Source organism: Artemia franciscana, chromosome 12 (assembly GCF_032884065.1).
Source record: "Artemia franciscana chromosome 12, ASM3288406v1, whole genome shotgun sequence".
Lineage (NCBI taxonomy): Eukaryota > Metazoa > Arthropoda > Branchiopoda > Anostraca > Artemiidae > Artemia > Artemia franciscana.
This window is the reverse complement of record NC_088874.1, coordinates 37,094,886-37,163,707: the sequence shown is the minus strand read 5'-3', so window position 1 is coordinate 37,163,707 and position 68,822 is coordinate 37,094,886. Positions and strand designations below refer to the sequence as shown.

The 68,822-nt window shown below is 34.3% G+C and overlaps 2 protein-coding genes across 2 annotated transcripts in view; one reads left to right on the top strand and one right to left on the bottom strand.

Moving 5' to 3' along the window:
* Positions 1-31,027: 31,027 nt before the first annotated feature.
* Positions 31,028-35,575, top strand: LOC136034164 (phosphatidylinositol transfer protein 2-like). Its single transcript, XM_065715345.1, has 3 exons — positions 31,028-31,143; positions 32,223-32,343; positions 34,178-35,575. The coding sequence occupies exons 1-3, from the start codon at positions 31,028-31,030 to the stop codon at positions 35,024-35,026; spliced, it is 1,086 nt and encodes a 361-aa protein (XP_065571417.1). The 3' UTR covers positions 35,027-35,575.
* Positions 35,576-64,372: 28,797 nt separating this feature from the next.
* LOC136034071 (charged multivesicular body protein 1a-like) overlaps positions 64,373-68,822 on the bottom strand; it is a 39,014-nt gene continuing 34,564 nt past the window's right edge. Inside the window, exon 5 of the mRNA XM_065715189.1 lies at positions 64,373-64,500. Within this exon, the coding sequence (XP_065571261.1) occupies positions 64,479-64,500 (22 nt within the window). The 3' untranslated portion in view covers positions 64,373-64,478. The remainder of the gene's footprint in view (positions 64,501-68,822) is intronic.

Sequence of the window (68,822 nt, the reverse complement as noted above, 5' to 3'; positions counted from 1 at the left end):
AATCTCTACTCGTTTGTCAAAATTCAAATTTTAGTAGGTTTATTTAAAGCGCACAATATCGCAAGAACTTATCTTTCACTTGCCGAATTTGAATTAATACTAAATAAAATAAAAATGTAAAAGAAAACAAATTTACGACGCATAACTATGACCTGACTTTGACTTAATCTAACAGTTGGTGGAAACAAACTGTAAGTAAGAAGCGACCTGGCTCAAAAGTAACCGAAACTCTAAAAGCTGAATTTTGATACAAATAAATATATCAAAAGAATTGGATTATTGTGCTGATTTCAAATATATAAGTTTCATTAAGTTTAGCCTTACTCATCAAAGGTTACGAGCCTGATGAAATGTGTCTTATTTTGGATAAAAGGGGGAAATACCCCTTAAAAATCACAGACTATTAATGAAAATCAGATTCAGCGTATCAGAGAACCTTACTATGGAGGTTTTAAGCTCCCGTCTGCTAAAATTTGGAATTTTGTATTTTTGCCAGAAGAGAGATCAAGGATGTGTGTTTATTTATTTTGTTGTTTTTTTCCCAGGGGTGATCGTATGAGGCCAGTGTTCCTGAAATATTGGAGAGGACTAATTTGAACGGAAATTAAAAACCCCAGTGCCCATTTTAAGTTACCAAAAGGATTGGAAGACAACTGGGCTCCGTCCCGCACCCATTTTGACCCAAAATGATCTGGCCAGACTTTAAGATAGCGATTTTGTTCAGTATAGTTGAAAGTTCAAATAATTACGTCTTTAGGTTGAGAATACCCCCCACTCCCCACCCCCAAAGAGTCCGTGGGGAGAGGCCTGTAAGTTATACAATTTACCCATTGTTTTCGTATAGTATTCGTTATTGGGAAGTTTACAGGCGGTTTTCTTTTGGGGGGGGATTAAAGTTTTGATCAAATAAAAGAATGCTGAGGAGGGTTTTTCAGGGTGAATCGTCCACAAGCAATTTTACAGGGAGGAGGATTCTCAGCAAGGATAGAACTGTGCGTGGCGGGAATTTGATGGGGGAGGTCCACTTTAAGTTGGACGAAATTTCCACGGATTAGTTTTTCTGCGAGGTGGAGGGGTATATTTCATAGAGGCTGGGCCAGATTTACCGGTATTGTTTGAAAAAGGAGCAGAAATTATTTAAAAATAAAGGGTTGCCAACTCCTCAATGCCTTACTCTTTGTGTTTCAGTTTGTCTTTATACTAAAATTCAAACATTTGAATTGTAATCATTTGATTACAATAGTAAGCTTTTTTAAAAGTGCTAAAAGATTTAGCGCAAAGAGTAAGGTATTAAGGAGGTGGCAAGCCTTCATATCCGAAATAAATCTGCCAAATTTAATGTACAAATTGTATTTATTTGTCATGTACGAGTCATATCCGGAACAAATATGCCAAAATTAATGCCCAAGTCTTACGTACGGTGAGCCAAATTCGAACCAGCATTAGGTGATAGCAGTTCAACAACTAAATAAATAAGAAAATTAACTGAAAGTAAGGAGCTACATTGAAACTTAAAACGAAAAGATATTATTTTGTATATGAACGGGACTGTGTCCACCTCAAAGCCTCGTTCTTAACGCTAAAATTTTATTATTTAAAAATTAGATTTGTGACAAAGAGTAATACTTTAGCAGGTAGAGTCAAAAGAGCAAATTGTTGAAAAGGGGACAGGCTATTTCATATAAGGGATAATTTCTTTTGGTTTTAAGTTTAAATGTTGTTCCTTACTTTCGGCTAAAAAACTTGTTTTTCTGTTTAATTGCTTCTATAAGAAACTCAAATGTAGTTACCTCTCTCGGCTATTCTGTCAATCAAGCTGCTTGACAGCAAAGAAATTCCCAAAGCGGCAAGATCAGTCAAATGATAATTCCTTTGAACTGATTTTCATTATTTTTCTAGCATGTAGGCTAAGATATTTTTGGATGCCGACCTTTAGACAATTCTGATTCAATTAATAGAAAATACAGAATTCATACTTCCTGATGATCTCATCAAAACTGAAAATCTCTATATCACGCCCAAATTGAAAGGTTTTGATCGAATTAAATGATTTTGATACAGAAAGCGATACTTTCGTCAACATATGAACAACCATCTATGCTTAAATAACCATCTATTTTTTTTTATAATCCGAATTTCCTTTGCTATTTTGTCAAATTTTCTACCAAAAACGTAGCTAACCCATTCCCACGTTGATTCTTTCGATTGTGAATGATGACGTGTGAAATATTTTTTCTGGAGATCCGTCATTTTCACGAGCCAAATTTCACGGGTTGCGTCATTTCACGAGCCGTCATTTCACCAAGTCATTTCGCCAAGCCAAATTGTTCTGCAGAACGTATGAAGAACATGGCATGTTCTGCAGAAGATGTCAACATATGAAGAACCATCTATGTTTAAATTGTATTGGTCTGGTTTTTAGGTAAAGTAACACAGGAGACAAAAATCAACAATTAAGAGAGTTGTGAAAAATTACGTCACGTAAAGTCATATTTGCTAAGGATAGTCGCTAGGGGTGACATCGTGATTTGGTGATTTTTGGGGAACAAATTTTTTTTCAGGGAGACATATATTTCCAAGGAAATCCCGAAAATTCAGGGATAGAGGAAGCCTTGAGTAAACTGGCGATAATACTTCACTAGCTCTAGGGTTGCCGCCTGGTGAAAATTCCCTAGATTCTTGACAAAAATCACCAAATTAAAACGAAAATCCCTAGATTATTGAATAGAAATCACTAGAATCATAGTACTCTTTATCATTGTAATCAGTAATTGTTTTGTTTCTTTACTAAACTCTATACAGGCGCAGCTACAGGTAGGGGGGAAATTACTCCCTAGATGTGGAAAAATACCATTCGATTGAAGTTTTTTTTTTTCAAGCGAAAATTACCCTTGAAATTTAGAAAAATGTCTTTTTGAATCTTAAGGCAGAGAATAGTCAAAATCAGTGCTTCCTCCCTGTGTTTTCCAGAATTGCTAACATAGTCTTATACCCCGTCCCTGAAAATTGGCTATTGGGAATTTAATCGAAATATTTGCTTCTCTGTTTGTTTTTTATCCTTGTCTATTCAAAAACTTAGTTTTTTCCCCCAGAAAAAAATATAAAAACTATTTCCTTTTTAATCTAGTTGAGCTGGTATGAATACTTGGACACCAGCGACAATTTGAAAATGGCCTTTCTATATTTTCCTTGATGAAATTTGTCTTACCACAAATCACTATCAATAAATAAATGAAACTCAAAACGAACAGAAATTACAATAAATAGCCGAGTAAAACACAAAACGAGCAAAAATTAACATAAGTAGGGCTGATAACCCCGATGCTTTCTCAAGACCAGAAAACAATTTGCACTTTACTGAAAAAAAAACCACATGACCGTGGATTGTCAGTTAAATTGACATATACTGACATTTCTTTGTTGAAGTTTTGATAGTTTTTCATCTATGAAAGTAAGAACGATGAAGAAATTTCAATCGTATTTTGTTTTCAGTGACTTGTGGTAGTTTTTACGCTTGGAAGATTGTTTTTCTTTATTTTCGCTCATTTTCGGCTTAATGGAGCTCTTTGCTTTTCTTTAATTGTGAAAAAGTTTTTTCAATTAATTTCCTTTTTTTATATTGACAGAGTCTTTCTCATGGAAAAAAATATTGTATTCTTTTCAGTTTTCTTCTATAACGATCCACAGTATGGGTTGCTATTTGTATGTTCCAGAACCTTTTTCAACAATTTTTAATCCTGACACAAACAGTATTTTTTAATTTAGTTTTTTTAGCTTCTGAAGTTGATCTGAAAAATAAAACTTAATATCATTCCCAAGAGATTCTATCTATGATTTTTTAACACCTGGATATACTTGCACTCTTTTTATTTATTTAAATTGTAATAACAGAAGTGGTAATAGTAATATCCCCAAGAGTTTTAACTTAATACCCCCAGTCGTTATAGATCTATTGCTGGGGTTTCTTATTGGTAACCATTTAACACAATGCCTTTTGACTTTCTTTTAGAGCAACATTTAGTTTTAAGGGATAATGGGCCAATTGCATAATGGTGGGGTTTGACATGCCTAATATCCTAAAGACATAGTTGCTGGACCGTTCCACTATTCTGAACAAAATGGCTGACTCAAAATTTTGAGTGAATGCGCCTGAAAAATGAATGGACTTGAGAGAAGGGCTGATTGCCTCCAATCGTTTATTACTCTTAAAAAGAGCCCCAGACACTCGCGCTGTGCGAGTTAGTGCAAGGGGGAGGACTTCCCCCTTGATATATCTAGAAACATTTTAAACAAGTAAAACCAAAGTGAACAAATTTAAATGTATTTTTTTCTTAGTAGAGTGCAAATCGTGTTATGGTCTTGAAAAGGCATGGGGGTTGTCAGCCCTTATCTTGCTAACTTTTGCCCATCTTGAGTTTGGATCGGTTTTTTATTTTTATTTAAGTAAAAAAGATACAACTAAAATGTTTCAACTTTTTCAACTTTAATAAATTAAAAATTATTAAAACTTTAAGGAATACATATTAGTATATGTATACTAAATTGACGATCCGCAGCCATTTTTTCAGTAAAGTGTAAATAAGGGTCTGGTCTTTAGAAAGTATGGGGGATGTCAAAGACATAATTTCCAGACCTTTCAACTACACTGATCAGAATGGCTATCTCGAAATTTTGATTAGATGTGTTTTGGGAATTGATGGGAAGAGGGGGGGGGGCTTGCTGTACTTAAATAACTTTTGACTAATAAAAAGAGCGCTAGTCGTTTCAGTTTCCAATTGAATAAACCTTTTTCGAAGCTTCTACGAGAGCAAATGGCCATCTTAAAATTTCTATCAGACGCAATATGGGAAAATATGAGGTTTGTAGGGGAGTATCCACCCTCCGATCGCTCTGAACCCTTAAAAAGGCCCTATAACTTCTGATTACCAGTCCAAAGAGCCCCCTCCGAAGTTTATAAAATCACCCTTTCTGTGTATACCTTATATACCCCCAGGGCATAACTTACCTTGTCCTGAGGGCTGGTGGGGGGGTGCCATCTTCAAAGACTTAATCTCCCGTCCTTTCAATCACGTTGAACAAAATGGGTATCTCAAAATTTTGATTGGATGCATTTGGGAAAATGGTGGTCGAGGGAGGGGGTTTAGTTGCCCTCCAATTGAATGAGCTGTTTCTGAAGCTTCTACGAAATTTGGTAATGCATTCGGAGATGCATATCGGTAAAATATGAGTTGTGGGGGGTATCCACCCTCTGATCGCTCTGAAACTTAAAAAGGTCACTAGAACTTATGATTGCGAATCCAATGAGGCCCTCCGAGGTTTCTACGATCACACTTTGTATATTCCCTTATATGCCCCAAGGGAATAACGTACTAATCTCGCCCTTAGGTGTGTGGGGGGTTGTCATCCTCAATGAACAAAATGGCTGTCTCAAAATTTTTATTGGATATGTTTGGGGAAATGGCGGGCTTGAGAAGGGGGTTAGCTGCCCTTCAATCACTTTCGACTATTAAAAGGGCACTGTTCCTTTCAATTTCCAATCGAATGAGCTGTTTTCGAAGTTTTTATGATGGCAAATGGCCATCTCAAACTTAAAATCAGAAGCATTTTGGGAAAATACTAGGTGCGGGGGAGGAGAGGATATCCACCATCTGATCACTCTGAATCTTAAAAAGAACACTACAACATCTGATTACCAATCCAATGTGACCCCTCCAAAGGTTATACGATCATACTTGAAATATATACCTTATAAGCTCCAGGGCCTAACTTACAACCCTTGCCTTGAGGGTTCTAGGGGGGTTGTCACCCTCAAATACATAATTTCAGGACCTTTGGCAAAATGGCTATCTTAAAACATGGATTGGATGGGTTTGGGGAAATGATGGGGTTGAGAAGGGGGTTAGTTGCCCTACGATCATTTTTGACTATTAAAGAGAGCATTAGCCCTTTGAATTTTCAATCAACTGAGCTCTTTTTTGAAGTGTCTACGACAACAAATGACCATTTCAGAATTTCTATCAGATACATTTTTGTGTTACATGTGTGTGTATAGGAGGAGTATCCACCCTCTGCACACTCTGAATCTTAAAAAGGGCATTAGAACATCTGATTTCCGTTCTAATGTGCCCATTCCAAAGTATCTACGGCCACCCTTTCTATATGTACCTTATATACCCCCAGGGCAAAACTTACAACCCTTGCCCTGAGGGCTGTGGGGGTTGTTATCCTCACAAATATAATTTCTGGACCTTTTAACTACGCTGAACAAAGTGAATATTACAAAATTTTGATTGGATGTGTCTGGGGAAATGGTGGGTGGTTGAGGAGGGTTAGTTTCCCTCTAATCACTTTCGATTATTAAAGGGGGCTCAAGTCACTTCAATATCCAATCCGTTAAGCCCTTTTAAAAGATTATACGAAAAAAAACGGTCTTCTCAAAATTTATATTAGATGTATTTCGGGAAAATACGATGTGTGTGAGGGGGGGGGTATCCACCCTCAGATCACCCAGAATCTTAACAATTACACTGTATATTTTGATTACCGATCAAATGAGCCCCCTCCAAAGTATATACGATCACTCTCACTATACAAACCTTAAATTCCCCCTAGGCATAACTTACAACCCTTGCCCTGAGGTCTGTGGCGGTGGACTGTCATCCTCAAAGACATAATTACCGGATTTTTCAACTACGTTGAACAAAATAACTACCTAAAAATTTCTATTAGACGTGTTTGGGAAATTGGTGGACGTGGGAGGGGGTTTAGTTGCCCTCCAATCACATTTGACTATTAAAAAGGGCACTATCTCTTTCAATTTCCAATCGAATGAGCCCGTTTTGAAGTTACTACAACTCCTTCGATATGAAGTGCCCATGTGTAAAAAAAAAAATACATTGTGCCAACATCGCTCTTTGGAAAACAGAGGTACTTATTAATTATATGGAACACACCCATGAAGTGAAGTTATGTTAATCCTAGTGAAATATCCCAAAATATAATGAAAATAAAATACTTTCATTGTATATTTTAAATATAATGAATTAAAATACTTTCATTTCATGAATATGATAATATAATTTGGGTTATATTTTTTGCACATTATGGGGTGTTGTGGGGGAAAAGTAACATAAATTAACCTAACCTTACCCCCTCTCCCCAAAGTGCAAGTATATAGCCCAAGTTATACAAGTTCAATGTATTATGTCACCTCCTATTTGTTCTTGTGGCTATGAAACGGATTTTCATTGATGATACATTATCCTTTTTATCCTTAGCAAATAATCCTTAGCATACTTTCATTACCAGACCTATCCTCAGAGCCTGCGTGGGTCATATTAAATCTAGAGGTATAGCTTTGGAACCTTTCAACCATGCTAAACAAGGGTCCTATCTCAAGTTTTTGATCGAAAAATCTCTGGAGAAAAAGTGAGGCGTTCATAGCCACAACAACAAATAGGAGGTGACATAATACATTGAACTTGTATAACTTGGGCTATATATTTGCACTTTGGGGGAAGGGGGTAAGGATAGGTCGATATGCCATTGAGGATTACTTTTCTCCCCAAAGTTCCCGGAGGAAGGACAGCAAGCTAAGAACTTTGCCGATTGTTTACATGTAGTATTGGTTATTGTTAACTACACCTATATTTTTTTATGGGGGGACAGGATTTTTGTGGCAGGGGTTGCATGACGTGGTTTTTTCTTGGGATAAGGGACTTTTCCATGATGGGGGAGCTGGATTTCTCGGCAAGACGAAATAATATTATAAATTATTATGAAAATATGCTAAAGCTCTAAAAGACATTTGTGTGGTCTGTTTTATGAAACTCTACCGAAGCTCTGATTATTTAATACAATACTGATGTTCTGATTATTGCCATTTCCAAGTAAACTTTGGCTAATGAAATCCAGAAAACACAAATTCTACTATAGAGTAACACCAATTTCTTGGGTTTATCTTTTGAACAAAAAAACATTATTGATTCTATTGTGGTGAATTTTGGGTTTAAAAAGTTTGTAGCTTTGTAATGTTTTGCACCTATATTTTGTTTTTTTTTTTTTTTTATTATTCTAGGCAGTAAAAGGAAATTTACCTTTGGAAAATATTTCCCATTAAAAATCTCCCCCTCCCACCAACAGAAGGACACTTTTCAGCTCCAACCCAGTAAAAACTTCCCCTGGACGATTGCCTTTAACATCTCCACATCTAAAACTGAGTCGGTAAGATAAACCAAAATAGTTTGGTAGAGGATTTCTAGCAAATTTCCCACAGTGTAAAATTACCCCTGGAAAGTTCAGACCCTAGAAACATCCTACCCTAAGGAAAATTCTCCCTGTGGAAAATTCCCATAGCTGGAAATTCACTCCCCCTCCCAAAAAGTATCCGTGTGCTTTCCAATAACAAATGCTACACGGAAACAATGGACAAATTTAATGACTTATATCTATATGCCCGTTCACCGAAAATTATATCAAAACATTTGTGTCTAAAACTTATTGTAAAAAAAAACTATTGCTGCTCGAAAAATTTGAATATTCGAATTTTGTCCAAAATTTCAGTTACAATTTAACATCTTAATTTTTAAGTATAAAAGTGAAATCCACTTTAAGAGTACTCCTAATATTAACTAATACTACAGGTATGTTGTACGAAATCAAGTTATAATTAATTAAACAACGCTTAAAAAACGCTATGATCGCGTAAGGGGAATTATGAAATTAATGGATGGCTTTACCCCCCCCCCCATTGAAAATAGCCCACGGTGTTTAACTCCTAGAAAATACACCCCATGGAAAACACACACACACACACACACACATACACACACACCCGAAACATACCCCCTCCCTGTGTAAAATAAGGCTTTTTAAATTTTCAAATTTTATTTGAGTTTTTTTTTTATTTCTCGTAGTGGGAAGGAATTTTGGCACTTGTGTATTATATGCTACTCACTTAAGTATACGGTGTGTAAAACTCGAGAACAAACCAGTTTCTTCGTTAGTTTCTTTCAGCTTAGTGTGAAACAAGGTAAAGACAAGCGACAAAATAGATAGGAATTATATAATTTGGGCTATATATTTGTACATGAGGGGAGGAGGTAATGTAGTCGAGTTTTACATGGCGTTAACTTGAGAGAGTGGCATATAATACCTAAGAGCCAAAATTCCTTCCCCCTACGGAAAAAAACTCAAATAATATTCTCAAAATTTGGGAAGCTTTATTTTTCACGGGGGAGGAGGGGAGTATTTTCTGGAGGGGTTGGGGTAAATGCTGGGAGGTATTTTCCACGGGGGGTTATTTTTCGGGACATTTTTTATAGTTTTATTTTCTTATGTAATATTCTCCTTTAAAGTGTAAAAGGCTGGCTAATTGTCCCTGTGCACGCCGATCACCTTCGCCAATCATCCATCATCTTTGTATAATTTCGATGAGGGACGGCTGACTTATTAATTCCCTTGCGTAATCGTTTCACCATCATTTGAGCGTAGAAGATGCCAAATAGGAAGATTAAATGTAATTGTGAAGATGTCGCAATGTGTTAAAAACATGGTCAAAAGATGTCACATAGTGTCTTTTGAGTGCAAACCATTGGCCATAATTGCTTAAATAATAAAAAAAGTCTATTTACCATTTCTTTACCTAGGGTTAAAAAAAAATACTAATTTTTGCCAAAAATGGTGTCCACTAAAACATGTATGCATGTATATTTATTTAACCAGTGCACCCTCCGCGTAACAACTATTCCTTAGCTCAATAAAGCATTAACAAAACATAGATCAAGAATTAAAGTATCTGGTTACTGGTTACTATTAACTCCTTTTTTGGAAAATATTTTTTTCAATTAATCTCTCCTCTTTAAGACATGGCTTTATTTTTGGTCAATTGAAGAAACATTTGTAAAGTTTTACAGTTTTTCAGCCGTAGGTGTTTTAAACATAATTTTTAAAATAACAGTTTAACCATATGTCTTTTGGTAGATTATCATTAAATATAATGTATGGTAAGTCTAAACTTAAGAAACTTATATATTGAAAATCAGCATTAAAATTCACTTCCTTTAATGTAACTATTGTTATAAAAATTAGAGTTTCGGTTACTACTGAGCCGGGTCGCTCCTTGCTACAGTTCGTTACCACGAACTGATTGAAATGTGGATTTTTGGTCAATTGAAGGAATATTTGTAAAGTTTTACAGTTTTTCAGCCGTAGGTGTGGGCAATTTTTTAAAATAACTGTTTAGCCATATGACTTTTAGTAGATTATGATTAAATATAATATATTATATCTTTAATTTAAATTCTATCCCAACCGCTTGTTGTGTTATTTTTTTTCAGTAGTTAGTTCTTAGGACGGAAATTCAGGAGCATTTACAATTGCAATTCAGTCTAGTAAATCCTAATTGCTGCAACTGGGGCTTGCATTATTTTAATACCGAAAAAATATTAACGAATATTGCCGAATAAAGGTAAAAAAATTACCAAATAAAGGTAAATAAAATAATGGGAATCTTTATGGCTTTTATTTGAGCAGAGCTAACCCAAAGCATGTTTTAAGAATATGTCGCATTTGACCATACCTTTCTATTGAGTCTAAATAGCCTTAAATATGTGATTGAAACCCTAATTTTAGTATATTAAATTTAATTTGTTAGTGTTGCTTAAAAATTAAATAATATTTTAAAGTAAAAGCGATTATTTCATGAAAAATTCCACCCAGTTTATGTTTTATGTCGAAAGTAAACAATAGTATAATAATAAAATTAGATTCACATATGTACCCGATCATTACATTAATTGAAAAAAAAACGTAAGTAATAAATGAATGTATGTCGATGAAACCAGTTAAAAAGGTTAAAACCTAAAAAGATACAGTCAAAACACTAAAATATACATCTAATAAATGCGTGTTTTAGCTGCTAGTTTTGAAATGTATCGAATTCTATTTGACACTACTGCTTGAAAACTTCCAGCGGCAAATTTCAGAATTGTCAGCAAGGCCTTGCAATCCATAACCTTCCATCCTATGGGACAAAAAAAAATAAACACAGTCAAACAGTAGCAAATAAAGTGATCCCACAAAATGGTAATTTCAGAATTGTTTGCTTTTAAGTGGTTTTCTTATTTGCTTTCAAAAGGTAGTCAAAAAGTAGTAAAATAAAGTGACTTTACAAAATGGTTATTTCAGAATTGTTTCCTTTTAAATGGTTTTCTTATTTTCTTTCAAAAGGTAGTCAAAAAGTATTAAAATAAAGTGATCTCACAAAATGGTAATTTCAGAATTGTTTTCTTTTAAATGGTTTCCTTATTTGCTTTCAAAAGGTAGACAAAAAGTAGTAAAATAAAGTGATACCGCAAAATCGTAATTTCAGAATTGTTTTCTTTTAAATGGTTTTCTTATTTGCTTTCAAAAGGTAGACAAAAAGTAGCAAAATAAAGTGATCCCACAAAATAGTAATTTCAGAATTGTTTTCTTTTAAATGGTTGTCTTATTTGCTTTCAAAAAGTAGTCAAGAGTAGTAAAATAAAGTGATCTCACAAAATGGTAATTTCAGAATTGTTTTCTTTTAAATGGTTGTCTTATTTGCTTTCAAAAGGTATGTAGTGGAGCAATAAATCTTACCATGTAGTTATAAATTACAGAAGCCATTATTGGTACTTGTGTATTATTCAGAACACACTCAATCAGTGAAGTTAGGTTCTTTCATGAAACAAACTACGATGCAGGTACATTTTATGATAAAATCCGGTTTCATAGCCACAAAGACAAAACTCAATTCAGTTTGGTACGCATAGTGATAGAAGATAGTGTCTGAGCATGGATTTTGAAATGAAGATTTGGGATTTGCCAGAGACTGAAAAAGAGGCAATTATATTTTTCCAGGATAAGGGGTTGTTGCCCACAACAAAACAGTGCGTCAATGGACACAACATGACTTTATACTCTTACGAGAAGGGACATTTAGGTTAGGTTAGATTTACCTAATTAAAATGTACCTGCATCGTAGTTTCTTTCACGAAAGAACCTAAATTCAATTATTAAATGTGTTCTAAATAAGACACAAGTACCTTATTATTTTTCCGCGATACAAGCCACTAATGCAAAATTAACAAATATTAGACAAATTTAACAGCAAGAAAAATGTTATGAATTTAAAGTTGACATTCTCTTACATATTATGTTTTTATTCAACGAACTGAAAGAGCAAAATATTGATTTAGAAAGTTAAAAGAGATTATTAAAAATGTTAAAACAACGTGTTGTTTCTTCTACTTGGATTTACAAATTATTAGATAAAATCAGTTTAGATAAAAAATTGCCCAAATCACGGCTGTCACACGTAGTTTCTTGGCATAGGACGAATAGAAATTAATTAGCATAATGACGATTATCCTTAATCTTCTAGTCTAGTCGGCAGAGTATTTTAACAGAGACAGATATGCTTGCCTTATTCAATCAATGGACAGGATATTTCGAAATTGTTTTCTGCTGCAGAGGAAAAATGTAATCTTTACTGATATCAAATAAAAAAAAAACTAGTTTTTTTTACTGAAAGTAAGGAGCGACATTAAAACTTAAAACGAACAGAAATTACTCCGTATATGAAATGAGTTGTCCCCTCCACAATCCTTCGCTCTTTACGCTAAAGCTTTTAATTGTTTTAAAAAGTAGAATTGTGGCAAAAAGTCAAACTTTAGCGTAAAGAGCGAGGGATTGCGGAGGGGACAACCCATTTCATACACGGAGTAATTTCTGTTCGTTTTAAGTTTTAATGTCGCTCCTTACTTTCAGTTAAAAAAACTAGTTTTTTTATTTAATTTCTGAACGTTTTTGAATTAATGCATGTTTGATTTTGGCTCTCCGCACATAAATTATTGAAATGAAATTTGTATATTAATTTTTTTTGGCTAAATGGCTTTCTCTTATTTTGATCAGACGATTTTGAGAAATAAGGGGTGGGGAAGGAGGCCTAGCTACCCTCCAATTTTTCGGTTACTTAAAAAGGCTACTAGAACTTTTAATTTTTAACGAACGTCTTTATTAGTAAAAAATATGCGTAACTTAAGAATTAACTTACGTAACAAACTTTTATATTCTTATATTTTTATTAGGTTTACGAGGGGGTTTGTACCCTCGTTAATACCTCGCTCTTTACAGTAAATCGTAAGTTTTGTCCCAATTCTTTAAGAATGACCCCTGAGTCAAAAAGGCCGTAGAATAAACAGTTGAAATTACTAAAAATACTTTAGCATAAAGAGCGAGATATTTGTCTCCTCCTAAATACCTCGCTCTTTATGCTAAAGTATTTTTAGAACCCCTCATATGCTTAATAATCTCTGTTCATTTTAAACTTCAATGCTATTCCTTACTTTCAAATGAAAAAACGTTTTCATGTTTATTTTTTCATTGTTTTTTTTATAGTAATGCTAGAAAATCCTGCGCCCTTTTCATTGAATTTTTCTTCCCCCATGACATATTCCTCCAAGGAAATATCCTCCCACATAGCCCCCTCCCATCAACCCCACCCCCAAAACAAAAAATCCCCCTGAAAACGTCTGTACACTTCCCAATAACCATTACTATATGTAAACACTGGTCAAAGTTTGTAACTTGCAGCCCCTCCCCCAGGGATTGTGGGGGAGTAAGTCATTCCCAAAGACATAGTTATTATAGTTTTCGACTATGTGGAACAAAACGGCTATCTCAAAATTTTAATCCAATGACTTTTGGAAAAAATGAGCGTGGGAGGGGGCCTAGGTGCCCTCCAATTTTTTGATCACTTAAAAAGGGCACTAGAACTTTTCATTTCCGTAAGAATGAGCCCTCTTGTGACACTCTAGGACCAATTGGTCGATACGATGACCCCTGGGGAAAAAAAAACAAAAACAAATAAATACGCACCCGTGATTTGTCTTCTGGTAAAAAATACGAAATTCTACATTTTTTTAGATAGGAGCTTGAAATTTTTGCTATAGGGTTCTCTGATACGCCGAATGCGATGGTGTGATTTTCGTTAAGATTCTATTACTTTTAGGGGATGTTTCCCCCTATTTTTCAAAATAAGGCAAATATTCTCAGGCTCGTAACTTTTGATGAAAAAGACTAAATTAATTGAAACTTATATATTTAGAATCAGCGTGAAAATTCAATTCTTTTGATGTATCTTTTAGCATCAAAATTCAGTTTTTTAGAGTTTCGTTTACTATTGAGCCGGGTCGCTCCTTACTACAGTTCGTTACCACGAACTGTTTGATATTAAGTCAATTGAGTTGTTGATATTAAGTTGTTTCCTTTTTTAAGCAACAGCCTAGAATTTCTCTTTATCATTGCTTGAATTTAATTCTGGCTAAAATTGCTAAAATTGTAAAGTTGTGAAAAAGTTGCTCACTAAAGTTTTTCTAACAAAGTCAATAGATTCATTTGAAACAAACCTATTGTCAACTAATTACTAATTACAACTAATTACTTTATTAGATTGCCAACTAATTAATCAGTAGCGAATATCATGTACACCAAGGTCATATCAAAGGCCATATCCAGGATTTTTGTTCGGAAGAGGGAGGCATTGCAGGTCTTTTTACTATAAAAAAAAAACTTTCCAAACGCACAAAAAGTTGTTTATATGCATTTTATTACTTTTGACGAACCGAAAAAAAGTTCAGGGGGATCGTAGTGGGTTCCCCAAAAATATGGCATGGACACCATTTGATGTGTGCCAGGCAGGGCGGAACTGATCTGAGCGTTTTGTGAAGTGTTCGAAGCTTTGGAAAACTGTACGACATATGCTTCGTTTTGAGATCTGCACCGATTGAAGGGAAGCAAGCAACCCTTTGTAGAGTTTATCTTTGTAATGGGCTAAAAATATGGGCCGTAATAGAAGCTACCTTGCAATAAAACCAAAGACATAATTAATGGCCAAACTGGCCAAAGAGTTGATCCTAGGATTCTACAGTCACAGATCAAGGCTACTAACCGTAACTCTACTGGCACACCTGGCAATTTTTTAACTGCTCTTATAAATAAGATAAATATGATTTATTGCAAAAAGCCTGTGGGCTACAGATTCATAACATACAGTTTACAAACCCAGCTCGATGAGAAATATAACTTTAAATAATACAAACCAAGAAAAAAAACACAACAAGGTCCAAAATTTTAGCCAACAAACAACATCTATACTAAAAGCCAATTCCTAAGAATCTCAACAAGTTATCCCCTCAAACATGATTTCATACGTTTAATTCCTAAACCAAGAAACTTGCACTTTTATAGCAAGCAAAATTTTGCTATATGTGCTCGTTTGTCTAAAAACGATAGCTTCGGCTAGTAAGCAGGGAATCTTCGGCTCAACTTCTATAGCAGTGGATTTTTCCATGCAATTACCTTTACTTACTGATATGAAGTCATAGGCTTGTTTCTAATATCAATTAAATAAAAAAACAAGTTTTTTTAACTGAAAGTAAGGAGCGACAATAAAACTTAAAACGAACAGAAATTACTCCGTATATGAAAGGGGCTGTTCCCTCCTCAACGCCCCACTTTTTACACTAGAGTTTGACTCTTTCTCTCAACTCTACTTTTAAAAATAGTGCAAAACTTTTGCATAAAGAGCGGGGCGTTGAGGAGGGAACAGCCCCTTTCATATACGGAGTAATTTCTGTTCGTTTTAAGTTTTAATGTCGCTCCTGACTTTCAGTTATTTTTTTTTATTTAATTACAGAACGTTTTTGAATTATTGCATGTTTGATTTTGGCGAAATTTGCGTGTTAATTTTTTTTTTCTAAATGGCTTTCTCTTAGTTTTGATCAGACGATTTTGAGAAAAAGGGTGGGAGAGGAAGCCTAGTTGCCCTCCAATTTTTCGGTTACTTAAAAAGGCAACTAGAATTTTTAATTTCTAACGAACATTCTTAGTAGTAAAAAATATACGTAACTTACAAATTAACTTACGTAACGAACTTCTATATTCGTATATTTTTATTATGTATATTAGGGGGCTCACCCCCTCTTTAATACCTCGCTTTTTACACTAAATTTTTAATTTTATCCAATTCTATATATATAAAAATAAGTTGTCTGTGTGTCTGTCGAGTGACGTCATGCTTGTGTGTCGACTGACGTCATGTTTGTCGACTGACGAAATTACAGACCGGGACATCGGGACACAAATGACGACCGGGACACCGGGACACAGGGAATATAAATGACGACCGGGACACTCAAAGAGAAAGCGACCGGGACACAAGGAATGTTCGATTAGCAATCACCATCAACAAAGCACCGGGACACAAATGACGACCGGGACACAGGGAATATAAATGACGACCAGGGAACTCAAAGATAAATTAAAGACCGGGACACCGGAACACAAATGACGACCGGGACAAAAATGACGACCGGGACACAGGGAATATAAATGACGACCGCGACACTCAAAGAGAAATTACAGACTGGGACACCGGGACACAAATGACGACCGGGACACAGGGAAACAACTACAACGGGGACGCCGGGGGCACAGGGGTATATATAAATGACAACAGGGACACAGGGAATGTTCGATTAGCAATCACCATCAACAAAGCTCAAGGGCAATCATTAGAATAATGAGGTATAGATCTGAATACAGATTGTTTTTCCCATGGACAATTATGTGTTACATGCTCAAGAGTCGGTAAACCTGACAATCTATTTATATGCACAGACAATGGGACAGCCAAGTAAAAATAAACTGTCTGTGTGTCTGTCGAGTGACGTCATGTTTGTTTGTCGACAGACGTCATGTTTGTCGACTGACGAAATTGCAGACTGGGACATTGGGACACAAATGACGACCGGGACATTCTATATATATAAAAATAAGTTGTCTGTGTGTCTGTCGAGTGACGTCATGTTTGTGTGTCGACTGACGTCATGTTTGTCGACTGACGAAATTACAGACCGGGACATCGGGACACAAATGACGACTGGGACACCGGGGCATAGGGAATATAAATGACGACCGGGACACTCAAAGAGAAAGCGACCGGGACACAAGGAACTTTCGATTAGCAATCACCATCAACAAAGCACCGGGACACAAATGACGACCGGGACACAGGGAATATAAATGACGACCAGGACACTCAAAGAGAAATTACAGACCGGGACACCGGAACACAAATGACGACCAGGACAAAAATGACGACCGGGACACCGGGACACAGGGAATATAAATGACGACCACGACACTCAAAGAGAAATTACAGACTGGGACACCGGGACACAAATGACGACCGGGACACAGGGAAACAACTAAACTAAAAAAAAAACTAAAAAAAAGGTAAAAACTACAAAAAAACTAAAAAGAAAAAAAACTAAAAACTAATAAAAAACTGGTTTGTCTTAAGAGGAAATTCACGCTATTTTACAAAAACAATTTATGAAATAGTAAAGAGAATGAGGAACTGATAAAGAAGTCGTGTATTTCTGGTCTTTTGTTGGAAGCCAAGCCATAAATTTGTGAAATTTAACCCATCAATACACAACCTTGATTAGTGAAATCTTTCAAAATTTTCACCCTGTTTTTAAGGAAACCCCTATTCTAGAGTTTTAACTGCGGAAGGTAGGAAAAAAACATCGGTGTCACTTTTAAAGTAACATCTGTTGTCTTCATCAAAAAGTTATTTTGCTCCCCTTCCCCTCCAAAAAAAAAAATTCTCGTCCTGAAGCAAGAATCAAACAGTTCGTGGTAACGAACTGTAGTAGGGAGCGACCCGGCTCAATAGAAACCAAAACTCTAAAAAATGGAATCTTGATACCAATAGCTACATCAAAAGAATTGCATTTTAATGCTGATTTTAAATATATAAGTTTCATCAAGTTTAGTCTTACGCACCAAAAGTTACGAGCCTGAGAAAATTTGTGTTATTTTAGAAAATAGGGGGAAACACCCCCTAAAAGTCATAAAATCTTAACGAAAATTACACCATCAGATTCAGCGTATCAGAGAACCTTACTGTAGAAGTTTCAAGCTCCTATCTACAAAAATGTGGAGTTTTGTATTTTTTGCCAGAAGGCAGATCACGGATGCGTGTTTATTTGTTTTTGTTTGTTTTTTTTTTTTTTTTTTTTTTTTTTTTTTTTTTTTTTTTTTTTTTTTTTCTTCCAGGGGTGATCGTATCGACCCAGTTGTCCTAGAATGTTGCAAGAGGGCTCTTTCTAACGGAAGTGAAAAGTTCGAATGCCCTTTTTAAGTGACCAAAAAAATTGGAGGGCACCTAGGCCCCCTCCCACGCTAATTATTTTCCCAAAGTCAACGGATCAAAATTCTGAGGTAGCCATTTTATTCAGCGTAGTCGAAAAACCTTATAACTATGTCTTTGGGGACGACTTACTCCTCCACAGTCCCCGTGGGAGGGGCTACAAATTACAAACTTTGACCAGTGCTTAAATATAGTAATGGTTATTGGGAAGTGTACAGGTGTTTTCAGGAGGATTTTTTGGTTGGGGGGGGGTTGAAAATAGGGGGAATACTGGGGGAACTTTCCATCGAGGAATTTGTCATGGGGGAAGAAAATTTCCATGAAGGGAGCGCAGGATTTACTAGCATTATTTAAAAAAAAAACAATGAAAAAATAAATATGAAAAAGTTTTTTTCAGCTGGAAGTAAGGAGCAGCATTAAAACTTAAAACGAACAGAAATTATTACCCATAGGAGGGGCTCACCTCCTCCTAATACCTCGCTCTTTACGCTAAAGTATTTTTAGTAATGTCAACTATTTATTCTACGGCTTTTGTGATTCAGGGGTCATTCTTAATGAATTGGGCCAAAATTTAAGATTTAGTGTAAAGAGAGAGGTACTGACGAGGGGGCGAACCCTCTCATATGTGTAATAAAAACATGAGAATAAAAAATTCTTTACGTAAGCTAGTTTATAAGTTACGTATATCTTTTACTAATAAAAGATTCGTAAAAAATTTAAAGTTCTAGTTACCTTATTATTTTTACGAGATGAAAGCCACTAATGCAAATTTAACAAAATATTAGACAAATTTAACAGCAAGAAAAATGTTATGAATTTAAAATTGACATTCTCTTACATATTATGTTTTTATTCAACGAACTAAAATAGCAAAATATTGTATTTAGAAAATTAAAAGAGATTATTAAAAATGTTCAAACAATGTGTTGTTTCTTCTACTTGGATTTACAAATTATTAGATAAAATCAGTTTAGATAAAAAATTGCCCAAATCACGGCTGTCACACGTAGTTTCTTGGCATAGGACGAATAGAAATTAATTAGCATAATGACGATTATCCTTAATTTTCTAGTCTAGTCGGCAGAGTATTTTAACGGAGACAGATATGCTTGCCTTATTCAATCAATGGACAGGATATTTCGAAATTGTTTTCTGCTGCAGAGGAAAAAGTAATCTTTACTGATATTAAATAAAAAAAAACTAGTTTTTTTAACTGAAAGTAAGGAGCGACATTAAAACTTAAAACGAACAGAAATTTCTCCGTATATGAAATGGGTTGTCCCCTCCACAATCCCTCGCTCTTTACGCTAAAGCTTTTAATTGTTTTAAAAAGTAGAATTGTGGCCAAGAGTCAAACTTTAGCGTAAAGAGCGAGGGATTGCGGAGGGGACAACCGATTTCATGTACGGAGTAATTTCTGTTCGTTTTAAGTTTTAATGTCGCTCCTTACTTTCAGTTAAAAAAACTATTTTTTTAATTTAATTTTTGAACGTTTTTGAATTAATGCATGTTTGATTTTGGCTCTCCGCACATAAATTATTGAAATGAAATTTGTATATTATTTTTTTTTTGCTAAATGGCTTTCCCTTAGTTTTGATCAGACGATTTTGAGAAATAAGGGGTGGGGAAGGAGGCCTAGCTGCCCTCCAATTTTTCGGTTACTTAAAAAGGCTACTAGAACTTTTAATTTTTAACGACCGTTTTTATTAGTAAAAAATATGCGTAACTTAAGAATTAACTTACGTGACAAACTTTTATATTCTTATATTTTTATTATGTTTACGAGGGGGTTTGTACCCTCGTTAATACCTCGCTCTTTACCCAAAATCGTAAGTTTTGTCCCAATTCTTTAAGAATGACCCCTGAATCAAAAAGGCCGTAGAATAAATAGTTGAAATTACTAAAAATACTTTAGCATAAAGAGCGAGGTATTTGTCTCCTCCTAAATACCTCGCTCTTTATGCTAAAGTATTTTTAGAACCCCTCATATGCGTAATAATCTCTGTTCGTTTTAAATTTCAATGCTATTCCTTACTTTCAAATGAAAAAACGTTTTCATGTTTATTTTTTCATTGTTTTTTTTATTGTAATGCTAGAAAATCCTGCGCCCTTTTCATTGAATTTTTCTTCCCCCATGACATATTCCTCCAAGGAAATATCCTCCCACATAGCCTCCTCCCATCAACCCCACCCCCAAACCAAAAAATCCCCCTGAAAACGTCTGTACACTTCCCAATAACCATTACTATATGTAAACACTGGTCGAAGTTTGTAACTTGCAGCCCCTCCCCCAGGGATCGTGGGGGAGTAAGTCATTCCCAAAGACATAGTTATTATGGTTTTCGACTATGTGGAACAAAATGGCTATCTCAAAATTTTAATCCGTTGACTTTTGGAACAAAATGAGCGTGGGAGGGGGCCTAGGTGCCCTCCAATTTTTTTGATCACTTAAAAAGGGCACTAGAACTTTTCATTTCCGTAAGAATGAGCCCTCTTGCGACACTCTAGGACCACTTGGTCGATATAATGACCCCTGGGAAAAAAATAATAAAAATAAAAAATAAACACGCACCCGTGATTTGTTTTCTGGCAAAAAAATACGAAATTCCACATTTTTTTTAGATAGGAGCTTGAAATTTTTGCTATAGGGTTTTTTGATACGCCGAATGCGATGGTGTGATTTTCGTTAAGATTCTATTACTTTTAGGGGATGTTTCCTCCTATTTTCCAAAATAAGGCAAATATTCTCCGGCTCATAACTTTTGATGAAAAAGACTAAATTAATTGAAGCTTATATATTTAGAATCAGCGTGAAAATTCGATTCTTTTGATGTATCTTTTAGCATCAAAATTCCGTTTTTTAGAGTTTCGTTTACTATTGAGCCGGGTCGCTCCTTACTACAGTTCGTTACCACGAACTGTTTGATATTAAGTCAATTGAGTTGTTGATATTAAGTTGTTTCCTTATTTAAGCAGCAGCCTAGAATTTCTCTTTATCATTGCTTGAATTTAATTCTGGCTAAAATTGCTAAAATTGTAAAGTTGTGAAAAAGTTGCTCACTACAGTTTTTCTAACAAAGTCAATAGATTCATTTGTAACAAACCTATTGTCAACTAATTACTAATTACAACTAATTACTTTATTAGATTGCCAACTAATTAATCAGTAGCAAATATCATGTAAAAACCCTTCCTAAAGCCCCTGCTGATTCTAGGTGGGAGTCAAAGGTCAAGCTAAGCCTGTATACCTCCATGGTGGTGATGGTAATTACAGGCAATAAGGCTCGATCTTCCGTCCCTGGGCAGCAGAGGAAATCCGGCAGCGCACCTCAAAGCGGTGGAAGGGTGTAAACACCACTGAGCTCCACGCCGAGCGATTTGGTGGCCAACGCGCTCCGGGTGACCCGCAAGACTGGGGACCTTGCGGTCAACTCTATTCCCAAGAAACATTGATGGATCTGAGACCTAGAAGAAAAGTTGCAACAACTACGGCGTCCCCGGCAAGCGACGCGGCCCCCGTATTGGCGCGGGTGTCGAGAAGTAAACTAGCCAACCATACTACGGCGTTCCCGGCAGGCGACGCGACTTTGAATATGGCGGCGAAGTCGAAAAATCTTTTCAACGCCATAAATCTAGGAAAACCTCCCACAGTCATTAAACAGGCAAAATCCAGAATAAATGTTGGATGCTGGAATGTAAGATCCGCTAAACAAGAAGCCACACAAGCTTTTCTTGTCCATGAGATGGAGAAGTACAACATAGGCATACTCTGCATATCCGAGACAAAAATCTCCGGTTCTGGCTCTATAGTTATAACGGCTCCAGAAACACTACATCAGTTCCACTTTTTCTATTCCGGAATAGAAGATAATTCAGGACTCCACGGAGTTGGTTTCATCATGAACCAAAGAACCAGAAACACTCTCCTAGAATGGGAACCAGTCTCCTGTAGACTTGCTAGAATCAGACTAAAAGGAAACCCTGCAAATGTGTCCATAATTTCTACCTATGCCCCCACCCGTGACGCTACTGAAACGACCAAGGATGATTTCTACGGTGAACTGCAGCAGTTGTCTTCTTCTATAGCCGCACGTGGTTACTTGATTTTTGCTGGAGACTTCAACGCAAGAGTTGGTCCATCTGACCAGACCACAAGACAAATCCTGGGAAAATTTGGACAGGGTCACAGATGCAAGAATGGGCAGAGGTTGGTAAACTATGCCTTGATGAACCACCTTGTTATCACCAATACCATATTTCAACACAAACCTAGCCACCTCTTAACTTGGCATTCAAATGACGGTGTCACTAAGGCCCAAATTGACTTCATTCTCGTACGCCAGCGCTGGAGAAGCTCCGTGCAGGACTCTCGCTCTTACAATGGCGCGGACACAGGCTCACAGTCTGGATCTGACCACAGGCTCGTCACAGCAAAAATTTTGCTACGTCTTGCAATTCGAAGAAAAAACAAGTCCAAGGTCGGCTTCGATATCGGTAAACTTCAAGACAAAGAAGTGCGGCAGGCCCTCAATTTGGAACTAACTAACCGGTTTGACGCCCTCAGCTCTGATGAAAACCTAACCCCCGATAAGAGATGGGAGACCTTTAAAACCGTGATGACAGAGACTGCCGATGAGATCCTAGGTCGAGCAAAAATCAAACGACAACACTGGATAACCGCTAGAACCCTGTCAATAGTCGGTGAGCGAAGACAAAAGATGGGAGGCCTTAAAGAAGAAACAAAGGAGTTACGCAGACAGGTAAAACGCTCTGTTCGGCTGGACCGCCGCCAAATATGGGAAGATGCTGCCGAGTCATTTGAGAAAGCAGTACGCTTACATGACACCCGCAAGCTTTACCAGATCCTGAAGGAATCCGTTGGTAAGAAAGCTGCTGTCTCAGAAATAATCAAAAACAGATCAGGAAAAATCATTAGTTGTCAGAAGGAACGTTCAGCAAGATGGAAGGATCACTTTCAGCTCCCCCCTGAACCCATCCCCTTCATCTACTCATGATGCCTTCCCACCTTCCGTCTCTAAAGAGCCTTATGATATCGAGCTGGATACACCGACCAGAGCCGAAATACTAAAAGCGATCAACACCCTAAGAAACCACAAAGCCCCAGGTGAAGACGGCCTCCCCCAGGAACTATACAAACAATGCCCTGAGGTCACTGCTGAACACCTCCATGGCATTCTCGAAGAAGTGTGGAGGACCAACACTTTTCCAAAAGACTGGAGGACATCAGTCATCCTCCCTTTCTATAAGAAAGGAGACAAAACCGAATGCAAAAATTACCGCGGAATAAGTCTCATAGACATTGCCGTCAAAATATTCGGGATCGTACTCTTGAACCGCTTTAAAGGGGCAAGGGAGGAAAGAACTCGAGGAAATCAAGCCGGCTTTCGACCAGGTAGAGGGTGTACTGATAATATCTTCGCCTTTCGCCTTATTATCCAGCAGTTTGAAAGATACAACCTACCCCTGATCTTGATGTTCCTGGACTTCATTGCTGCCTTCGACTCTGTCACTCGCCAGGAACTTTGGAAGATCCTGGAGAATGAAGGAATGTCGCTGAAGTTTGTTGAACTGATGAAGGCATACTATGACGCTTCAGTGAGCCGAGTTAGAATCTATGGCGAAGAAACCGAAGAATTTCTGGTTGAGTTCGGAGTAAAACAAGGATGTGTCCTCTCTCCGACTCTGTTCAATTATTGCATCGATTGGGTGCTTGAAAATGCTCTATCGTCTTATCCAGGAGCGCAGGTTGGACAGAATCTCTCGCTGACTGACCTCGATTATGCGGATGATGTTGGCCTCCTGTCAGACCCTGTAGAAGCCCAAAACATGCTTGACAGCGTTGTGGCCTGGGCAGATCTGATCGGCTTGAAAGTCAGCACAGAGAAAACGAAATTCATGGCTATTAACCACGACACAGGACCATTCCCACTAACTGTCAACCAAGTTCAGCTGGAAAAAGTCAACCGTTTCACATACCTAGGCTCCCAGCTTTGTACTGACGGATCTTCCGACGCTGATATCCAACAGAGAATACAGAAAGCGCAGACAGTCTTTGCCTCCCTTCGGAAACCCTTATGGAATCGCCGTGACATCAGTGTCCAAACGAAAGTTCGAATTTACATGGCACTAGTCCGCACCGTTCTCCTTTACGGGTGCGAAACATGGTCGGCAAAACTACAACAAGAGAATACACTTAAGGTGTTTGAGCATACTTGTCTACGAAGAATTCTCAGAGTACAGCTACGTGACCATGTCTCCAACGTGAATTTACGTCGAATGTGCAATATTCAGAGAGATGTTGTGCTCACTATTAAAGAACGCCGTTTGAAATGGTTGGGCCATGTATTGCGGAAACCGCCAGAGTACCTGCCTCGCCAAATACTTCTAGTTGAGCCTATTAGCTACTGGAAGAAACGCCAAGGAGGACAGAGGAAGAACTGGTGGAACCTGGCCAAGTCAGACCTTGAACCAATAGGGGGTTTCAGAAAATTTGGTCACAGATGGTCAACACAGTAGCTCGCCTTTGCAGAGCAGCTAGCACAAGATCGATCAACATGGTCCAAGAAGGTCTCTAAGATCATCGATGCCGGGCGAGGTGGAAACGCCTGATTCCCGCCACATGTACAAGTAAGTAAGTAAGTAAGAATATCATGTACACCAAGGTCATATCAAAGGCCATATCCAGGATTTTTGTTCGGAAGAGGGAGGCATTGCAGGTCTTTTTACTATAAAAAAAAACTTTCCAAACGCACAAAAAGTTGTTTATATGCATTTTATCAAAGGCCATATCCAGGATTTTTGTTCGGAAGAGGGAGGCATTGCAGGTCTTTTTACTATAAAAAAAAACTTTCCAAACGCACAAAAAGTTGTTTATATACATTTTATTGCTTTTTACGGACCGAAAAAAAGTTCAGGGGGATCGTAGTGGGTTCCCCAAAAATATGGCATGGACACCATTTGATGTGTGCCAGGCAGGGCGGAACTGATCTGAGCGTTTTGTGAAGTGTTCGAAGCTTTGGAAAACTGTACGACATATGCTTCGTTTTGAGATCTGCACCGATTGAAGGGAAGCAAGCAACCCTTTGTAGAGTTTATCTTTGTAATGGGCTAAAAATATGGGCCGTAATAGAAGCTACCTTGCAATAAAACCAAAGACATAATTAATGGCCAAACTGGCCAAAGAATTGATCCTAGGATTCTCCAGTCACAGATCAAGGCTACTAACCGTAACTCTACTGGCACACCTGGCAATTTTTTAACTGCTCTTATAAATAAGATAAATATGATTTATTGCAAAAAGCCTGTGGGCTACAGAATCACAACATACAGTTTACAAACCCAGCTCGATGAGAAATATAACTTTAAATAATACAAACCAAGAAAAAAAACACAACAAGGTCCAAAATTTTAGCCAACAAACAACAACTATACTAAAAGGCAACTCCTAAGAACCCCAACAAGTTATCCCCTCAAACATGATTTCATACGTTTAATCCCTAAACCAAGAAACTTGCACTTTTATAGCTAGCAAAATTTTGCTATATTTACTTGTTTGTCTAAAAACGATAGCTTCGGCTAGTAAAAATCTTCGGCTCAACTTCTATAGCAGTGGATTTTTCCATGCAATTACCTTTACTTACTGATTTGAATTCATAGGCTTGTTTCTAATATCATTTAAATAAAAAAAAAAAGTTTTTTTTTGAAAAAAAAACAAACACCCCTTTCATATACGAACAGAAATAACTCCATATATGAAAGGGGCTGTTCCCTCCTCAACGCTCCACTTTTTACACTAGAGTTTGACTCTTTCTCTAAACTCCACTTTTAAAAATAGTGAAAAACTTTAGCACAAAGAGCGGGGCGTTGAGGAGGGAACAGCCCCTTTCATATACGGAGTAATTTCTGTTCGTTTTAAGTTTTAATGTCGCTCCTGACTTTCAGTTAATTTTTTTTATTTAATTACTGAACGTTTTTGAATTATTGCATGTTTGATTTTGGCGAAATTTGCGTGTTAATTTTTCTTTCTAAATGGCTTTCTCTTAGTTTTGATCAGACGATTTTGAGAAAAAGGGTGGGAGAGGAAGCCTAGTTGCCCTCCAATTTTTCGGTTACTTAAAAAGGCAACTAGAATTTCTAATTTCTAACGAACGTTCTTATTAGTAAAAAAAATACGTAACTTACAAATTAACTTAACGAACTTCTATATTCGTATATTTCTATTATGTATATTAGGGGGTTCGCCCCCTCGTAAATTCCTCGCTTTTTACACTAAATCTTTAATTTTATCCCTATTCTTTAAGACTGACCACTGAATCACAAAGGCAGTAGAATAAATAGTTGAAATTACTAAAAATACTTTAGCGTAAAGAGCAAGCTATTTAGGAAGAGATGAACCCCCCTATATGCGTAATAATCTCTGTTCGTTTTAAGTTTTAATGCTGGTCCTTACTTTCAGTGGAAAAAACTTTTTCAAACCTATTTTTTCATTGTTTTTTTAAATAATGCTAGAAATCCTGCACCCCTTTCATGGAATTTCCTTTTTCCCATGACAAATTCCTCCAAGGGAATATCCTCCAACGTAGCCCCCTCCTCTCAACCCCACTCCCAAACAAAAAATCTCCCCTGAAAATGTCTCTACACTTCCAAATAATCATTACTGTACGTAAACGCTGGTCAAAGTTTGTAACTTGCAGCACCTCCCCCGGAGACTGTTGGGTAGTAAGTCGTTTTACCACAACTGTAACTATAATGGTGTCGAGGCATTATTCTTAAACGAAAGTAGAGATTTGCAGAATAAATCTCAGAGTGCCTGTAAATCCTGTGCCCCCTTCATGGAATTTTTCTTCTCCCATGACAAATTCCTCCAAGGGAATATCCTCCAAAGTATATCATACGTTCCCGTAAGGAATTATATATATTCTCATACGTCCCGTGTATATGATATTCCCGTAAGGGAATACGTCCTGTGTATACGTCCCGTGTATATGATATTACTGTAAGGGAATATCATATACACGGGACGTATGAGAATATATATAATTCCTCCAAGGGAATATCCTCTAAAGTGTATCATACGTTTCCGTAAGGAATTATATATATTCTCATACGTCCCGTGTATATGATATTCCCGTAAGGGAATATCATATACGTGTCACGTTGTGAACCCGTATATGTGTTCGAAATATCCAGTTAAATAATTTTATATCTGTTCACTGTCAATTAAAAGGTTTCATCCCTATTTTGAACTGTTTTACTGACGTCATTATCTTAGGTATTTAATCATCATAATAGAGAGCAGTTTAATGGTTCATTTTAAATTCAATTGCTGTATGTAAAACCCTTTGTAATTAACAAAATTACATTAAAGAATGAAATATAGTGCCTAGTGATTGGTAAAAAAGCCATTAAACTAATATCAGTCAAGTTAATTACATCCGGGATGCAGGGCTTGCTAGCAGCCTAGTAAGAGCTTATAATATAATACAAAATTATGGAAAGGATGGGTTTAATCTATCTATCTATCTATCTATCTATATAAAAATAAGTTGTTTGTTTGTGTGTGTGTTGACTGACGTCATGTTTGTGTGTCGACTGACGTCATGTTTGTCGACTGACATCATTATAAGGATTGAGCTGTATGTCGTCATGAAGTTGTTTGTCGACTGACGTCATGTTTGTCGACTGACGAAATTACAGACCGGGACACCGGGACACAAATGAAGACCGGGACACAGGGAATATAAATGACGACCGGGACACAGGGACACAACTACAACGGGGACGCCGGGGGGCACAAGGGGGATATATAAATGACGACCGGGAAAAACTAAAAAAGCTGCAAAACTAAAAAAAAGAAGAACTAAAAAAAGAAAATCTAAAAAAGAAACTATATATATATATATATATACATATATATATATATATATATAAATATATATATATATAATATATATATATATATATATATATATATATATATATATATATATATATATATATATATATATATATATATATATATATATATATATATATATATATATCTATATATATAAAAATAAGTTGTCTGTCTGTGGATGTGTGGATGGATGTGTGGATGGATGTGTCAGGTGACGTCACCTGAAAAAACTGGATTAGGTGACGTCAAAACTGAAAAAACTAAAAAAAGGCAAAAACTACAAAAAAAACTAAAAACTAATAAAAAAAATAAAAAAGCTAAAAAACTAAAAAAACTATAAAGGTAAAAACCAATAAAAAACTAAAAAAAAAAACTGAAAAAACTAAAAAAAGGCAAAAACTACAAAAAAAAACTAAAAACTAATAAAAAAAGTAAAAAAGCTAAAAAACTAAAAAAACTAAAAAAACTAAAAAAAGGTAAAAAACTAAAAAAATAAAAAATAAAAAAAAACTAAAAAAAAGGAAAAAACTGAAAAATAAGCTAAAATAAAGGTAAAAACCAATAAAAAACTAAAAAAAAAAAGGAAAAAACTAATAAATGACGACACTCAAAGAGAAAGCGACCAGGACAAAAAACTAAAAAAAAAAGGCAAAAACTACAAAAAAACTAAAAACTAATAAAAAAAATAAAAAAGCTAAAAAACTAAAAAAACTAAAAAAAGGTAAAAAACTAAAAAAACTAAAAACTAAAAAAAAACTAAAAAAGGTAAAAACTAAAAAAAAACTAAAAACTAATAAAAAAAATAAAAAAGCTAAAAAACTAAAAAAACTAAAAAAAGGCAAAAACTACAAAAAAAACTAAAAACTAATAAAAAAGCTAAAAAACTAAAAAAACTAAAAAAAGGCAAAAACTACAAAAAAAACTAAAAACTAATAAAAAAAATAAAAAAGCTAAAAAACTAAAAAAACTAAAAAAAGGTAAAAAACTAAAAAAACTAAAAACTAAAAAAAACTAAAAAAAAAGGAAAAAACTGAAAAATAAGCTAAAATAAAGGTAAAAACCAATAAAAAACTAAAAAAAAAACTGAAAAAACTAAAAAAAGGCAAAAACTACAAAAAAAACTAAAAACTAATAAAAAAAGTAAAAAAGCTAAAAAACTAAAAAAACTAAAAAAACTAAAAAAAGGTAAAAAACTAAAAACAATAAAAATAAAAAAAAACTAAAAAAAAGGAAAAAACTGAAAAATAAGCTAAAATAAATGACGACACTCAAAGAGAAAGCGACCAGGACAAAAGGAATGTTCGATTAGCAATCAACAAAGCACCGGGACACAGGGAGTATAAATGACGACCAGGACATAAGTAAAAAAAAGACGACCGGGACACAGGGAATATAAATGACGACCGGGACACAGGGACACAACTACAACGGGGACACCGGGGGAAACAGGGGGATATAAATGACAACCGGGACAAAAAAACTAAAAAGAAAAAAAAACTAAAAACTAATAAAAAAACTAAAAAATCTAAAAATCTAAATAAGCTAAAAAAGAAAAAAAGGAAAAAAATAAAGGAGAAAAACAAAACTAAAAAACGAATGTATATACAGACCGGGACACCGGGATACAAATGACGACCGGGACACAGGGAATATAAATGACGACCGGGACACAGGGACACAACTACAACGGGGACACCGGGGGAAACAGGGGGATGTAAATGACGACCGGGACACCGGGACAGGGAATGGTCGATTAGCAATCACCATCAACAAAGCTCAAGGGCAATCATTAGAATCATGAGGTATAGATCTGAATACAGATTGTTTTCCCATGGACCATTATATGTTGCATGTTCAAGAGTCGGTAAACCTGACAATCTATTTATATGCAAAGACAATGGGACAGCAAAGAATGTTGTATATTCGCAAGTTTTACGTAGTTAAAACCATATATATATATATATATATATATATATATATATATATATATATATATATATATATATATATATATATATATATATATATATATATATATATATATATATATATATATATATATATATATATATATATATATATATATATATATATATATATATATATATATATATATATATATATATATATATCTATATTCACAGGTGGGACATAGGGACACAACTACAATGGCGCGTAACTATTATGGCGCGTAACGACTTACGCGCGCGGGGGGGCTTGGGGGGGGCGCGAAGCGCCCCCACCAACTAGGTGTTGGGGTGGCGCGAAGCGCCACCCCAACAGCTAGTATATATATATATATATCATATATAATATATATATATATATATATACATATATATATATATATATATATATATATATATATATAATATATATATATATATATATATATATATATATATATATATATATATATATATATATATATATATATATATATATATATATATATATATATATATATATATATATATATATATATATATCGTCACACTCGTTTCATCGAAATCATAGAGTTGGCAGTGGTCAATATCGAAAAACTAAATCCTTTTCCTTTACATATATTACTAGCAGATCTTTTGACTCAAGACGAGATTCAAAGACATCACAATAGTTGCTAGAGCCCTTGAATCTATATTTTAACTTGATTCTTATGGAAAAATTTAAACAGATTGGGGTGGTGAATTTATTAATCCACGTATAAAGAGGTTTTATTGAATTATAGTACAATATTCTATACTAGCCATAGTCCGATAAAGGTGGCATTGGCTGAACATTTGATAAGAACAATTTGACTCTCAATTTCGTGATATTGTACATTGAAACATGCTGCTTCTTTTATTTAAGGTTTGGATATAATCATGCTGATTTATAATCAACATCCTATTCGATCTTTGTCTAATCATAGTCCTTTGAAAGTCTATCGTGGTAACAATACTCTTGACATTTTTCTGAAGCAATATTCTAATGAAGGGAGGTAAGTGAAAAAGAAGAAATGAAAAAGAAAAAATTGGCTGGAGTTAAAGAGAAGTTTGCGACAGAGTATTTATAGAATGAACCCAGTTACACTCTTCATCGAAATCATAGGGTCTGCAGTAGTCATTATCGAAAAACTTAATCATTTTCCATTACACATATTACTAGCAGATCTTTTGACTCAAGACGTGATTCAAAGGCATCACAATCGTTGCTAGAGCCCTTGACTCTATCTTTTAACTTGATTCTTATAGAAAAATTTAAACAGATCGTGGTGGTGAATTTGTTAATCCACATTCAAAAGAGGTTTTATTGAAATGTAGTACAATATTTTGTCATAGTCATAGTCCGATAAAGACGGCATTGGCTGAAAGTTTGATAAGACCGATTTGACTCTTAATTTCGTGATATTGTACATTGAAACATGCTGCTTCTTTTATTCAAGGTTGGGATAAAATCATGTTGATTTATAATCAACGTCCTATTCGATCTTTGTCTAACCATACTCCTGTGAAAGTTCATCGTGGTGACAATACACTTGACATTTTTCTGAAACAATATTCTAATGAAGGGAGGTAAGTGAAAAAGAAGAAATTAAATAATGGTGATTCAGCTTGAATTAATCGAACGAGTAATATTTTTGAAAAGGGGAATTACTTTTGGTCCGCTCAACCTCCTATAGTGTCAACACTGAACCTGTAACGTATCGTCTACGTGATTCGAAAGATAAAGAGATTCATGGTGGTTTTATCAAGTATGAATTACGAAAGTCAAAATCACTGGCATGTATCAAGTTGAAAATATATTAAAATTCAAACTCGTCAGGGTAAAAGACAGTTGCTTGTTAGCTTGCTAGGATTCAACTCTGATTTTGATTTTTGGATTGCCACTGAAAACGTTCACAATTCATAATGATTTTTATGTGACGTTCAGTCCTAATGTCTGTGACCCCCTCTATGATGATTTGAATAAAACAAGCGATTTTTGGACAACAACTCTCCCCCACCACCAAATTAGAGGGGATGTAGGCAGTTGTGCGCATTTTCATTGTACTCTTAAAAATACATACTATATGTTTAGGAAGGATCGTACATATGATATAAAAGTTAGCCAAACGATCGGCCAGTGTATAGCGGGGAAGAGAAATGGATTATTTAACTCCGATATCTGTCCAAATTTCACCCTAAAATACAAGGAATATGTTAGAATGACTGACTTTTGTCGTCTAATCCTGATATTTTGTTTGTCCTGAGATTGATTGTTATGTTGCTACTCTTTGACCACAACAATTAGGTTATGAAATGGTCTATTACAGGGGTCGTTCGTCAGTTATTAGTTATGGTTTCGGCAAGTTTTTGCCATACTTTCTCTATTAGCCGCAGGCCTGTTTTCACGCTGTTGTTGTGATTCCTCGGCACGCTTTCTTTTCTTACTTTCTCTATTAGCCGCAAACCTTTTGGCATAGACTCTCTGAGCAGCTTCCTCGGCTGTTTCTTCTGCCATTGTAGGTTCTTCTGTCATTTCAAGATCTACATTAAAAATTTCTCTTTGAAAGGCCGTCTTATATACTTATAATGACGTCATATACAAAGCCTTTGAAGTCATAATAAATATGACGTCAGTCGACAAACAACTTCATGACGGCATAATGCTCAATCGTTATAATGACGTCAGTCGACAAACATGACGTCAGTCGACACACAAACAACTTTTTTTTATATATATAGATTGTATATAAACATAACACAGACACTGACACTGCCAATTTATTTAGAGATGCAACAACTAAAGATTTGCACTTGGTAGGAACCCCCAGTGCGTTCAATGGGCTTAATACTCAATGATTAACCCCCACTGTTCAAACCAGCATAAGGCTACAAGTCGCTCTGTCCAATCTTATTTTGAAAAAAAGTACTTGTCACTGCACCTGACTGCAGTCTTTCTCACCTCGGTAGTACTTCATGTACCACATGTAGCTTTATGTCAATCTTAACATTGGGAGTCCAGCCATTGAGGTATATTACAAATCTCATTATTTATTTTCCCAGACAAGTTTAAATCTTTAGTTGTCACATCTTTAAGGTTAGTGTCGGTTTTATATCCATATCCAGTGACCAAACCTCTCAATAGCTTTTTCGGCATTGGATTCATCGACATGAATTGTATAAAACTTGCATAGTTTGATAGATTGTTACTAGCACTCACCAACTTTCCATTTATGTAGACACCGATTCGTCTAGACAAACTGTGTAGTACACAATTTTTATAGGATGACCCATCACTTGGTTTTTGGTTTCTAGATTTTTTGAAAATGACATGGAAATCTATAAATGTGAAAGTCAAATTTATGAAATAGTCTTCATTTGAATAAATTTGAATATGTACGTCTGCAGATAGCGGTTGTTATGGATGAAATTGTTCATAATAACTATGTTTTACACTCACATCAACTTCTTCTTTATTGCAAAGGCTTAGAGATGAGATTACTGAATGATGAGACTCTTTATGTGGTAGATACACCGTTACTAGAATAAAAATGAATAAATAATCACAAGACTCCTTTACTCAAAAACAAGACGTTTTGACGGGTCAACATCCAAATGAAAATTGAAGGTATTCTTGTGATCTTGACCCAATGAAGGGTATATTTTTAAATTCGGTGAAAAAAAGAATTGTGACTCTTTTTAAAGGCTGTTTTTGATTTATAGTAAAGAAGAATAAAGTTATACACATACTAACTGAAATATTAAAGAAAATCATTATATACCTGGGGATGCAACTCTTTATTTGGTACCTCCAAAAGGGCAGTATAGATATAAAACACTTTTGGTTTTTGGGTTTGGATCTGAGTCAATTGAAATGTTAAAAATCGATAAGTATTTCACAATTTACTGTATCTAGATTCATAAAAAATTATTTTTATCCAGATATTCTGTAATTTTTACTATCAAAAGCGAATGTGTCGTTCTATTAAGGTTTTTGTAAATAGATCTGAGAATTGGCGACATACAGTAAATTGATAATGTTAGTAACAGAATTTCGTAGTTCTACCATTAACAGTTGAAGAATACCAAATTGGTCAATTGTATTCTGTTGGAAAAGCTTCAAAAGAACTAACAAATGCGGATGAAGGTGTTGAAATAAGAAAAAATGAGCCTTTTGAGAATGTTGAGCTTCTAGGTGGCAAGTATACCAAAGGGCAATATACCCTAAAGAATTACTATGTCAGAAAAAGACTTCCTACTTTTATACAGAACCTTCTCCCAGGAAAAATTAAAATTAAGGTAGAAGAAGAAGCTTGGAATGCTTACCCATACTGTAAAACAGTATTGACAAAGACGGGTTCGATTAGTTTCAAAATAACTGTTGAAACGTTTCACGCCGCTGGAGCTGGTGATTTAGAGAATGCTCTTTCATTGGATGATGAAACCTTGAAAAAAAGAAAAGTTGTCTATATTGATATAGCTAATGCTAAGATAGCTGAGGAGGACTATAAACTAAACGAAGACCCAACCAAGTTCAAATCTGAGAAGACAGGTCGTGGACCACTTACTGATAGTTGGAAGGAATCTGTAAAGCCATTAATGACCTGTTACAAGCTCATAAGATGTGACGCGCCTGTTTTGGGGCTTCAAAGAATATTAGAACCATTTGCCATAAATCAGCAGGAACAAATATTCCTAAATTTCCATCGAAAATTGTTTTGCTCGTTAGATGAATGGTATGGAATGACTATGCAAGATATAAGAGCATATGAGACACGAGTCCAACAGGAACTAAAAGACAAGCAATATACTGATAAGAAAGACAGTGAACAAGAAAACGAAAAGAAACATGATCAAGACGATAAAAAAGATGAAAAGGAGAATGAAATGTGCATGTGAGGTGAGAGGATGCATCCTTGCAAAACACAAGTTTTGCAAAATTTGCAAAACAAGTTTGGAATTCTTCGGTCATTCCCTCAACTGTGTGTATTTAGCTTCTGAGCTGCTCATATATGTTACGAATGAGTGATACGATATTTGACGGATTCCCTAATACAGTAATATATGCCAAAGGCCCTATCTGCAAATTAAGTCGAAAGTAAGACTAAAAGCATAGTTTCCGGTGAAGATATTCCAAATTGCCCGGGAATGCACATTTTTAACCAGCTTGTGCAATTGGTAAGGTTTGTCCTCGTGTTATCGTGAGGATGGAGCGACAAAAACGTGCAAATAAAAGCAAAATTGTAGCCTAAGCTAATTTCCTTGTCAAGTCATTAGACAAGTTACTAGGTCTGATTAAATAGATACGAGTCTGGTCCTGTTATATAGTTTTACAAGCGAATCATAGTTGCAGCGGTATTTGGAACCTAGTAAAGACTGAATTGGCTCACGCAAATCAGAAGCTAAGAAAGTTCTGAAAAAAAACATGCATACATACAACTTATATATATATATATACTTTTATATATATATATATATATATATATATATATATATATATATATATATATATATATATATATATATATAGAGTTTCTTTTTTAGATTTTTAGATGCATACATACAACTTTATTTCGAAATATTTTGACAATAGATAAAAGTAATTCGAAAAAGAAAAATGGTAAAAAACTAAAAAAAAACTATGAGAAAAAACTAAAAAAAAAAAATTAAAAATTAAAAAAATTAAAAAAAGAAAAAACCTAAAAAGAAAAAAACGTAAAAAAATAAAAAAGATTAAAAACTAAAAAAAAACTAAAAAAGCTAAAAACTAAAAAAAGAAAAAACTAAAAAAAAAACCGGGAATTGCACAAATATTTCAATATATTTTGACAATAGATTAAAGTAATTCGAAAACCTTAAAACAGATACCCCAAATTTGAGGTTTAATTTAAATTGTTGGAGCTTTAGCATGCTTGGCACGTAAAGATTTTTCCAAGTGTCAATGTTAGAATGAACATTGAGAAATTGAAGAAAACAAATCAATAAAAAGAAGAAACTAAAAAAAGAAAAAACTAAAAAAGAAAAAAAACTAAAGAAGAAACTGTATCTATATATATAAAAATCTATCTTCTATATATATAAAAATAAGTTGTCTGTCCGTTACGCCAGATTATATCTTAAATATATATAAAAATGAAACTAAACTGAAAAGCAAACTGAAACTAAAAATGTAGAAACTGGTAATTGCATAAATATTTCTATATATTTTGACAATAGATTAAAGTAATTCGAAAACCTTATAACAGATATTTATAATTATATTCACAGGTGGGACATAGGGACACAACTACAATGGCGCGAAACTATTATGGCGCGTAACGACTTACGCGCGCGGGGGGGCTTGGGGGGGGCGCGAAGCGCCCCCACCAACTAGGTGTTGGGGTGGCGCGAAGCGCCACCCCAACAGCTAGTATATATATATATATATATATATATATATATATATATATATATATATATATATATATATATATATATATATATATATATATATATATATATATATATGTATATATATATATGTATATATATATATATCTATATATATAAAAATAAGTTGTCTGTCTGTGGATGTGTGGATGGATGTGTGGATGGATGTGTCAGGTGACGTCACCTGAAAAAACTGGATCAGGTGACGTCAAAACTGAAAAAACTAAAAAAGGCAAAAACTACAAAAAAAACTAAAAACTAATAAAAAAAATAAAAAAGCTAAAAAACTAAAAAAACTAAAAAAAGGCAAAAACTACAAAAAAAACTAAAAAACTAAAAAAAAAAACTGAAAAAACTAAAAAAAGGCAAAAACTACAAAAAAAAACTAAAAACTAATAAAAAAAGTAAAAAAGCTAAAAAACTAAAAAAACTAAAAAAACTAAAAAAAGGTAAAAAACTAAAAAAAATAAAAAATAAAAAAAAACTAAAAAAAAGGAAAAAACTGAAAAATAAGCTAAAATAAAGGTAAAAACCAATAAAAAACTAAAAAGAAAAAAAGGAAAAAACTAAAAAAAATTTTCATCTAAAAAACTAAAAAAAACTAAAAAAGGTAAAAACTAAAAGAACTAAAAAAGAAAAAAATAAATGACGAAACTCAAAGAGAAAGCGACCAGGACAAAAGGAATGTTCGATTAGCAATCAACAAAGCACCGGGAAGCACCGGGACACAGGGAGTATGAATGACGACCAGGACATAAGTAAAAAAAAAAATTAACAAAACTAAAAAGAAGTTAAAAACTACAAAAAAACTAAAAAGAAAAAAAAACTAAAAACTAATAAAAAAACTAAAAAATCTAAAAATCTAAATAAACTAAAAAAGAAAAAAAAAGGAAAAAAATAAAGGAGAAAAACAAAACTAAAAAAGGAATGTATATACAGACCGGTACACCGGGATACAAATGACGACCGGGACACAGGGAATATAAATGACGACCGGGACACAGGGACACAACTACAACGGGGACACCGGGGGAAACAGGGGATATACTAGCTGTTGGTGGGGGCGCTTCGTGCCCCCCCCCCAAGCCCCCCCGCGCGCGTAAGTCGTTACGCGCCATATTAGTTACGCGCCATTGTAGTTGTGTCCCTATGTCCCACCTGTGAATATAGATAGATATATTATATATATGTTTTTAACTACGTAAAACTTGCGAATATACAACATTCTTTGCTGTCCCATTGTCTGTGCATATAAATAGATTGTCAGGTTTACCGACTCTTGAACATGCAACATATAATGGTCCATGGGAAAACAATCCGTATTCAGATCTATACCTCATGATTCTAATGATTGCCCTTGAGCTTTGTTGATGGTGATTGCTAATCGACCATTCCCTGTCCCGGTGTCCTGATCGTCATTTATATCCCCCTGTGCCCCCCGGCGTCCCCGTTGTAGTTGCGTCCCTGTGTCCCGGTCGTCATTTATATTTTTTACTTATGTCCTGGTCATTATGGCTTATGTATGGTCATTTATATTCCCTGTGTCCCGGTCGTCATTTGTATCCCGGTGTCCCGGTCTATATATACATTCGTTTTTTAGTTTTGTTTTTCTCCTTTATTTTTTTCCTTTTTTATTTTTTTTCTTTTTTAGTTTATTTAGATTTTTAGATTTTTAGTTTTTTTATTAGTTTTTGTTTTTTTTTCTTTTTAGTTTTTTCGTAGTTTTTACCTTCTTTTTAGTTTTTTTAGTTTTTTTTTTACTTATGTCCTGGTCGTCATTTATACTCCCTGTGTCCCGGTGCTTTGTTGATTGCTAATCGAACATTCCTTTTGTCCCGGTCGCTTTCTCTTTGAGTGTCGTCATTTATTTTTTTATTTTTTAGTTCTTACCTTTTTTTAGTTTTTTTTAGTTTTTTAGATGAAATTTTTTTTTAGTTTTTTTCCTTTTTTTTAGTTTTTTTTTGCTTTTAACCTTTTTTTTTAGCTTTTTTAGTTTTTTTTCGTTCTTTCTTTTTACTTTTTTTTAGTTTTTATCTTTTTTATTTTTTTTTATTTTTATTCTTAATTTTATTAGTTTTCTTTTTCTCTTCTATTTTTCAGTTTTTTCCTTTTTTTTAGTTTTTAGTTTTTTTTAGTTTTTTAGCTTTTTTATTTCTTTTTTATTAGTTTTTAGTTTTTTTGTAGTTTTTGCCTTTTTTTAGTTTTTTCAGTTTTTTGTTTAGTTTTTAGTTTTTTACCTTTTTTAGCCTAACCAGGATTTGAACCCTTTGACCTTCATTCTCCGTTCTGACACCCTCTCTCACCGAGTGACTACTCCAGCATGTTCATTTTGGTGTTTTAAATGGTATATTATTAACCAAATTAATGTGTTTTACAATATACTAAGCATCGTCATAACAAAAATGATGGCAACTAATTTCATGACGTCAGCCGAAACATGACGTCACCTGATCCACACACAGATCCACACACAGACAACTTATTTTTATATATATAGATATATATATATATATATATATATATATATATATATATATATATATATATATATATATATATATATATATATATATATATATATATATATATATATATATATATATATATATATATATATATGTTTTTAACTACGTAAAACTTGCGAATATACAACATTCTTTGCTGTCCCATTGTCTGTGCATATAAATAGATTGTCAGGTTTACCGACTCTTGAACATGCAACATATAATGATCCACGGGAAAACAATCCGTATTCAGATCTATACCTCATGATTCTAATGATTGCCCTTGAGCTTTGTTGATGGTGATTGCTAATCGACGATTCCCTGTGTCGCCGTCGTCATTTATATATCCCCGTGTGCCCCCCGGTGTCCCGGTCGTCATTTATATTCCATGTGTTCCGGTCGTCATTTATGTCCCGGTGTCCCAGTCTGTGAATTCTCTTTGAGGGTCCCAGGCGTCATTGATATTCCTTGTGTCCCGGTGTCCCGGTCGTCATTCGTGTCCCGGTGTCCCAGTCTGTATATACATTCGTTTTTGAATTGGTCTTTTTTTTAGGTTTTAGTTTTCTGCCTTTTTTTAGTTTTTTTTTAGTTATACCTCATGATTCTAATGATTGCCCTTGAGCTTTGTTGATGGTGATTGCTAATCGAACATTCTCTGTGTCCCCATCGTCATTTATATATCCCCCTGTTCCCCCCGGCGCCCCCGTTGTAGTTGTGTCCCTGTGTCCCGGTCGTCATTTATATTCCCTGTGTCCCGGTTGTCATTTGTATTCCGGTGTCCCAGTCTGTATATACATTCGTTTTTGAAATGGTAAATGATGAAATAAATTTTTGTATTTTTCCCCTTTTTTCTTTTTAGTTTTTTTGGTTTTTACATTTTTTTAGTTTTTTTAGTTTTTTTTTCTTTTTTCTTTTTAGTTTTTTTTTATTTTTATTTTTTAGTTTTGTTTTTCTCCTTTATTTTTCTTTTTGTTTCCTTTTTTTAGTTTTTTTTATTTTTTATTTTTTTTAGTTTTTTAGCTTTTTTAGTTTTTTTATTAGTTTTTAGTTTGTTTTTTTTCTTTTTAGTTTTTTTGTAGTTTTTACCTTTTTTTTAGTTTTTTTTACTTATGTCCTGGTCGTCATTTATACTCCCTGTGTCCCGGTCGTCATTTGTGATGGTTTGTTGACGGTGTTTTGTTGATGGTGGTTGCTAATTGAACATTCCTTGTGTCCCGGTCGCTTTCTCTTTGAGTGTCCCGGTCGTCATTTATATTCCCTATGTGCCGGTGTCCTGGTCGTCATTTGTGTCCCAATGTAATTTCGTAATTTCGTCAGTCGAAAACATGACGTCAGCCGACACAGAAACATGACGTCACCTGATCCACAGATCCACAGACAGACAGACAACTTATTTTTATATATATAGAAGATATAGATATATATATATATATATATATATATATATATATATATATATATATATATATATATATATATATATATTATATAAATAAGTTGTTTGTCTGTCTGTCGACTGACGTCATGTTTGTGTGTCGACTGACGTCATGTTTGTCGACTGACGTCATTATAAGGATTGAGCTGTATGTCGTCATGAAGTTGTTTGTCGTCTGACGTCATGTTTGTCGACTAACGAAACTACAGACCGGGACACCGGGACACAAATGACGTGTTATGTCTGTTATAACGTAATAGAGGCAACAATCTTGACAGGGCCTTTTGAGGGTGAGGCTTTTCTTATTCCACGCATTCTCATGATTCCAATGGATCTGTCTTTTCAACCTAAAAGATTGCAATTCCCAATTTGATTAGCATATTTAGTTTTCAGTCCAGAGCCAATAAAGCTATTATGTAAATATCAAAAATATTTATGTTGTCTGAGCAATAATTTTTAGTTTTTATTTCAAAATAGAAAATCACCTGACAATTTTAGAATTATATCTATCTATATATATAAAAATAAGTTGTCTGTCTGTGGATCAGGTGACGTCATGTTTCTGTGTCGACTGGCGTCATGAAGTTAGTTGTCGTCATTTTTGCTATGACGGTGACGTCATTAAAGATATTTAAGACATATATGTTCACGTAGAAATCTATTAATGTTTAAGTTTAAAATGACTGATGAACTTACAATGGCAAAAGCCGATGAAGATGCTCAAAGAGTCTATGCCAAAAAACTTGCTGCTGATAGAGAAAGTCAGAAAAGAAAGCGTGCCGAGGAATCAAAAGAACAGCAAGGAAACAGGCTTGAGGCTAAAGAACGCAAAACCGCGCAGTTAGATGAAGATCCACCTGGACAGCGAGAGTCAAAACATATCAAAACTGAAAATTATAGCGATGATGATTGGGTTTGGGATCTTGACTTGGATAAGGTCATCAATGCCTACCAGATTTTAGTTAAAAAAACAAAGGTTCGGCGATATGTATTTCATAGTGAAGCTGAAAAATAAAGAAGAAAAAACTAAAAAAACTTAGAAAAAACTTAGAAGAAAAAACTAGGGAAAAAACTAAAAAATACTAAAAAGAAAAAACACTCAAAGAGAAATTACAGACCGGGACACAAATGACGACCGGGACAGAGGGAATACAAATAACGACCGGGACACTCAAGGAGAAATTACAGACTGGGATACCGGGACACAAATGACGACCGGGACACAGGGAATATAAATGACGACCGGGACACAGGGACATAACTACAAAGGGAAAGGCAATATAAATAACGACCAGGACAACAATGGCAACACCCGAGGAAGCTGCTCAAAACGAATGTATTCACGCCAAAGTAGCTGAGTTTGTAAAGCGTTATGTTTCAGGTTCTAGGTCCGAGAGGCTCCAGGTTTGAACCTTGGCTTTAGCATTAATACAAAAGAAGAAAAAAACTAAAAAAGGTAAAAACTACAAAAAAACTAAAAAGAAAATATATATATATGTATATTTATATATATCATCTTTTCCACAAAAATAATAATTTAGTGCTTCTGCTTAAAAACAGCAATCGAATTGATGCCTCCTGATACGCAACTATCAACAAAGTGGCAATCGTTGTGGTCGGTGATCAGTTCTTACCTCGAGATAATATTCTTTATAGGCGAAACAATCAGTTGACAAGAATTGCTTAAACTCATCGATGCTACGATGCCCTACAATATCCTGACGAATATAAATGACACCCGGGACACTCAAATAGAAATCACAGACTGGGACACCGGGACACAAATGACGACGGGGACACAGGGAATATAAATGACGACCCGGACACAGGGACACAACTACAACGGGGACGCCGGGGGGCACAGGGGGATATATAAATGACGACGGCAACAAAGGAAATGGTCGATTAGCAATCACCATCAACAAAGCTCAAGGGCAATCAATAGAATCATGAGGTATAGATCTGAATACGGATTGTTTTCCCATGGACCATTATGCGTTGCATGTTCAAGAGTCGGTAAACCTGCCAATCTATTTATATGCACAGACGATGGGACAGCAAAGAATGTTGTATATTCGCAAGTTTTACGTAGTTAAAAACATATATATCTATATATATAAAAATAAGTTGTCTGTGTGTGGATCTGTGGATCTGTGGATCAGGTGACGTCATGTTTGTCCGCATATGACGTCTGAATTATTTCACACTAATACAAAAGAAGAAAAAAACTAAAAAAGGTAAAAACTACAAAAAAAACTAAAAAGAAAAAAAAACTAAAAAAGCTAAAAAACTAAAAAAAAACTAAAAAAAGGTAAAAATCTAATAACTAAAAAAAAACTGAAAAAAATAAAAAAAGGCAAAAACTACAAAAAAAATAAAAACTAATAAAAAAACTAATAAAGCTAAAAAACTAAAAAAACTAAAAAAAACTAAAAAAAGGTAAAAAACTAAAAAAAAAAAACTAAAAACTAAAAAAGAAAAAAACTAAAAAAAAGGAAAAAACTGAAAAATAAAAGAGAAAAAGAAAACTAAAAAAATATGAATAAATATATATAAAAATAAATTGTTTGTGGGTTATGTCTGTCTGTCTGTCTGTCGAGTGACGTCGTGTTTGTCCGCATATGACGTCTGAATTATTTCACACTAATACAAAAGAAGAAAAAAAACTAAAAACGGTAAAAACTACAAAAAAAACTAAAAAGAAAAAAAACTAAAAAAGCTAAAAAACTAAAAAAAACTAAAAAAAGGTAAAAAACTAAAAACTAAAAAAAAACTGAAAAAAACTAAAAAAAGGCAAAAACTAAAAAAAAACTAAAAACTAATAAAAAAACTAAAAAAGCTAAAAAACTAAAAAAAACTAAAAAAACTAAAAAAAGGTAAAACACCAAAAAAAACTAAAAACTAAAAAAGAAAAAACTAAAAAAAGGAAAAAACTGAAAAATAAGAGAAAAAGAAAACTAAAAAAATATTAATATGTCTGTGTGTGGATCTGTGGATCTGTGGATCAGGTGACGTCATGTTTGTCCGCATATGACGTCTGAATTATTTCACACTAATACAAAAGAAGAAAAAAACTAAAAAAGGTAAAAACTACAAAAAAAACTAAAAAGAAAAAAAAACTAAAAAAGCTAAAAAACTAAAAAAAACTAAAAAAAGGTAAAAATCTAATAACTAAAAAAAACTGAAAAAAATAAAAAAGGCAAAAACTACAAAAAAAATAAAAACTAATAAAAAAAACTAAAAAAGCTAAAAAACTAAAAAAACTAAAAAAAACTAAAAAAAGGTAAAAAACTAAAAAAACTAAAAACTAAAAAAGAAAAAAACTAAAAAAAAGGAAAAAACTGAAAAATAAAAGAGAAAAAGAAAACTTAAAAAATATGAATAAATATATATAAAAATAAGTTGTTTGTGGGTTATGTCTGTCTGTCTGTCTGTCGAGTGACGTCGTGTTTGTCCGCATATGACGTCTGAATTATTTCACACTAATACAAAAGAAGAAAAAAAACTAAAAAGGGTAAAAACTACAAAAAAAACTAAAAAGAAAAAAAACTAAAAAAGCTAAAAAACTAAAAAAAACTAAAAAAAGGTAAAAAACTAAAAACTAAAAAAACTGAAAAAACTAAAAAAAAGGCAAAAACTAAAAAAAAACTAAAAACTAATAAAAAAACTAAAAAAGCTAAAAAACTAAAAAAACTAAAAAAAACTAAAAAAAGGTAAAAAACAAAAAAAAACTAAAAACTAAAAAAGAAAAAACTAAAAAAAAGGAAAAAACTGAAAAATAAGAGAAAAAGAAAACTAAAAAAATATTAATAAATATAAAAAAGTAAAAAAATGGTAAAAACTACAAAAAAACTAAAAACTAATAAAAAAACTAAAAAATCTAAAAATCTAAATAAACTAAAAAAGAAAAAAAAGAAAAAAGGAAAAAAATAAAGGAGAAAAACAAAACTAAAAAACGAATGTATAGACAGACCGGGACACCGGGATACAAATGACGACCGGGACACAGGGAATATAAATGACGACCGGGACACAGGGACACAACTACAATGGGGACGCCGGGGGGCACAGGGGGATATAAATGACGACCGGGACACCGGGACACAAGGAATATAAATGACGCCCGGGACACTCAAAGAGAAATCACAGACTGGAACACCGGGACACAAATGACGACCGGGACACAGGGAATATAAATGACGACCGGGACACAGGGACATAACTACAAAGGGGACGCCGGGGTGCACAGGAGGATATATAAATGACGATGGCGACTTAGGGAATGGTCGATTAGCAATCACCATCAACAAAGCTCAAGGGCAATCATTAGAATCATGAGGTATAGATCTGAATACGGATTGTTTTCCCATGGACCATTATAAGTTGCATGTTCAAGAGTCGGTAAACCTGACAATCTATTTATATGCACAGACAATGGGACAGCAAAGAATGTTGTATATTCGCAAGTTTTACGTAGTTAAAAACATATATATATATATATATATATATATATATATATATATATATATATATATATATATATATATATATATATATATATATATATATATATATATATATATATATATATATATATATATATATATATATATATATATATATATATATATATATATATATATATATATATATATATATATATATATGTATATATATATATATATATATATATATATATATATATATATATATATATATATATATATATATATATATATATATATATATATATATATATATATATATATATATCTATCTATCTATATTCACAGGTGGGACATAGGGACACAACTACAATGGCGCGTAACTAATATGGCGCGTAACGACTTACGCGCGCGGGGGGGGCTTGGGGGGGGCGCGAAGCGCCCCCACCAACTAGGTGTTGGGGTGGCGCGAAGCGCCACCCCAACAGCTAGTATATATATATATATATATATATATATATATATATATATATATATATATATATATATATATATATATATATATATATATATATATACATATATATTCACAGGTGGGACATAGGGACACAACTACAATGGCGCGTAACTAATATGGCGCGTAACGACTTACGCGCGCGGGGGGGCTTGGGGGGGGGGGGGTGCGAAGCGCCCCCCCAACTAGGTGTTGGGGTGGCGCAAAGCGCCACCCCAACAGCTAGTATATATATATATATATATATATATATATATATATATATATATATATATATATATATATATATATATATATATATATATATATATATATATATATATATATATATATATAAGTTGTATGTATGCATCTAAAAATCTAAAAAAGACACTCTATATATATATATATATATATATATATATATATATATATATATATATATATATATATATATATATATATATATATATATATATATATATATATATATATATATATATATATATATATATATATATATATATATATAAGTTGTATGTATGCATGTTTTTTTTTTTCAGAACTTTCTTAGCTTCTGATTTGCGTGAGCCAATTCAGTCTTTACTAGGTTCCAAATACCGCTAAAACTATGATTCGCTTGTAAAACTATATAACAGGACCAGACTCATATCTATTTAATCAGACCTAGTAACTTGTCTAATGACTTGACAAGGAAATTAGCTTAGGCTACAATTTTGCTTTTATTTGCACGTTTTTGTCGCTCCATCCTCACGATAACACGAGGACAATCCTTACCAATTGCACAAGCTGGTTAAAAATGTGCATTCCCTGGCAATTTGGAATATCTTCACCGGAAACTATGCTTTTAGTCTTACTTTCGACTTAATTTGCAGATAGGGCCTTTGGCATATATTACTGTATTAGGGAATCCGTCAAATATCGTATCACTCATTCGTAACATATATGAGCAGCTCAAAAGCTAAGTACACACAGTTGAGGGAATGACCGAAGAATTCCAAACTTGTTTTGCAAATTTTGCAAAACTTGTGTTTTGCAAGGATGCATCCTCTCACCTCACATGCACATTTCATTCTCCTTTTCATCTTTTTTATCGTCTTGATCATGTTTCTTTTCGTTTTCTTGTTCACTGTCTTTCTTATCAGTATATTGCTTGTCTTTTAGTTCCTGTTGGACTCGTGTCTCATATGCTCTTATATCTTGCATAGTCATTCCATACCATTCATCTAACGAGCAAAACAATTTTCGATGCAAATTTAGGAATATTTGTTCCTGCTGATTTATGGCAAATGGTTCTAATATTCTTTGAAGCCCCAAAACAGGCGCGTAACATCTTATGAGCTTGTAACAGGTCATTAATGGCTTTACAGATTCCTTCCAACTATCAGTAAGTGGTCCACGACCTGTCTTCTCAGATTTGAACTTGGTTGGGTCTTCGTTTAGTTTATAGTCCTCCTCAGCTATCTTAGCATTAGCTATATCAATATAGACAACTTTTCTTTTTTTCAAGGTTTCATCATCCAATGAAAGAGCATTCTCTAAATCACCAGCTCCAGCGGCGTGAAACGTTTCAACAGTTATTTTGAAACTAATCGAACCCGTCTTTGTCAATACTGTTTTACAGTATGGGTAAGCATTCCAAGCTTCTTCTTCTACCTTAATTTTAATTTTTCCTGGGAGAAGGTTCTGTATAAAAGCAGGAAGTCTTTTTCTGACATAGTAATTCTTTAGGGTATATTGCCCTTTGGTATACTTGCCACCTAGAAGCTCAACATTCTCAAAAGGCTCATTTTTTCTTATTTCAACACCTTCTTCCGCATTTGTTAGTTCTTTTGAAGCTTTTCCAACAGAATACAATTGACCAATTTGGTATTCTTCAACTGTTAATGGTAGAACAATACGAAATTCTGTTACTAACATTATCAATTTACTGTATGTCGCCAATTCTCAGATCTATTTACAAAAACCTTAATAGAACGACACATTCGCTTTTGATAGTAAAAATTACAGCATATCTGGATTAAAATAACTTTTTATGAATCTAGATACAGTAAATTGTGAAATACTTATCGATTTTTAACATTTCAATTGACTCAGATCCAAACCCAAAAACCAAAAGTGTTTTATATCTATACTGCCCTTTTGGAGGTACCAAATAAAGAGTTGCATCCCCAGGCATATAATGATTTTCTTTAATATTTCAGTTAGTATGTGTATAACTTTATTCTTCTTTACTATAAATCAAAAACAGCCTTTAAAAAGAGTCACAATTTTTTTTTTCAACGAATTTAAAAATATACCCTTCATTGGGTCAAGATCACAAGAATACCTTCAATTTTCATTTGGATGTTGACCCGTCAAAACGTCTTGTTTTTGAATAAAGGAGTCTTGTGATTATTTATTCATTTTTATTCTAGTAACGGTGTATCTACCACATAAAGAGTCTCATCATTCAGTAACCTCATCTCTAAGCCTTTGCAATAAAGAAGAAGTTGATGTGAGTGTAAAACATAGTTATTATGAACAATTTCATCCATAACAACCGCTATCTGCAGACGTACATATTCAAATTTATTCAAATGAAGACTATTTCATAAATTTGACTTTCACATTTATAGATTTCCATGTCATTTTCAAAAAATCTAGAAACCAAAAACCAAGTGATGGGTCATCCTATAAAAATTGTGTACTACACAGTTTGTCTAGACGAATCGGTGTCTACATAAATGGAAAGTTGGTGAGTGCTAGTAACAATCTATCAAACTATGCAAGTTTTATACAATTCATGTCGATGAATCCAATGCCGAAAAAGCTATTGAGAGGTTTGGTCACTGGATATGGATATAAAACCGACACTAACCTTAAAGATGTGACAACTAAAGATTTAAACTTGTCTGGGAAAATAAATAATGAGATTTGTAATATACCTCAATGGCTGGACTCCCAATGTTAAGATTGACATAAAGCTACATGTGGTACATGAAGTACTACCGAGGTGAGAATGACTGCAGTCAGGTGCAGTGACAAGTACTTTTTTTCAAAATAAGATTGGACAGAGCGACTTGTAGCCTTATGCTGGTTTGAACAGTGGGGGTTAATCATTGAGTATTAAGCCCATTGAACGCACTGGGGGTTCCTACCAAGTGCAAATCTTTAGTTGTTGCATCTCTAAATAAATTGGCAGTGTCAGTGTCTGTGTTATGTTTATATACAATCTATATATATAAAAAAAAGTTGTTTGTGTGTCGACTGACGTTATGTTTGTCGACTGACGTCATTATAAGGATTGAGCATTATGCCGTCATGAAGTTGTTTGTCGACTGACGTCATGTTTGTTATGACGTCAAAGGCTTTGTATATGACGTCATTATAAGTATATAAGAAGGCCTTTCAAAGAGAAATTTTTAATGTAGATCTTGAAATGACAGAAGAACCTACAATGGCAGAAGAAACAGCCGAGGAAGCTGCTCAGAGAGTCTATGCCAAAAGGTTTGCGGCTAATAGAGAAAGTAAGAAAAGAAAGCGTGCCGAGGAATCACAACAACAGCGTGAAAACAGGCTTGCGGCTAATAGAGAAAGTATGGCAAAAACTTGCCGAAACCATAACTAATAACTGACGAACGACCCCTGTAATAGACCATTTCATAACCTAATTGTTGTGGTCAAAGAGTAGCAACATAACAATCAATCTCAGGACAAACAAAATATCAGGATTAGACGACAAAAGTCAGTCATTCTAACATATTCCTTGTATTTTAGGGTGAAATTTGGACAGATATCGGAGTTAAATAATCCATTTCTCTTCCCCGCTATACACTGGCCGATCGTTTGGCTAACTTTTATATCATATGTACGATCCTTCCTAAACATATAGTATGTATTTTTAAGAGTACAATGAAAATGCGCACAACTGCCTACATCCCCTCTAATTTGGTGGTGGGGGAGAGTTGTTGTCCAGAAATCGCTTGTTTTATTCAAATCATCATAGAGGGGGTCACAGACGTTAGGACTGAACGTCACATAAAAATCATTACGAATTGTGAACGTTTTCAGTGGCAATCCAAAAATCAAAATCAGAGTTGAATCCTAGCAAGCTAACAAGCAACTGTCTTTTACCCTTACGAGTTTGAGTTTTTAATATATTTTCAACTTTATACATGCCAGTGATTTTGACTTTCGTAATTCATACTTGGTAAAACCACCATGAATCTCTTTATCTTTCGAATCACGTAGACGATACGTTACAGGTTCAGTGTTGACACTATAGGAGGTTGAGCGGACCAAAAGTAATTCCCCTTTTCAAAAATATTACTCGTTCGATTAATTCAAGCTGAATCACCATTATTTAATTTCTTCTTTTTCACTTACCTCCCTTCATTAGAATATTGTTTCAGAAAAATGTCAAGTGTATTGTCACCACGATGAACTTTCACAAGAGTATGATTAGACAAAGATCGAATAGGACGTTGATTATAAATCAACATGATTTTATCCCAACCTTGAATAAAAGAAGCAGCATGTTTCAATGTACAATATCACGAAATTAAGAGTCAAATCGGTCTTATCAAACTTTCAGCCAATGCCGTCTTTATCGGACTATAACTATGACAAAATATTGTACTACATTTCAATAAAACCTCTTTTACATGTGGATTAACAAATTCACCACCACGATCTGTTTAAATTTTTCTATAAGAATCAAGTTAAAAGATAGATTCAAGGGCTCTAGCAACGATTGTGATGCCTTTGAATCACGTCTTGAGTCAAAAGATCTGCTAGTAATATGTGTAATGGAAAATGATTAAGTTTTTCGATAATGACTACTGCAGACCCTATGATTTCGATGAAGAGTGTAACTGGGTTCATTCTATAAATACTCTGTCGCAAACTTCTCTTTAACTCCAGCCAATTTTTTCTTTTTCATTTCTTCTTTTTCACTTACCTCCCTTCATTAGAATATTGCTTCAGAAAAATGTCAAGAGTATTGTTACCACGATAGACTTTCAAAGGACTATGATTAGACAAAGATCGAATAGGATGTTGATTATAAATCAGCATGATTATATCCAAACCTTAAATAAAAGAAGCAGCATGTTTCAATGTACAATATCACGAAATTGAGAGTCAAATTGTTCTTATCAAATGTTCAGCCAATGCCACCTTTATCGGACTATGGCTAGTATAGAATATTGTGCTATAATTCAATAAAACCTCTTTATATGTGGATTAATAAATTCACCACCCCAATCTGTTTAAATTTTTCCATAAGAATCAAGTTAAAATATAGATTCAAGGGCTCTAGCAACTATTGTGATGTCTTTGAATCTCGTCTTGAGTCAAAAAATCTGCTAGTAATATATGTAAAGGAAAAGGATTTAGTTTTTCGATATTGACTACTGCCAACTGTATGATTTCGATGAAGAGTGTAACTGGGTTCATTCTATAAATACTCTTTCGCCAGCTTCTCTTTAACTCCAGCCACTTGAGAAAGTGTCGCCAGCTTCTCTTTAAATCCAACCACTTGAGAAAGTATGTGGAGGAACTTAAACCTATTGCCTCGCCAATATTTTCATAAACACGTTTAAAACTTGAGCCGTTTTGAACATAAACATTGTGTGAAGTGTCTGCTACACTTTTGAATACTAATAGGCGATGCACTGACATTAAGACACTTTCGTTTAATACCTTTTAAATAATCATCGCCAATTGGCGTGCTAGTATTTTCCGAAAACAATTTGAAAACATCTTTTTATATTTGACCATATTCCCTTAATCGTTTTATTCCCGATTAGACATGTTTATTCCGATTAGATTTTTGGAAGGTTTGATGACTTTAAAATGTATTCTAATAACTATCAAAAGATTCAAGTCTTTTATGATTTTCAAGTGAATTTGATAACAAAAACATTAAATATTAACTTTTGTGGATTATAAATTTATTATTTTTGCTATCAATTAGCATATGTTCATTTTCAACCAGATAAGTCAAGAGCATTTTACTTTGTTCGCGATAGGATTGAGGGTTTGGGTCTACACAACATGATAAGGCTTTAGATAAATCTTCTTCTTCCTGCTTCGGTTGTGGAGGCGATGGTGCTAGCAGGGAATTTGAAGGATGAGGCTGAGAGATAATATTGACTTTAAGCGATCCTTCACAGTTGGGTTTATGCCTATCGAAATGTCGAAGGGCATTTTGAAGCAAAATTTATTTTTCATCATCGGCAATTGTCTCATTGTTAATAAATTTATCAAAATTATCTCCAAAGTTCTCTTTAGGTGGAAGAGCGTGTTCTATTCATAGGGTTTAGCCATCTTAAGAATAGTCTTTACAAGACCCCTAATTATCATCAGTACCACTGAAAAGAAACTACAGCCACCTGAACAAGCCGCTTTCTTTCAAAGCATTTGCCTTTCTTTTTACAAGCTAGGGCACGCACGAGAGAACGATGTTATTTTGTCTGTTGCTTAACTACTTCTGGCAGTTAAACGTTGTCTTAAGTTAAATTTAAACAAAGGTCAGATAGGAGATTAATGAATTCACTGTCAATGCCATGTTTGAGCATAGCCATCCTAAGCAGCGGTATCAAATTACCTAGGAAAGAAAATAAAAGTAATTTTTCAGGTAGTTTCTTCAGTGTCATGATTGCAACTAATGATCTTTTTACTATTCATGAGTAGATATACAGTGATTTCGTTGGGGAAAATATCAGAGACCACATTTAACCCTTCGGGTGTTTTTATTGAGATCAAATAGTATGTAATCATACGACCTATTACTAGCTTGATTGTATACCGAGAGCAGAAATTTCGATTCACCGGGATATATTTCCTTGTTTAAAGTTACAACAGAACTTGAATCATGAACAACTCTAAAGATGATAGAGTAAGTACAATTCATTGAAGTATTCTCATGCATTTACTCTAATGAAAGTGATTATAAAGAACAACGCTTACGGAAATCATTTCATGGTGAGACTTGACCATGAATAACTGAACCCTTTTTCCGGCCCTGGCATTCGCTCTTAGAATCAAATTACTTTCTAAACAGTTCCTATAAACACTCATGTCAAAATTTTCATTTAGATGAAGTGAAGGTACCCCCTTCGGAGTTTAATGATATCCTTATTGTGTGTTTGCGCGCAGTACATTTTCTGAAATGCAAGCACATCAATGGGTATCAAGTCGATTCCCATCTCAGATTTTAGAACTGATAACTTATTTGGGGCTTTGCGCTTAACTACATCTGGATAAATGGCCACGTCCAAGCTGTTGTAGTCCATTCGAGTGCGAATATACTCCCCATTTTCCAAGTTGTCCAACAGATTATCTGTTTTAATCTTCAAGCGGAGTGAATCAGTGAATCCATAATAAACTTAACCCTCCCCCAACCACTGGAGGTTAAGCACATTGTAATAGAGTTCCTACACGAGTTTTTTTTATTTCCAGCATGGTACTGTCGGTGGTTGCTCCATTTTTTTCCTATGTAAAAGGACCATATTGGAATCTATGATCGTGAAAGATACGAAATTCGGATCTGCAATGATTCTGGCCCATTCTTTGGGGTCTGTTATGACGTCGCAACGACACCTATGGAGCAAACTCGGCTGAATTTAAAATGATTTTAAGATTCCTTTTTCAGCCTTTGTTTTGCCTCGGATTGTTTTATAGTACAAGTATCAATAAACGTCTTCATATACGGCTTTTGATCAAACTGGAGGGCCTTATGAATCTTTGTGACCTTGAAACAGTTGGCCAGCATCCACCACAAAAGAACTTGATGTACAACAATATTCTGCTCCGAATGAAGGTCAGCAAGAAGCTTTTGTTTCAAAGGTGCATATCCCCATCCTCTGTTGAAGATAAATCATAGGTACTTAAAGAATCCCTAGGCACCGGTCAGTTTGTGCACAGGAAAGCAAAATCCTTTACCAAGTCATTATTTTCCACTGGAATTTCACCATCAATTACAAAGAACCATCATTGTGGTCCATTCTCCTCAACAGTGAAAAATGTTGGGAAAATTTGGATCACAAAGACTGTCCAGCCATTTGTAATTCCTACACGGCAGAGTAGTGGGACTTTGCCGATGGTAAAGGGAGTTCATATCCAGAAAACCTTATTTAATTTTTCACCGGTACGTCTTCAAGTCGCAGCCGTTTCTATGATACGATCTCCATAAAAAAAACACCCACCCCCCGCATGGATCTCTAAACGAATAAGTGCTGATACACATCGGTGATGAGACCTATTTTTCCGTTTCTGATTTTAAGAATTAAATCTATCACCAGAGGAAAAATAATATTTCAGAGATGAAAAATAATGACCCAAATCCAATCCAAATTCTTCGTAAATTTTGTCTGTGGTTTTACAGACAATATCCAACAAAATCAATACATAACTTGCCAGGTACATTTTACAGTAGCTTTTCTCGTTTTTACACCCTCCCTTGGCCCAAACCTTTTTAGAAAATTCATAGTCGGTAGTGGTGTATTGATGATCATGAAGTGAACCACAACATGCTTCAATGGGCGGCATTCACGTAGCAACGAGGCGCAGTTGGAGTACTCATACGAGTATGTATCCTTACTTGTTAATATATCATAAATTTTATCATCTGGAAAGCGCTGTTTAAGGAGGGGGAACTATTAACATCATTACTTTTTGTACTTCAGATCAATTCAAATCAATTGACTTATAGATTGTGGGAAAAAACTACAGGAATGAAAAAAGAATTCTATCAAGTACGAATTATTATTTTCAATTGTTTTCTATTTAAATTCTACAACTTCACCTTTCTCCAAACGCGTCAACACTGGTAATATTAATTTCAAATCATAGTTGGGATTGTGCATGTAAACTGATATAAAATATTACTGCTTAACATTTAAATAACAAGATTTAATTAAGAACTGACATTTCCCCAACATCCTCAACAAATTTTCTCTTATACAGGTAATGCATATCTTTATTTTTAATTGTCAGCTTATCTTCTGATGATAGAGTCAATGGACAGTTTACGCTGAATAGCCGTGAAATTGACTTATTGGCTGTTTTTGTAAGAGCAACCACAGCTGCGCCTACACAACCTTCCCCACTCAATGTCTAAGCTACCTTTACCAATAGCATGGTATATCTCTAGTATCTTAGAGCATGGTCAAAAGGGACTGCAATGACTTCGTGCTCTTTGAGACGATTTGAGTTTGATGAATCGTCCACGTCCGTGACTTTGGCTTTGATGTCTAAGGTCACCTTGTCACTCTGTAAGAGTGAATATTGGAAATTCTTAAGCCGCAAGATGGCCTTGTTGCCCAAAACTGTCTCCAATAACTAGTAATCATGACCTTTACAGTGCCATAAGTGGTGTTTCAATTTTAAATTTGTATAGAATCTTGAAAGACATATTGGACAATAATTGACGACAACTTATCCTTCTTCCTTTGACTTAAAATCCAAATAGCATGGAGAATTGGAAAGAAATATCAAAATGAATAGGGGTCTTTGGCGAACTTATAAAGAAGCTATACTCCGAGTTTCACCGATTCAATGGAGGGAGCCCTTACTGAATACATTATCCCCTTCTTATGTTTAAAATTACCCTCTTCATGCTCTGTATCGAACTGCAACACTGAGACCCCAATATGTAAATCTTCGTTAGTCCCCTAAAAATATATTTCCCCTTAAATGTTACAGGTTATTGTCCCTTTAGACAGTTAAACTTAACATTGGGAAAATCTGCCCCCTTCCCACCCGCATTCACTACCAAATTTTGCAAAAATGTCTGACTAGTATTCCTTTGCTTGGTTTATGCTCTGTCACAGAAGCACTGAATACTTGAAGCACTGAAGCTCTCTGTCAAAACGAAAGCGTTGTACAACCTTACAACCCTCTAAATTGTATTATATTTTACACTACGTTCCTCCCTCCCACCTCTTAAAACAAATACACTTTTAAATTTCGTTACATTGACGCCTAGATTTTCAGTAAGTAATAGTATTGAGCCACTCCCATTTTTACTATGATTCTCCATCCTGTTAAAAATACTTCCCACCCAATCAGAACTAACGCCCTCAAAGTTGTGCAAGTTAAGGTGAAGAGTATGCATCTCCGTTTGTAGGTAATGCGAGTACATCCCTCCCAGACTTTTCATTAAAACAATGTTTTTTTGTCGATGGATGCTTTAAAACTATCTTCACCATCCGACTCCCGAATTTCTCGTTCAAGAAGGGCCCGATACTTGCTTACATAGGAGTAGACTATGTCCACTTGATCCATATAAATATTACCATTTATGAGAGTGTTAAACGGGTCTTTAAACTCAACCCTAAAAACGTAAATATTGCGTGAAGAACAATCAGCTAAATAAAAATGAGGCAATATTTTTATTGCCGGACAAAGGGGGTAAGCCGGCACTACTTTGTCCTGCTTCCCTCACATCACAGTCCCTGTAAGGGGTGAGCACTTGATCTTCTAGTACCCTCTCGGCCCCAGTAGATGGCACCTTGTTCAACATATTATCTAAAATTCCGCATTGAGGAGGAGATCCCTCACAAAAGCGTATAAATCAAAGTTTGGGGAAGGTATACTGATAGGGCTCATCTCCATACTGAAATCTCCCTGAAGTTCACTTTCTACTGAGAGAGTACATGAACAGTCTTGGAATTTCGATGATGGTGTAGTTATGTGGACCTAAAAATATTAAGAGCTTAATTTTTCAGGATTTCATCATAAAAAAGAATTTGTTTTAGGCTGACAAAAGAATAAATAAGTCTGAAGAATTTTTGAGGGGGGCAATGTGGTCCTTCGGTTGTGTTAAGAGCGTACTATTCCCTATAGGTTTAATGACCAGGAATTATTTAATGCTCATATCTAAAGTGACCTTTCAGATGTGTTGAGACCAAGCTACCAACTAAAAGTGTAATGACCAGAAATTATTCCAAACATGGACCACTAAAGTGACCTTTCGGGTATGCTGAAACCGCTCTACCAGCTAAGAATTTCAGAGTCAGAAATTACCACATAAATGGGGATGAGTTGCCCCATTTACACTTCACTTACTATATAAGTCCCAAAGGGCCTAAAAATACTTACAAAGGGGTAGTTTATGTCCACTGTCGGTGGTTCTTCACCATAAAAATATGCCGATAACTAGTTAATCCACGATAGAATTTCAAGCGGCCTGAAAAAGAGTGACAATTGTTATTCCCTGAAGAATTTGATATGTTAAGCTGAAGAGAAGTATATTATTAACCTGAAAAGAGAATATGCATTAGGCTGAAAAAGATTAAGATTAATCTAAGGATCAGGGGTCCTCAAATCTCCCTCTCCGGGTAATTTTCGACAGTAAAATGTTTTTTTCAACATTAGAAAATAGGATGTTAAAAACACCATATTTTCAAAACACTACTAATCGCTGAATGGATTAAGTTTAGAATCAGCAAAATCCAACCAGTTCCCCCTTTATTAGCCCGAAAGGAATGTCTTATTTTTAGCTATTGCTGTCTTAAGAGCGAGGGGATTTTCAACTCCCCTCATAATTATCGAAAGGACCACTATATTAAGATAAAAAGAATGCGTTACTTCTTATACATGGGGCATAGCATGGTGGTTCCAATAGATTGAGAAATTTATCTCGCATAAAAATTTAGTTCTTATCACTAAAGGATGGTGAAAAGTCCCTCAAAGCCCCCTTAGAAACTATCATGAGGGCCCTTTAATTAGGCTGAAAAGAAACTTATTTTTAGAGCCAACAGGATCCTACCTATTTGCAAATACCAAAAAAAAAATTACGATAAATATCGGTACTTGAACTATCATCGGCATTTTGTATCGCGATAATGTTCTCTTCATGTTGGAGAACATTATCCTTATTCCCCCTGTTTTGTTGCGGGGCCATGGAAGAGCCGGCATTCTCGCCATAAATGGTGGCCACTGGTCTAGAATGGTCTCGAAGGATCAGCAGTAGGGGGTCACATCTTCACTTGCCCTCACCTTCTTTGCGGGCGGGGAGTATTGGTCCGAATTTTCAGCAAATAGAAATAAATTTGTGTTTCTCATGTAGTAAAAAAATATACATCTTCATTTCAATATGTCCCCCATTAAATTTAAATTAATTAATTGTTTTAGTTTTTCATATGAATCATCACCCTTTGCCCTCATACCCCAGGCACCTGCTTACTTCCCCCCTTATTTATCTTTGTCAGAAGACTTTCGACAAATCTATATCTAATCTCTACCCTAAATTGTAAACTTTCGAAGTAGTTTTACAATCCACGAAGATAAACATGAAAATTATAAAAGGCGATGAAATAATGAAAGATACACCATCCTTCTACCAGAGAATTTTAGTGAGGCTAAAAATCTCGAGGGGCAAGAATTCAAAATCCAGATCACAATGCAGCAATCAGTTAAGAATACATGGTTTTGTTTCTACCCCCAAGTACATTGATTTGCAGTTACTTCATTAGAGAATGATAAAACGGACCTGCTATGTGCTTGAAAATAGCTTCCTATTACAAGTATGTAGACCCGCCTCTGAAAGTCTCATTTCCCCCAACCTAACCCCTTTTCAAGATAGTGAAAAGTAGCTAAACTATATTTTTTAGAATTAGGATACTCTGTTTATAAGAAGCGATATTTTATGAGAAAAATGTATAATAATAGACTGCCCTAGAGGGTAAAGCCACACAATAAACAAACCTTTAGTCTGAAACCTAGGGTTACACCTGGCCTTATTAAGGGGGGAGGGTCACCTAATAATTCATTATTGTAGTCAAAATATTCCCCGTTTACATATTCTTTCTTTACTATAGGGATAAATATTACCCGCACCTTGATTTAATGCATTGATAAGTTACATTTAAGTGACCATGTCAACCTAAAATTCAATTTCACCTTCTCTTAATTTTCATGAAAATAAATATACTTTTTTCTGTTGAAATTTCACTCCCTTTTCAGAATTAGAATTTGGCGCACAATGAAGGTGTTATAAGCGCTCTTTTTTCGGCAATAATAGCTTATGCTAACTGGTTAAATTGAAGCTACTTAACATCAAAAAAATCAGGGATTTAATGTGAATATAACCCATCAATTTGATCAGAAAGAAGCATTTTTGTTTGTGAACTGTTTGCCGAGATTAAGGCTGAATATAGGATTTAATTTAGCAGACAAAGCGATCCCACCGTTTGTAATTAACACAAGACCAGCTGTTCACTGGAAGGTAAGCCTTTTAGGTGACTGGTGGTATAATTAAGTGTTTAATCCATGCAGCTGGAATTTTATGGAATTTTAACTCTTCTACTAAAATATGCATCAATAAGCAAGGGACATTTTTGAAATAGCAGACAGGAAAAAACATATATTTTGACGAATAAAAATTTGATTATTATACCTCTGATAAAACTTTTTTATGAAGAAGGGGGTTTTTAGTTGTTCGTCCAATATAGAGTTATATTAGCTCAAATCTGGGTATTACCACTTTATTTTTGGGATGGAGGAGGGGGTATATACATAGAGACTCATCAGCATATAGGAAGAAATCCAATTTTTTTCCAAATTTCCATAGTCATCCATTTTTTAAAGATTCGTGTCACTTTCCAGACCTTATGCAAGAGGAAGCTCGTCCGAGAACGGGTTTTATACCCCAGGAATACAAGGAATTACCCAGTTCTGTTAGATAATAATGGTAGATGGTAATAAGCTTAACTAGGCTATTGATGCCAGGTGATTGATTTTCTTCGAACGATAATTTCAACAGGACCTGTGCCTTTCACCATCCGGTTCAAATTCAAATCTCTTGCCAGAAAATAAAATTACTAAATAAACAGAACTAAAATCGCTGAAAAACACTAATAATGAGCCAAACCTATAATTACTGTTGTGACATGGCCCAAATTTTGGTAGAAGTATTTATAGCCGCTATTTTATTAGATCTTAAAAAGATTCGGCTTATAGGAGAGGGGTGAAATTTTTTGCGAGTTTTCAGTCTATGGGTAATGGGTTCCCAAATTTCGTTAATGCGGAATTCACCATTGTCTTTATTGATGCCTGATTTTTTTTTAGCAATTTCCAGAGATTCTCTGATTTTTTGCTTTAAGACTTGTGGGACAATAGCAGTAAATCGGGCCTGGTAGAACGTAACCGAGTCTCCCTCCATGCCTCTACCAGAATTCGCCATCAATGCCTCTACCAAAATTTCGGCCATGTCACAACAATAATTCCAGGTTTGGCTAATTATTAGTGTATTTCAGTGATTTTAGTTTCATTAATTGACTGATTTTATTTTCTGGCAAGAGATTTGAATTTGAGCCTGATGATGACAGGTACAGGTCCTGTCGAAATTATAGTTTGAAGAAAATCAATCAAAGAACTTACAAACCTTGACAAAAATGTAGGAAAATATTGTGAAATTAAGATTTTTCCAGTTGGTAAGACATTGAATGTGGCTGGATCATTAATTTGCGACATATTGTATAAGAAAAATCTAAAAGAACTAACAATTTAAGGTTCGTTTGGAATTAACACTTTCGGTGTAATGTTTCGACAAAAGGTCGCATATAAAAAAAAGAAACTTCAGACCCAAGAAGTAAAGCTTCCTTTCCATGGAACAACAAGAACAAACCAAGAGAAAAATTTTTACTTGTTTGTATGTTCACTTCACGGAATTCGAATCGAACTAGACAAAAAAATTGTGTAGCAAAAAAAGAAGATTCGTCATTCGAACGAATCTCAGAATCTGCCGATCTTAGTTGCGAAATCAAAGTGGAATTTGGACTGCAATGGACAATCCCTCCCTTGTAATTTCAACTAATAATTTAATCTTATTTTAAATAATTTAAAGTAGGCATTTAAAACTTAGCATAACTACTTTCGGCCTTCAAACTGGAAAAAAAACCATATTGGAAAGAATATGAAAATAAGATGATCTGATGTATTGCTTTTTCTTCAAAAAAAAAGTTTTTCAAGTTTAAAAACTTTACACTACTTAGGTTCTTCAACGCGGCTGAAGAAATCATGAGCTCTGCAAAAGAGTTTTCTTATATTTACAATTTCAGAAAACAAAGCTCACGGTAGAATCTGCCATCTTCATTAGAAATCTCTTGGCGACGCTTGTGATGTCATTTTTACCTTTTCTCTCCCTGAACTCGGCATGTATTTAAAGGATATATTTTATGGTACATGTGAAAACATTTCTGCATTTAGAGGCGCACTATATCCCGAAGATAAGTAAACAATCATATTAAAATGTGACAAAATCTGAAATAAAGTATTTTAAAATTCTTGCTAAAAACGAAAAGAAATCACCAAAATATTTATTGTTCCATTGCTTAATTATGTAAAAGGTGAAGAAACTATCGACTGCATTTCCATGCTCTTTCAAAACATGCCTACAGCTTATTTCGCAAACTTTATTTTAAGGTCTTAAAACAACCCTTAACGTGACGCCTTGTTCTTTCTCAGGACATGGTTACTATAAATTATGAAAAATACTTTAAAAGAATTATAAATACTATCTCATCTTATTTCTAAAAGTACATTACTTTGCTTCACCCCCCTCCCCTCCCTTCCCCCGACTGGATAAAAACACATTCCGTTGTACATACACTAAGCACAAGAATCATTTGTGAGATTTTATTGTTCACATAATTCATAATTGTGATTTTTACATTAGAAAAAAACATAGCTAAGTATAAAATATCAAGCATAAATAGTCTTTTTACAAAACTCGTTTCAAGTAGTTTCATAATGCCTAGAGTAAGTAAAGAGATTAATGCCAAGAATGCAAATGACTTACTATTCGTATTTTCTGGATATTATTCATCCAAAATCACATAGCGGGTAAGTTAATACACTTAACCTTTTAAATCCAAAAATACGATTGTTTTGGTTGTGAGGAGACTATTTTGGTTCCTGGGAGGAAATATCGGTGACGATTTCTCAGGCAAGGGAGGTTTCGGGGGAATTTAAAAGGGACTTCATAGCAGAAGGAAATTTTCCACATGGGGAGGAATTTTTCGTAAGAAGGACCTCTGCCATATGAAGTTGCTCTAGGGGAGAAAAATAGGAAAATATACTGAACCCTTCCAGATCTTTGTTATTGACAACTGGGGCTACGGGGTCTTGGCATTCCTACAGTAATATCCATTAGACCTTTTGACTATACTGAACAAAATCACTTTTCGAAATTTTTATCAGTGTTGAGGGCATTTAAATAAGAGATAGGGAGCTAGTTTCACACCGACCACCCTCTAATATCTTCTTTAATATGCTCTGAGTGTTTCAATTTAATATCCACAGCCGTTCCTTAGATATTGCATATACTCCCTTTCGACATCCCCCTCAACATTTCTTGAAAGTTCCACTTTACCAGCCTAAGTCTCTGAAAAATTCCAAAAAGCTTATTTTTCAGTAAAGCACAAGTTTTTGGAATTCTACATTTGTTAGGCGACTCGTTTGATTTTAAAGTTAACGTTATAGTTTTTTTCATTAATCCTTTCTTCGGCTCATTTTCGGAGAAATTTAATTGACTTTAATACAAAATTGACATCTTGAATAGCCAAGTAGGCAATCTATGTAGGCTCATCCTAACTCATCAGATCAAAACATCATAAATTGTCGGAAACACAAAAGTTAAAGAGAAATTTGCAGGCATTCTTTTTATTTTGAATTTTAAAACAAAGTGCTCCTTAATTTGGACGATCTTTTAAAGTTAAGTACAAGTTCAAATGAGTACACAGCAGACACTAAAAGATAGGAAAATATTCCCAGAACGACATCTACAGTCATTGTTGGGACTACAGAGGAAATGGCTTCCTTGTTAAACTGTTCGGTTTAACTGGTCCGTTTAACAGCTCACAAGTGCACAAATCATTGTGCACAAATCATTGAATCCTCGCAGCTACCATCACCATATACTTTCTTTGTACCTTTGTTAAAGTGACTCCGAATGGTCTAGTATGAAGCAGCTAAAAATCTTACGCAAGGAATAACCTGAATTTAGCTTTAGTGCCGTGTTACTACTCAAGGTTGCAAGGTCATGAGCAATCAAGGTCAAAGTCAAGGTCCAATACAACTACAGAAGAGAGAATAATGAGGACTTTTTTCCCCAAGACAGTGAACCAACAATACCTATTTGAATATTTCGGCCCTATATCTAAGGGCCGTCTTCAGCAAAGAAACGACCCTTATATATAGGGCCGAAATATTCAAATAGGTTTTGTTGGTTCACTGTCTTGGGGAAAAAATTCCTCATTATTCTCTCTTCTGTAGCTGTATTATGGAAAGCAGTGTGGTCTTCGTCATTATTTAAAGTCAAGGTCATGAGCAGTATGCATGTTCAACATTCATTTTTGATGTTCTAGTTCGCTTTCGTTCTTTACTTCGTTTTCCAAAGCATTTGGTGTTTGGACCTGATCCGACACCAATTGTTGGTTTTTTGGAATCTAACGTTACAAAATTCTCACGTTACTGCAGCACCAAGCCCCTACCAGGCAACATGGCTTCGAACAAGCCTTCTCTATCCAAATTAATCAAAACTTCACTCTTTACTCACTTCAACAAATTTTCGATTTCTTTTAAATTCTTTCTCGGGGAATTCTGCTACTCCGTTTTGTTTGACCTTAAATAAATGACTGTAAAGTATAATGGCTGAAAAAGTTAAATAGATTCAACTCTGTCATCATCGGTCCATAAAACATGACCTTTCCGTCTAAACCTTTCATGCATTATAGCCTTAGAAAAAGTTATCGAACCACATTTTCCATATATGTGGTCAGTCAAATGAGTGTCTAAAATTATCCTTAAATAAATCAAACTAACCTGAATTGAATTATGGTGTCTTTTGTCACTCATACATGGTTACGATATTCATTTTCAAGTTGTGCTAGTAGTGTTTAACGTTTAAGCCGAGCGATAAGCTAACTATTAGTAACTTAGACCTACTGCTTCTACAACTACCAACTCAATTTAGCGCCAAATCATCTGATGGCAACGCAGCTGTGCACCCTCCCACTCCATAGAAATCTATTTAGAGATTACCCGTTTACCCGTTCCAGAGAATAATTTATTTTCTCTAAATTCTTTTCTTATGATTTGCAACAACCCTGTTCAAGGAAATTGAACCCAGGTCAATAGGCAAAAGTACAATCTTTAGCAATAGATCATTTCACCTGTAATACTTGGCCTACCCATCTTAACCTGTTATCATTCCGCATGGCCCGGCCATTTTAACCCATATGTCATCAAAGCGGTGCAAAAAAGGATCGCATCATCATTTTACGCCTTACTGTTTAATATTGCTATTACTTTATGCCATATGGCTTATTTTTATTGGTTTTCTATTATATATATATAAATATATATATATATATATATATATATATATATATATATATATATATATATATATATATATATATATATATATATATATATATATATATGTATGTATATATATATAATTTTTTATGGCTTATTGTTTAATATACAGTCAGTCAAAGGAATATATGAGATCATACTTAGAAACATCCCTGGAAAACAAGAAAAACCCTTTTGCAGAGAATGAACATCTTCCCAAGGCGCCATTCATCCTATCCAAGTGCCAACGTTCCAGACCATGCTCAGACAACAAATGAACAAACCCAGACAAATAAATGGTTCATAAAACGTAAAGACTACATGAAAACCAAAGAATTATCAAATTATTGTACACCTTGAATGTATTAAACCCACACAAAAACTCACGCACTTCCCGTATACTAGGCTAATACAGGTCAAATAACCTTGCAAAAGCATAGTTTGTCTTAGAGTATTGTACTGGACGATATACAGGCTCACCGGAAGTGCTGATACGCTGATGAAATACCGTGCATTCAATTCTAAGCCCAGTTCTTCATTTCTAAGGGAACAGGCTGAAAATGTGACTTAAATCATTACATTATATTTAACATATAATAGAAAAGAAGCGACAAAACAATTTAAACAAACTCCAATCAAATCATATAAAAAAAAAACACTATTTCTTAAGCCATCACTCGCGTAGAGCAGCCAACCTGAAAATAAAAACAAAACGAGAAATAGAATATAATTACTCCCTTATACAGTAAAGCACTAAACACAATAACTGCAACGTCATACCCACAGTTTGAAGAAAATAAATACTGTTTAGCTTGAATATAATTGGTGATGCCCCCAATTACGAATTATCCACTTAGATTTACTATTATTTATTATTTATAATCCATGGACAGGCAGTCATGTCGTCAATAAGTATAAGTCGTCATTTACCAAACAATAGAAACAATAAAGACAAATAATTCAGAGGCAACAACCCAACACAAGGGCTCATCAGGAGAATACACTTGCCTATAGGGTTTCGCCACATTAAATTCTCTACCCAGCCAAGTGTTGTGGCTACCACAGAATATCCATGGCATCCCCGTGTCAGGTATCACCCCCAAAATACATGCCTATGAAAAAAAAAAAAAAAAAAAAAACAGCAAATGTAAAACAACCAAGTAACACCAAAACAAGCTTATCCTGTTAATATATCCCTCTTTTTAGCAACAATAGGTAAACTAAATATGATAAATTTTACCAAATCACAAATATTAACACATTGCAAAAAACTTGAATGAACTAAACAATTATAGAATTCATCTTTACCATGTGGCTATTTTTAAAAAAAAATCCGCTCTATTAGAAACACAATTCAAAATAAATGGCGCTGCGTCATCATTTCTCGAACCTCCGAAATTAGTTGAAAATTTCTTTAAGTATTTCCAGATAATTCTTTTGATATTTATTTAAAAGTTCGTTATATCGAAAACTAAATTTTTTAAATTGCCAAGTTAATTTATTTGCAGTAAAACCTCTTGATATCAATTTTTGGCGTAAGATTTTATATCTATTTTTAAAATCAATATAATTACTACAAATTCTTGCATAACGAAGTAACTGTGAGAAAAACGCCGAATATGTGATATTTGAGTGTATATTACTTTCAGGGAATGGGAAACTAATCACTTCAAAATCAAAATCATCCGTTTTATTATACATTTTAAAACTTAATTTATTATTATCACAAATATTAATATTTAAATCTAAGAAATGATCTTCATGACCAGCGCCATGACTAGGTTCAAGAGTAAGCTCTGATGGATATATATATTTTTTGAAATATCAATGAAATCCTTACAATTTAAGACCAAAATATCATCTAAATATATTTTATTATTTGACAAAATATGTTTTAAATTATTTGGATTATTCTTATCCATCATATATTTATATTCTAGTTGACTTAAAAACAAGTCAGCTATAAATGGGCTGGCATTCCCCCCATGGAAATTCCCACGATTTGCTTGTACAAATCACCACCAAATCTATCTTCTATATATATAAAAATAAGTTGTCTGTGGATGGATGGATGGATGTGTCAGGTGACGTCACCTGAAAAAACTGGATCAGGTGACGTCAAAACTGAAAAAACTAAAAAAAGGCAAAAACTACAAAAAAAACTAAAAACTAATAAAAAAAATAAAAAAGCTAAAAAACTAAAAAAACTATAAAGGTAAAAACCAACAAAAAACTAAAAAAAAAACTGAAAAAACTAAAAAAAGGCAAAAACTACAAAAAAAACTAAAAACTAATAAAAAAAGTAAAAAAGCTAAAAAACTAAAAAAAACTAAAAAAAGGTAAAAAACTAAAAAAAATGAAAAATAAAAAAAAATAAAAAAAAGGAAAAAACTGAAAAATAAGCTAAAATAAAGGTAAAAACCAATAAAAAACTAAAAAAAAAAAGGAAAAAACTAATAAATGACGACACTCAAAGAGAAAAAAAAGGCAAAAACTACAAAAAAAACTAAAAACTAATAAAAAAAATAAAAAAGCTAAAAAACTAAAAAAACTAAAAAAAGGCAAAAACTACAAAAAAAACTAAAAACTAATAAAAAAGCTAAAAAACTAAAAAAACTAAAAAAAAGGCAAAAACTACAAAAAAACTAAAAACTAATAAAAAAAATAAAAAAGCTAAAAAACTAAAAAAAACTAAAAAAACTAAAAAAAGGTAAAAAACTAAAAAAACTAAAAACTAAAAAAAACTAAAAAAGGTAAAAACTAAAAGAACTAAAAAAGAAAAAAATAAATGACGACACTCAAAGAGAAAGCGACCAGGACAAAAGGAATGTTCGATTAGCAATCAACAAAGCACCGGGACACAGGGAGTATAAATGACGACCCGGGGGAAACAGGGGGATATAAATGACGACCGGGACAAAAAAACTAAAAAGAAAAAAAAACTAAAAACTAATAAAAAAACTAAAAAATCTAAAAATCTAAATAAGCTAAAAAAGAAAAAAAAAGGAAAAAAATAAAGGAGAAAAACAAAACTAAAAAACGAATGTATATACAGACCGGGACACCGGGATACAAATGACGACCGGGACCCGGGACACAGGGAATATAAATGACGACCGGGACACAGGGACACAACTCCGGTACACCGGGATACAAATGACGACCGGGACACAGGGAATATAAATGACGACCGGGACACAGGGACACAACTACAACGGGGACACCGGGGGAAACAGGGGGATATAAATGACGACCGGGACAAAAAAACTAAAAAGAAAAAAAAACTAAAAACTAATAAAAAAACTAAAAAATCTAAAAATCTAAATAAGCTAAAAAAGAAAAAAAAAGGAAAAAAATAAAGGAGAAAAACAAAACTAAAAAACGAATGTATATACAGACCGGGACACCGGGATACAAATGACGACCGGGACCCGGGACACAGGGAATATAAATGACGACCGGGACACAGGGACACAACTACAACGGGGACACCGGGGGAAACAGGGGGATGTAAATGACGACCGGGACACCGGGACAGGGAATGGTCGATTAGCAATCACCATCAACAAAGCTCAAGGGCAATCATTAGAATCATGAGGTATAGATCTGAATACAGATTGTTTTCCCATGGACCATTATATGTTGCATGTTCAAGAGTCGGTAAACCTGACAATCTATTTATATGCAAAGACAATGGGACAGCAAAGAATGTTGTATATTCGCAAGTTTTACGTAGTTAAAACCATATATATATATCTATCTATATTCACAGGTGGGACATAGGGACACAACTACAATGGCGCGTAACTATTATGGCGCGTAACGACTTACGCGCGCGGGGGGGCTTGGGGGGGGCGCGAAGCGCCCCCACCAACTAGGTGTTGGGGTGGCGCGAAGCGCCACCCCAACAGCTAGTCTTATATAAGTATTGTATAAAACAAATTCCAATAACTCAAAAATCATATCCAAGCTGTAACATCTCAAGTTAACTGTAGTATTAAAGCAATTTGTCCATATAGCTTTTTTATTATAAGTGTCTATTTTTAAGAACCTTTTACTAGATAAGAGGAAAGATTTCTTGATAACAGTATTTAAATTATCTAACACTACATTAAGTGATAAATTAGTATACATTGTCGCAAAATCGAAACACTCAATTCTTTTAGCTGAAACCATTGTTAAAGAATCTATCACCTGCAGTGAATTATTAACACTCCAATATGGATTAAAAGTCGGAAATTTTTTAATACCAGAACAATAGGTTTTAAGTTTATTTACAATTTCCTTTAAAATTAAAGAGAGGTCAGTAGCAGCAATGCGGGTTGGACATTTAGCTGCTCCAGCAATAAACCGTGGTTTAGGGGGATTCTTATGAAATTTTACAGTCCAATATAGGAAAGGGAACTTTTTATCATTGTCATTTATTTTAATATTAAAATTTTTAAAAAGTATTTCTTCAGTCTTTTCAATTAAATTCTCATCCTCTAAATTTACCTTTTCGTAAACATTAGTTGTGCATAACTCCCTTTTTAAGATATCACAATACAGCTTCTGACAAATTATGGCAAAATTATTATTAGCTTTATCCACTGGCACAATTACAAATTCATTCTGTAGATTAGCAATTGCTTGTTTAATCTTCGCATTATAAAATAATGATTTAGTGTTACTATTTTTTAAGTTAGAATATATTTTATTTCTTATTCTACTAATAACTAAATTCTTCCAACTTTGAAAACTCTCTTTATTTTTATTCTCTTTCTTACACCACTTATCAATAAATAAATCAAAATCATTTTCCAAGCCATCAATAACACTCGATGGTTTCAGATGATGAGAAAGACGGAAATTAGCCCCTTTATTCATTATAATTTGAAGATCATCTTGCTTTATTATTGACAAGTCCCCTGTTATAACATGTTTGTAAGTAGGATTTACAAATGGGCCAAGTTGCTTACAATTACAAACCGGTTTCCAATTTATATCACTATCTAATCTTTTGAGTATTAAATTATAA

Bases quoted from the DNA above. Each gene is read 5' to 3' on its own strand.
- LOC136034164 (XM_065715345.1), top strand. From the start codon at position 31,028: ATGCTGATTTATAATCAACATCCTATTCGATCTTTGTCTAATCATAGT. The intron at 31,144-32,222 runs GTAAGTGAAAAA...CTATATGTTTAG, and splicing joins CAATATTCTAATGAAGGGAG to GAAGGATCGTACATATGATA. The intron at 32,344-34,177 runs GTTAGAATGACT...TGTTAGTAACAG, and splicing joins CCCTAAAATACAAGGAATAT to AATTTCGTAGTTCTACCATT.